The sequence below is a fragment of the Simochromis diagramma genome, unplaced genomic scaffold (assembly GCF_900408965.1).
Source record: "Simochromis diagramma unplaced genomic scaffold, fSimDia1.1 OVJJ01000449.1, whole genome shotgun sequence".
Classification (NCBI taxonomy): domain Eukaryota; kingdom Metazoa; phylum Chordata; class Actinopteri; order Cichliformes; family Cichlidae; genus Simochromis; species Simochromis diagramma.
The window spans coordinates 488,187-548,631 of record NW_024387274.1 but is presented as its reverse complement, the minus strand read 5'-3'; the positions used below and the strand labels follow the sequence as shown (position 1 = coordinate 548,631).

Sequence of the window (60,445 nt, the reverse complement as noted above, 5' to 3'; positions counted from 1 at the left end):
TAAAATGATCCATATTATATGACCTTTAACATTTCACACTTGAAGCCACTAACAAAAGAATCACCTCACAGAAATTAATGTTACGTGCCATCAGGACCCCAAAATTCTTGATCTCTGATCCATTTTCATCTTGACAGGTGTCAAAATGACTCTCAAGTGTCATATAGGCATTTCTGATATTCAAATTAGATGACTACAATGTAATAAATAAAGCAGTCCTTTGACTCAAAATGAATAAATATCAAATACTGTGGCTCGTGTGGTAGAGCAGTTTTGGTTCAAATCACCTGTCAAAACGCCAGAAAGACCTGGATCCACTGTTTTATTGCTGTTAATGTAGAAAGAGTCTCTGGTTTTAGATTTCTGTTACTCAAAAGAACCAAAGAGACACAGAACAATTTAATAAACCAGCTTTTAAACAGTATTCAAATGAGTGATGTTATGGTGAATGATGCAGCATCAGCCCATTAGAATGTGCTGGATCTCTGTCAGCTGGCTGAACTCTTCATCTTGTGGCAGGGAACCTTGGCTGGACAGAACTACACCACTGGAAGGCAAAACCACATGACAGCCAGCATCTGAAGCACACACGATAAGGTTTCATTACCATATATTTATTTTGCTCTTTTGAAGCAGCTGCTAAAACAAAAGGGCACTTGATTACTTTTTCCTTGATCAGTGTAGCATTCAATGCATCTGATTTGAAAGGGGGAGGGGAACCAGGACAATGAAATCCCTCCCAGGGAGAAGGGGGTAGCTGACATGCATACAAGGCAGGGAGGTTTGGATTCCTGAGGTGGGATCAGCCTGTCTCGTCTTCACAATAGACCCGTGAGAAAAGACAGATGCACAAAAGAGCTGAACGTGGCAGTCCATCCACTTGACCAGCTGACGTCCCCAGAGATGACGAGTTGGTTGCTTAGTCCTTCGCCTTCACAAAAGCTTCCTTCAGCATTGTACTCAATATTTGACAAAGTTGACACATCTGTTTATACTAGGAGTGAGCATAAACAGAAGAACATTTTTTTAAAGTGGCAATAAGTTTTATGTAGTTTTTTAAACAGCTCAAACTGCAATCTTTCCACATCAGCACAAATGAAAAGCTTTTTTAAATTGTCTTTTCACTCACTTTGGCCATTTGTTTGTAAGCAAGGTCTGGGGTAGTTTTACATTTGTTGGTAGAATGTAAACAAATTTAGGTTAGAAAATATTGACAAACAACAAATTTCTCCATGAAATGTGTGCATACATTTGAGAAACATGTTTGTGAGTAAGTACCGAAAAATCAACTGTTCCATTTGATTTTAGGGTAGAGTGTTCAGAAAAAGAAAGGAGAAATACTGACTCATTTCAAACTAGCAGTGCCTGGACCAAAGCTTCTACAGGGGCTAACATTCAGTACCAACACGGAGCCGAAACCCATTCAAATATTGTAGCAGTGTTGAGCTTTATTTCTACAGAATCAAATTAAATCTGCACATGAGGAAAAATAACAAAAACAAAAAATAGCAATTTCAATAAAATAAGTGTTTATCTCAAATTGAGATTTTGAGGGTGTAAGGAAAATGCTCGCTGTTGAAATTTTCCATATGTTTTGTTTAATTTCAGGTGAAGTTAATCAATATGATAAAATAACAGATGAATGGTTGGAGAGAAATATTTTTGTTTTATTTTCATTGAAAGGTCTGAATAAATATCTGTTATTTAGAAGCAGCCTCTTGGTGCAAGTGTGACTTTAACCTTTTAACCTTTTAACTCTGTCTTAGTGAGCAGCACTGATTGGAGAGAGCTCTGATTAGGGACAACTCTCTTATGCATCTAATAATTTGAAGGCTTGATTGATCCAAATATGAATTCAGAGTGAGGGGCAAACCCAGCTGTGTGGCTATGTCTTAATAAAACCAGACATCATATCTGGGGTTCTTATTTGTTGTATTATCTCTGTGCTCTGATAAATGAGGATTAGCATTTTGCACAGAGCTGCTCCTGAATGGAGAAACAGCAGCACAGCAGGAAGCAGAAGGCCGGGAATCTGGGGATTACAAGAGGCTTTCTGCTCCCTAATTTGCTTTTAAAAGAGTCTTACCTTTGTTCTATTAGGTTCAGTTAGGATGTGCTGGAAGCTCGAGATTAGCACAGAGAATCGAGTTTGTGACAAAGCCGATTAGCTGCTGAAACAGGGCCAATGATGCTTTTGTTTAGAGAAACTGTTCCTGTCAGGCAGAGAAATATTTCCTTTTCTGAATTTAGAAGCTAATGTAAATATAAATGTTGGTGCTATGATATCCCTTAGTGCACAACGGCTAGAACAAGTTTTAGTTGTAAAGACAGGTGGAGGTTTGGAGCTCTCAAAATGAGAGATACAAACAGCTGTTTGAGCCCTTTACATGCTAAACTGTGACAAAATCTGAAATCAGCCAAATTCAACTGGGTGCCGGTTGTCTACTGCCATCTGCTGGGGGATATATATCACTGCTGGGCAGAGGTTACAATTTATAAAACAAATGAAACAGCTGTTATTCAAATACAGCACCGGTTCACAACAGTAGTAGTGCTTTATGTAATAGGTAAACAAATATACTATTCATTAGACAATGTTCTGTCGTGTCTTAACCTCCTTGCTGTGATATTTCTTTGTTTGAATGCTGACTGGGGCTTTTCTGTGTGGCACTATGGGTTTCAGCACACATAATTAACATAATTTCTAACCAAGAAATTAGGTTAGAGAGTCATTATAAATTGGCTATAAATATAAATGTGAGGGAGACAAAGTAGAATAGCAGTAGAGTAAAACATTATCGCATGGATTTTAAACTAAAGAGGTTAGATTAGTTGGTAAGAAAATCAGATTAACTAAAGACAGGATGACTGGTCTAGGGAGCACACTGCCCTCTAGCTGAGCTTCCACACATGGTGAAGAACTATAAACTTATTGGTTAGTAGATTATTTCTTCATTGTAACAATGCTTCTTGGCAAGAAATCTTATATTGTTAGAAAGCCTGTTTATTTCCCCTTAAAAGGTACAATATTTGTGGGTTGGCCAAAGGTTGAGTATTTGGGTATGAAATACTTGTCAAATCAATGCTAATATCAATGAGCTGTGGATGGCAACCCATTCTTCAACCGGCATTTGTCACAACTCAGCCATTGTGGTTGCTGTTGGTCATTCTGGTATGACGTATTTATGGAGTTGAGGTTAGGGATGCAGACAAGCCCTTCCATCCTCTCCTCTTCCAAATTCTGGAGGTAGTGTCTGATAAACCCTGCTCTGTGGGGCCAAGTGTTATCATCTTGGAGGATAGGGTTCGGTTGCACACTGTGGGGATATGGGATTGCCGCTGGTTGCTGAATCTCATCTTAAACTAAATACATTTTCTGACTTCAGATGACCTAAAAGGAAAGAAAGGAAGGAGGGAAGAAAAGAAAGCGGGACAGGACTCAGCATCTTAACTGAGCTGTCCAAAGCTCTCCCTATGTCTTCTTAATAATTTTGATTTCTTTCTAAATGTATTTCAGATATCTGCTGTCAGGCTTAGCTCCTTGAAAAACTATGACTGGAGTTTAGTCTGAAGTCTGAAACTCATCACCCTCGTTGGAGAAATGGAGCTTGGATTTGTTTTCTAGGCAGCGCTGGGGCAGCTGCTGAAGTAGTGATGCTCGTTCAGGTGGGCTGTACTTGTAGGATTTTGATTGCATCTCAGGGTTGGACATGAAACTGCGGGTTACTGGACCATCGTGGACAGCTGTACACCTAAACAACTGATGTGAATACAAGGCTTTTTAAGAACTAGCCCAAGAAACACACAGGCACAAGTGTATGTGTCATAGTCAAAAGTTGATTAAAAAAGGCAAAAATGAGTTCATAATTAAAAACTGTAATTTAATTTCATAGTCATTTCTGCCAATGGGGTGTTCACGAGTTGCAATTCAACTTATATAGTGCCTCACAATATTTTCTTGGAAAACAAATTATATTTAAAATGGAATGAATAAAGTGTTAATGTTTAAACTATTTGTGCATATGTTTGCCACCATCTTCATCTCTCTTTTTTAATCAAAATTACCATCATCTTTTTTTTCAGGGTGATTGCTGCAAACATCAGACTGCTTAGATACACACGAAGACCTACCTGCTTCAGCTAACTCTTGATTTCTTTTTTGTCATCAACAATTTTTATTTATTTCATTTTAAACTTCAATAACAGAACTTAAGGATAACTACATAAATAAATAGTTTAAAAAACAAACAAACAAAAACAACAACAAAAACAAAGGAAAGTTATCCTATTCTTTCTTCGCACACCAATCCCCACACCACCACTCTGTCATTACTCTTCTGTTCCTCAAGTTACAGGAAACGAGCTTGTAAAGGGGGACCAAATACAATCATATTGATGCAATTTGTCTAATAAACCATAAGTCACTTTTTCGTAGGACGCCAACTTAGCCATTGTCTTTAGCCACTCTTCATAGGGAGGGGGGCTCTTTTTCCACCAATGTCTTAGCAGGACCCGTTTGGCCGTAGTAAGAGCCAGAATAATCCATCTTTTTGTATAACTGGAAAAATCTCCACCAGAAAGTTCTGTGGTTATACCAAGTATGGACAGTTTTGGTGAGATACCAAATCTCCTTTTTAAAACACTGAAAATTACCACCATTATATTTTCCCACCAATCCCGAAGTGCCGAACAGCTCCATAAGATAGCTAACTCTTGATTTCTAATGACCTATACAAGACTAAGAAAAAGAAAAAAAGTTCCTTATGTCATCACACATTTCACAGCTGTGATGAATAAAACCCTGTATGACACACAAAAATGAACAGACAAAATCCAGATTTTTTTTTTTCTTCCTTTATTGCCATTGTGCATGAACTTTGACACTACTGGTTACACAAAGAGGAGCTGATGAACACTCTGACCTGCCAGTGGTGTGCTCTGGTCATTGCTGGTTTTGTATCAGTTGATGGCTTTAACAACAAACTTCTTGCTGATTCAGCCTTCATGCTCAAAACCAAAGGAATGTGAGATGAGACATTTGTGTCAAAGAACGAAAAGACAACACCTTTTCTTTTTAAATTTTTTTTCCTATTATTGCACACATCTAGGTTACCAATGCCAAGTATATGTGGAACATTGGGAAAGCTAAAATTCTTGGTAAGGTGCTGAAATGTCTTTAGAAACCACGACATTGAACCTCCTTAAAAGCCTTGTATATACAAAATAACGTATATACAAAAGGAGTGTCAATACAGGGATTCAACAAATACACCAGTTATCCAAAGAAATGATGAGTAAGATGAAAATGCACTGGTTATTTACACTTGGCCATGTTCATGTCTGTTTGTAACATTGCACAGAAAACATGAAATGCTATGGTACTGTAGTTTGGTGGTAGCATCAGGGTGCCTACAGCATCCCATAATAATAATAATAATAATAATAATAACAGTGAAAACGAGGCCGGCCAGTGTAATGCTTTCTCTATGCATCATACAGCAGAAGGTGCTCTTGTAGCTGCAACCAAAGGTCTGAGTACAGAAACAACGATCAAACATAATTTAGGAATCAATCACCTCTCATGCTCATATCTCATGGAATGGATTTCATTAGAACAGTAAGTTTCGAAGCTTACCAGAGTGCAGAGTGGAGGGAAAGGTTGTACAAATATTCATTTTCAACTTGCACAAGAACTGCGTCATCCCAGACCAGGCGTCATGAATAGTGAAAATCAGACTTTGATCTGTCAGTCACAATTTACCTGGATTTATATATTTATTTACGCTTTTTTCTTAATTTTGGCCACCTGGGGGCAACAAAACAACTTACTCGTTAAGGGCAAAAGCTGCCTGTCACTGGCATGTTTTGTAGCTCTTGACCTACACTTGGAAAGATTGTCAGAATTAGAACAATACAGACCCCGTGGAAACATGCTTACCTGCAGTCCATCAACACGCCAAAAGCATGCTGCTTCTGGAAAACAGTGCTATGCATAGGTCAGTTGCTGCTTGTTTGAAAGCTTGGATTGAACTATAAATGAAGATACTACAGAGCTCACTCAGAGGAAAAACTACTTTCCAGGTTTTGGGAGTCACTGAAGCGATCCAAAAGAATGCTGCTGTCACTTCTACAGAGCAATAAAAACAGTAAGGTCACGTAGCTCATGCCTGAAAAGGGCTGACGTCTTTTGGAAGTGATGCAATCAGCAACCCATAATCATTAAGAGATATAGCTCCATACATTTAACACTGCCTCCATGTGGCGGCTGACAACTGGAACATCTCCAGAGCTCTGAATTCCCTATTTAGACATTCAGTAGATGTGGTCCACTATTTAAAGTTCTCTCTGTCTGGATCTGACAAACACAAGTCCAATAATCATTCTCTCCTGGTTTTATCCAGCTTTTTATCATCTCTGTGTCCTATGGAGTAGTGAGGTCTGTCACTTAACAGCAAGCTTGCTGTGTCAAACCTCCAGGCTTGACTGAATATATTCTAAGATGTGGAAAACTAAACTTTAAAAAAATGTTGTGGTAACGCATCTGGGTTATAAATAAAAACAAGTTTATGCTGCTCACAATATTTTGGGTGGAAACCGCAATTACCCTTTGAGCAGCGGTCTATCTGCCAATCCAGTGCCAGTTTTACGTCCTCAAAGTTTTATTTCCTCAAAGACAGGTTGCATTTGAACATTTTCCTCATACTTTCACGTAGTGTTACTGCATTCTCATTGCTTTTGCTCCACCATCAGCCAATCACATTATCATTAAGCTTAAATAACAGGTAAGCTCAACCCCATCAGTACATCCACAACAACACATGGCAGAGGTCACAACAGCCTTCACTATTTGCAGCCATGAGCTCAGGTCTAGTCACTGAACAGAAAAGAGTGATTCGTATATTAATGAAAATGTGAGGGAATAAATGTCAGGGAATCTGTTCTGCTTTTTATGGACATACATTCCAAATTACCTGAGTATAGACTCCGATTGTGAAATACCTGAAGCAAGATCTGACACCGTGTAACCATTTGAGGCCATTTTCTCCTTTTCTTCCAACGTTTTCCTTGTTGCATTTAAGACAAAGCTCAACAACATGACCTGGACAGTGTAAACATCATCCTGTTCTTGTTGTCTTTCCTGTTCCATTTATAACACAGCCATAGAGTTTTAAACAAAGACTTTTCTTTCTTTTTATAGAGCTATATGTGGATATACATGTTTAAAGAGCTTATTCATACTGTGAATGTTGAAACAGAACACAACACATTTCATCAGAAATACACTACCAGCTTAAAATGCATGCCCCTCCCCGATCCATTGTGTTGCACTCCTCACTACGCCTGCATATGAACCCTTGAACTGTCAGGTCTCTTCCTGCCAACAGCAGCTCACTTATTATGCAGGACAGGAGGTTGAGGCAGCAAATCATATTGGTTGTGGTGGATATTCTGGACACTGTTGCTACGCCATGCAAAGATAGAAGGGCAACGGAGACAGTGGGCACAGAGAGACAGAGACCCCCTGGTGGAGCAGAAGGTGGTGTTGGTGAGAAAGTCAGTGGTGGTGCTCGATGGTTGCAAGTGTACATCCCAGAGACAGAGGCCAGCTCTGCTCAGGTCTAGCTGATGGCCGGGCTGTCTGTCTGGGACTCTGATGTCTCTGAGGGTGAGGCAGGCTCCTCTGGGGGATCATCTGTGCTGGTGCTCGTGGACACCTGAGTAGGGACACCATAGAATGACGTGGTTCCGTGTGGGTCAGAGCCAGAACCTGCTTCCCTGCTGTCCTCGTCTTCCTCGGGCTCTGATGCAAGGGTGAGTTGTAAAGAGCCAGGGAGTTTGACGGGACAGAAAGCTGAACCCGTTGGGATGAAATTCACTTTGTTTTTGTCAGGGCAGGAGAAGAGGGGTGCCGATGTGGACTGCCTGGAGCTGCACAAAAACATGTTCAGCGGAATTAAAGGGGGCAGCAGAGTACTGAGGAAATTCAGTATAAGTATCAAAGCATGTATACCTCATTTCCTCAAAAGCTTTAATCTTCTCACAGCCCTCTGGTGGTTCCCGCTTGAACATATAGCTGTTGTTGGGTTTGGGTGAGGAGGCAAACTTTGGCAGCGGTGAGCTGCTTCCATTGTCTGAAAACAGAAATATGATGCTTTTATCTTTTTTGGGATTGATTAGTAAAGACTATTCTCTGCAGTCATCTGCTCAAATGACACAGATCCACTGTGAATGCATATTTTATATAATAACTGATTAAAGTTTCGATTTCTACCAAAACTCCTGAGATATTATGACATTGGTGAGCAACTTCAAGTGTCTCCTCTCAGCTTTTCAGGAGAACACAGATACTTACAGAATACAGTTCAAAGACATGTTAGGCTAATGGGTGATTCAAAATTCTCCATGGATGGTACATAAAGTGCTGAAAGTGTATAAATTAAAACACTCTACACTGAATATAAAATTGCCTTTATATGTCTGAAACTCTTTGAGGGGTCAGTAAGAAAATAAAAGCACTGCATAAATATCGTTCCATTTCAAAGCACATATTTGCCCTTTTTGTGCCATGTCAATTTTGTACTGGTTTCTTTCAAAGATATTAAGATGAAAAGCAGATATTTCATAAAATCAACATTTCTTAAACGGGCACAAAGGACAAGATATATACAGGGTGGGCCATTTATATGGATACACCGTAATAACATGGGAATGGTTGGTGATACTAAAGTCCTGTTTGTGGCACATTAGTATATGTGAGGTGGCAAACTCCTCAAGATGGGTGGAGACCATGGTGGCCATTTAGAAGGCGGCCATCTTGGATACAACTTTTGTTTTTTCAATAGGAAGAGGGCCATGTGACACATCAAACTTATTGGTAATGTCACAAGAAAAACAATGGTGTGCTTGGTTTCAACGTAACTTTATTCTGTCATGAGTTATTTACACGTTTCTCTTTGTTCACAGCCATTGACATATCGAAGAGGTTAACACGTGAGGAGCGGATCGAAATTGTGTTGATATCTGGTGAACGCAGTAACCGGGTCATTGCAGCAGATTTCAATGCAAGACACCCTACGAGACCACCCATCTCCCATGCTACAGTTAGCAAACTGCTTGCTAAGTTTCGTGAAACTGGTTCAGTGTTGGATTTGCCAAAATGTGGACCCAAGAAAACTGTCAGTAATGAAGAAACATCAGTGGCTGTCCTAGCTTCATTCAGCAAGAGCCCACAGCGTAGCACTGGAGAGTGGCATTAGTCGAACATCCCTTTGGCGGATATTAGCTACTCACAAATGGCACCCTTACAAACTCCAGCTACTGCAGCATCTCAACGAGGATGACCCAGATCGGCACACAGAATTTGCAGAATGGGCAAAACAAAAATTGGAACAGGACCCTCAGTTCACGCAGAAGATTTTGTTCAGTGATGAGGCAAACTTTTATGTGAATGGTGAAGTTAACAAACAAAACCAACGCTATTGGTCTGACACTAACCCACATTGGATGGATCCCTCCAAGACTGTTGGAACAACAAAAGTGATGGTTTGGTGTGGTATATGGGGTACAACGATAGTGGGTCCATTCTTCATCAATGGAAACCTCAAGGCCACTGGATATTTGAAATTGCTACATGATGATGTGTTTCCCTCTTTGTGCACTGAAGCTGGCACGTTCCCTGAGTTTTTCCAGCAGGATGGTGCACCACCACATTATGGGTGCCAGGTCCGAGCATTCCTAGATGAACAGTTTCCTGGAAAGTGGATTGGTCGTCGTGGGCCAGTTGAATGGCCCCCAAGGTTTCCCGATCTAACCCCCTTAGACTTTTATCTTTGGGGTCATCTGAAGGCAATAGTCTATGGTGTGAAGATACGAGATGTGCAGCACCTGAAACTACGGATACTGGATGCCTGTGCTGGCATTTCTCCTGCAGTGTTGCTATCAGTGTGTGAAGAGTGGGAGAAGAGGGTTGCATTGACAATCCAACACAATGGGCAGCACATTGAACACATTTTATAAGTGGTCAGAAACTTGTAAATAACTCATGACAGAATAAAGTTACGTTGAAACCAAGCACACCATTGTTTTTCTTGTGACATTACCAATAAGTTTGATGTGTCACATGGCCCTCTTCCTATTGAAAAGACAAAAGTTGTATCCAAGATGGCCGCCTTCTAAATGGCCACCATGGTCACCACCCATCTTGAGGAGTTTGCCCCCTCACATATACTAATGTGCCACAAACAGGACTTTAATATCACCAACCATTCCCATGTTATTACGGTGTATCCATATAAATGGCCCACCCTGGAGATTTATTATTATTGTTATCCCTATTTGCTAAAAGTCAACCGAAGTATAATAAAGATTCTATGTGTGTGTCTGACTTATAAAATGTGTGACTTATCAAAAAAGTCTAACTGGGTATACTGTGATTGACAAAAACAGAGTTTTAAAGAGAAAAACAAGAAAGAAAGTATTCCTCTGTATTTTAATTAAAAGGGGGATTATTTTAAAATGAAGGCTCATGTGAGAATATGCTAAAGACAAATCTAATTTAATTACAATTACATAAACTAAATGAAACATGAAGTCAATTAGAAGCATATGTGACTGAATGTTAAAATGTGATGGAGTTTCTTTGTTAAGAATTAAAAGATATGAGGTTCTTCCCTTTTGTCTTCTGCGAGATGAGCAGTTCAGAAGATGGGATCTTAAGAGGTCACAGCTGCAAATTCCAACGCTGGAGTGATCAACTGATGCCAAACTGTGAACCTGCAAATTGGTTTTGTATATTTTTGTCTTTTCCTCTGCTCAGTTTTTGCCACATTAGATGATTAATTCAGAAGGATTTTGGTTTACACCATATGGCCACTGAATGCCAAGGGTATGCCGGTTTCCTGTTGGGTGGTTATCATCAACTCGGTATACAGAGATAAGTGCATCCATTTATTCGCTCCAACCATTCTCCTCAAAAGGATCAGAACATAATTAGCATTAGCTCAGACTATGTTAATTAGATAAATGCAATTCAGTTAATTTGATTATTATACACCGAACTGTACTTTTATTAAATTTTTGTTAAATTGTTTTAATAAAATATCTTGCAACTAAAGTCTAAATTGTGGACATTTGCTTTTTAACTCCTTGTGAAACAGTAAAAGTAAAAACCTGAGTATAAAGTTCATTTCAGTGTAAATAGCTTTGACAGGTTGCTCCAGCCCTTTTTTAGTGTTGAATTTCAGGTAACAAACTATGTTATGGTGCTTGTGGGCTTGGCGGTAGTCAGATGTGGATTAGACGGTTCTGTGAATTGTACAGGGACAAGTACTGCTGCCTATTGCTGACACTCTCTACACTGCTGGGTTTTGATATGGATGAAGCTTTACTGTTTGAGGTGTTGCCTACTTGAGGCGACTTGTGATTTGGCACTATATAAATAAAATTGAATTGAACTGCAAAAAACTCCCCACTGCTGGACCGCGATTCATAAGTCTTGTCATCAGATATTGATGTTTCTTTCCTATATAACACAAAAATGAGACAAATGTTATTTAAAAAAAAAAAAAAAAAAAAAAAAAAAAGCAAAAATAGCTTAATTCCCAATACAACTAACTATCCCTAAGATGCTCAACCCATGTTGCTGTCTGGATTATTGTTGAAGTCCTAAATTATCACCTTTAAAATGTTTGTGTTAATGACATGATGTACAGTAAGACATGCACTGAGCGCAACACTAACTGAGAGACTGAACAAACGACATACTCAGTTCAAATCAACACAGAAGACTTTTACAATACACAGGCATCTACCTGAAATGTATTTATTTAATCTATCGTCATTGATATTATTACACAACCTCCAAAACAAGAATGGTTTTAAAGGTGGAGGCAACTGATATTTTTTGCTCCTAATTTTTTCTGTCTGTTTTGCAGTTGACTGGGGTCAGTGTCACTCCCGGTAGCATGAGGTGATATCTGGTGACATCTAGTGTCCAGCACTAGAACTGCCCTACTGGCATTTGTTGCAGAATATCAAAATTGGTAGGTCCACCACTGGTGCTCTGTGTTTTTCACAGATAAGAGCAGGTTCACCCTGACCACATGTGACAGACATGCAAAAGTCTGGAGAAGCCACAGAATGTTGCCCGTAACAAAGTGACTGGTATGTCGGTGGGTCAGTGATGGTATGGAGCAGCATATAGATGGAGGGATGGATAAACCTTTACAGGCTTGGCAACAGCACTTTGACTGCTATTATATTGGGATGACATCTCTGGACCCATTGTCAGACCCTACATGCTAGTGCAGTTGGTTCTGGTGCACGACAATGTCCAGGCTCATGTGGTCAGAATATGCAGGTAGTTCCTGGAGGATGAAAGACTGGCTTCCATGCTCCGCTAACCAAAATGAAGAAGAAGACCACTGGGACATTATGTTTTGGTCCATCTGACGCCATCGAATTGCAGAACATCTCAGTCCAGAAACCCGGTGACGCTCTGAGTCATATCTGGGAGGAGATCCCCCCAGAACACCATTTGTTGACTCATTAGGAGTATGCCCCCATGCATACAAGCACATGAAGGCCATACAAACTGCTGACGACAATTTGAGTTTCTGCAATGAAATTTCACCAAAATGGACTAGTGGCAGAGAATTTTGAATTCACACCTCTATAGGTTTAAGTTTCCATTATCATCAAAAGATGTTACATAGCCAATATAGGCGTTGCTTACCTTTATCTCGGTCATATAGTAGATCGTCTGTGGAGTAAGGACTGCCATCATGTGATCCCAGTGGGCAGGCTGGCGAAGGGGATGGTGACAGGCTAGAGCAGCTGCTGGACCGGCCAGGAGCTGAGGGGGTCTGGGTGTCCACACTGCGGGTGCTGCTGCTGCGCTGCTGTGGAGGGAAAGGTGCTCGTCGCCCATCGGGAACCTCCAAGGACTGCAGAGAAAACAATATAAGATTCAAAGCTCAGTCAAGAGATGGCAGTGACACAAGTCACAGGTTTACTAAAATACCATGCTGAAAATGGAAACTGAGCCCCACCTTAAGTTCCTCCTTATCTCCATTGTCTTTAATGAAGACCTTCTCCAGCTCATGGTTGATGCCTTCCATGCTGCTGGGCACCCTAGAGATCGAGGGCTTTGGCACAGTGATGTTGGACAGTGGCATCTGGGCAGACTTCGACATGGAAAACTGCTGCAGCGAGCACACAAACACACACACACACACACACACACGAACCTTCTTGAGGCACACACACTACTCCAGCTTCACTATAGCCACTTCTCAGCTCCGTAATGTCTCTTTTCCACTAGTACCTACTTGGCTCGACTTAATTCAATTTTAGGGTTTTGTATTAGGTGGGATTACCTGGTACCAGGTACTGTCTGAATAACAGTTCAGCCAGGGTTCCAAGCAAGCAACCCATTTATGAAACCCGGCAACAGGGAAAATGGCTGTACAAAACCCAACACCACAGTCCCTCTATATCAGGGGTTCTTAACCTTTGTTACCTCGGGGCCCAACTTTTCCACCACAAAGTGGCTCGGGGCCCACTCAGATATTAACACTATATTGAATAAACTGATGTTGCTCATCAATCTATTCAGTACAGGTGATTTATATTTAATAACTAAATCAAATGTACTTGATTTTAACAGCTAAAACCTTGTAAAATAAACATGATGATGCAATGCAAGAATCACAAAGACATTTATTTATTATGTGCAAGTGAACCTGCACATAAAACAAAATGCCAAACAGGTTAACAATACATGGAACAAATCAAACTTCAAGTAGAAATTGAAAGATTCAAGTCAGGCTTAATAACACAAAAATAATGACTAATTCAATTTTACTCCAGCAAAAGAGACCAGGACAAAATGGGAAAATAGAAATTGGATAAATAATGTGTTGATAAAATAAATACATTCAAAATAATTTTCTAATTAAACGAATAAATAAACAGTTTTAAAACTTAAAGTGCAAATGAAAACAGGGCTCGCAAAATCGCTAGCCCGACGTCCCGGGGCTAGCGATTTTTCCAGTCGGGCTACCAAAATCTATCTCTGCCCGTCGCCCTATCGTAGGAAGGAAAAATATATGTCAATGCTTTTGCATTCTTTCAGAAATGTAGCTGGGTAATTATGTCATTGGCATCAGTGAGCCACTGCCAATATGTGACATATTGAAATCGCGTTTGAATTTGCGCTTGTTTTTTGCTTTCACTTTGCAATCGCGCAAACTGTGTATAGAGAGCGACAGCACTGATCTGTGAGTGATGATAATTTGCGCACCAATTCCTCTGACATCGTCTTATTAATCGTTAGCTTACTATGCAAACATGACAAGTGAAATCTCCCGCAGCTTAAACATGTGAGAGGTTGATCGCGCAGAGAATCGCTGAGCGTTATGTGAGTGCGTGTGTAAAAGCAGCAGGATATATATTTTAGTTCTGCTGAGCCAAATAAGACAGGTCAGGGTGAAGAAGTGACAGCCAAAGAAAAGCTTACCACAAAACGGAGAAGTTATGACAAATCAGACTATAAGGCAAAAAGAAAGTGCAGCTTTATGGTTTCATGGACAAAATAATTTCTGTGGCTGCAATATGACGAGCTAAATAACCAGGGCTGCACATAAGTGGTCCGCAGGTGCGCATTCACTGTCAAAATAAAAAACACGCACAAGAGAAGTTTTTCTGGAGGAGGACAGACATTTGTTTAGAACTCTTAAAGATGTTGAAGAAGCTCCTTTAAGCAATTACTTTGGTGTTCCTCCACCTCCAAAGAAATGTCAAGAGTCCGAACCACAAAAGAAGCTCGTATTCTCGGAAAAGTGGTTGCAGGAGGTGAGCTGGCTTCAAACAAATGATGAACGCACAGAGATGTGGTGCGGAATGTGCCATGAAAATCCCACTCTAGCGGACAAAAACAGTGCTTTTTATATGGACGCAAACGCGCGTTGCAACTTCTTATCTGGTGCGCGTCTTTTATTTTGACAGCGAATGCGCACATGCGGACCACTTATGTGCACCTGTGTAAATAACATAATGTTCTGCCGGGTGTGTTGTTGGTTTTCCCTCGATTTCTGAGTCGACAAGCGCCTTTGTTACTGGGACCAGTAATTTTAAGAAAGGCCCCCATTAGAACCCATGAGAAATGCAAGAAATGCATTATTGCTCAGTCTGCAATATCTTTCCCAGAACAAACACCAATTGCAAATAACATACTAAAAATAAACCTGAAAATCAGTTTAAAACAGCTACTATGTTGCAAAGAGTGAACTACCACTGGCACAATTTAGCAGTCTTTGCAAACTTCAGAAAGCAAATGGCCTCGATCTTGGTTCCACTTGTCTCTTACCCGTGACTTCAGTGGAAATTTCAAATTCAGGATCTGACACAGACTGATTCATGTCCTACACAGTTCTTACAAGTTCATAGAAATTTCTGTTCAATTAGAACCAAGTATTTGAGTTGATGATTGTAATTTTTATACAATGTTGTAATTTGTGTTTCAACAATTTTTTGATTAATGTTTTGTTTCCTTTACAACATTATACTTTAATGTATAATATTGTAAAGGAAACAAAACAGGAAACAAAACATTAATCAAAAAGTTGCTCTCTTTTTTATTCGGGCTACTTACATTTATTTTGGGCTACCAAAAACTGAAGAGTCCCTGCCCGAAGGGCTACCAGGGATTTTGAAATTTTGCGAGTCCTGGAAAATATAGCCTTATGCCTATGAGTGAATCTGAAAGTTGCTTCAGCAGTAAACCTTTTTTTCATTGGCAGAACCAGAAGTTACTCTTTATATTTGAGACAAATGAACAACAACAAACAGTCACAACAGCCCATTTTTATGTTCACCTCTTAATGAGACACTAGAGCCTGCCTCTGAGACCTAATCAGATCCAGTCTGGGTGGAATAGGGGAAAGGCTCACTCTCAGAGCAACACTGGAAGCTACTCTGAGTTCGTTTTGGGCTTTGGTCTTGGTTGTGGCCAAGCTGTGGGAAGCTGTACTGTAATTGAGGTCTATATGACAAACACCCAGAGACTGAGCAGTAGGTATAGTATTGACTTGACATTCTCCATTGTTGTGTTGCATATAGCAAAAGACACAAATGATACAAATAATGTCACTGGACTTTTGGCCACATTGCTAGAATAACCCCAAGCACACTGAGGTAATGGAAAACGGCTGAAACAGAGTGAAATCGAGTCGAGTTGAGCCGAGCAGGGCTTTCGTACCCTTTCCAACAATACCTACTCAATTTGGCTCATTTTCTATTACAATCAAGTACCACCTAATGTGCGTGGGGTCATTATAGCAACGCAGCCAAATGTCCTGTTACATCATTTGTATGTGACACAGATGACAAAATAAAAGCAGGATGTCGAGGCAATGACATTGGTGTTGCTTGGTCTGTGGTTTTTTGTCAGCCTCAGGGACCACAGTGTTGTTTGTTGTGCAGCCATTTGTCTTGTTATCTGGCGGTTTTGATTTTCGTGAAGGTGAGTGATGCCACTGACTAGCCAATCGGTGGCATGCAGTCTGACAAGGTCACATTTGCGGATATGTTTCACTTGTCTTTATGTACATTTTAACTTCTTTATTTTTTACATTCATTTAATGTATGGCCATTACAGGACACTTGGCTCTTAAAATCAAAGACTGCTTGACAAGGTTATCAGAGATACCTGAGAGTGGATGACTGAGGTGAAGATGGCTGATGGTACTAGTCAGGGCAGGGTGCTGATGCTGTAATGTACTTGGAAGAGTCAGCCTTTACTGAGGGGTTCTTCTTTACTGTGCTGGAGCTTTGCACTCTGCTGGAATTACAAAGGAAAACACAAGAAGCTGTGAGAGCAGACACCATGAAATGGTGACATACAACAGTCACAAATTTGAACACGATGTGACCTTGCACAGTAGTTACAGACTGAAACCACACAGCCAGACAAATCTCTTTACATTCACCTCAGTCAGCCACTCATCACTTCCCTTTCTGTAGTGAGCAAAGCTCCAAAATGAAGTAATGGAATATGCCAGCACTAGTCCACCAAGTAGAGCAGGGCGATATGGCCAAAAATATTTATCACAATATATATTTGAAAATTTGCGATAACGATATAACTGAACTTGTACTTGTGAGCATGCATTTTCTTCAGCATTGGAGTCCTGCGTGGTGAGCGCGGCTCGGTGCTTTACTTGTTGTTTGCTTTGAAACAATTGTACCTGCTAATTCCAGGTCTTTCTGTCTCTCTCCACAACTGTTCCTTGGCTCTTGGACAACAACTCCTTTGACCATTTTTTTCACTCCTCTGTCTGAAACCTTGCAAGGAGCACCAAGTCGTGTTCAGTTTATCATAAAATGATGTTCTTTCCACTTCTGGATTATGATCCCAACAGCCCTTACTGGAACGGTCAGTATTTTAAAAATTCCTGTGCAGAAGATGTCATCAATATATTTTGCAACAATAAGGCTGTGAGAGTTGGGCAGGGCGATATGGCCAAAAATATATATCATGATATATATTTGAAAATTTGCGATAACGATATAACTGACGATATAATTTCTGTGAGACAAAATACAACTCCACAACTTTACTAGTGCAAAAAAACATCCATTTATTTTCACTTAGACAAGCAGCTGTTTATTATGTACATTAAACCTATATAAACATTTAACAGCGCAAATGCAAATTCCTTGCTGAAAGTTTAACCAAAAGGCATTTCCAGTAGAAATGTGCTGACACATCCTGAGCATAACCATGTATAATATCCACTGAAGTTAAGAGGTGCTTTGCAACATGAAACTGCAGTGTGCCAAATAAAAAAGTCAAATACGTATTTTTCGGACCATAAGGTGCACGGGATTATAAGGCACATTAAGCGAAACAAAGCAGTCAGATAAATCAAACTTTATTAAACTCATTCTTCTTGCTTCCTCCACTTCTGTACCATTGATTCATTAATGCTGTATTCTATCACAGCTGCTCTATTCCCATGTTGTTGCAGTATATTAATGACTAACCTCGTATTGTGGATGGATTATCTCAGTTGTTCTCCTGACTGAAGTTTGGTCTGTTTACAGCATCCTGCCATGCGATTGCATTTGTCTCTAACCATCAGGAACCTTCACGTTAACTTTTATTGAGTGGAAAAGTGTTAGCGTTCATCCTGCAGCTTCACTGTTTATGTTATGCTAACATAGCTGTGTCGCTAGCGATCACGTAGCACATCGTTATATACCAGCTAGCCCAACTTCAGTAACCCTACAAACGTCACTGCTGTTTAGTTTCCTGTCTTCATTTATGTTGGATGTGATAGCATTTTTTCAGAAATCAGTCAGTCAGAACATGCTATAGAGATTGAAAATGTGACGTCATTCTGGGGTAAAACCGCAAAGGTTTCTGGGAATGCGTGGCAAGTGGTACTAGCACACGCAGGCTTTCACATGAAAACAGTCACTCAGCGATAAAAAGAAACACAAAAAATGGCAAGAAGCTGTTGTATTATTAACTGCAATAGCCGGTCGCATGACAGCCACGGGAAGCCGACGGGTAAAGGTTGTTATCGGATTACGTCGCGGAAGAAAAATTGTTTAAGCCGTGTTTCCGAAGTAACAAAGAGCCGACGGATGGCCTCGATTGCAGCCATTCAAAGACCAAATATAACGTTCCAGAACACTCCAGCTCACATGTTAGTCTGCTCCAAGCATTTCCACAAAGGTAAGTCTTCTAGTAGTTATTACATAGTTTATCATAACATATTTGTTGATGTAGGTTACAAATAAGTCTTATATTGATTTGAATTGAATTCATTGCGCTATGCTGCTTTGTTCACTGTGGCTTTGCGGGCTAATGTTTGTTGTGTTTTGTAGGAAAACCGGCCTACAAAATGCTGGAATGCGATCCAGACGGGGCCCCCTCTATCAACCTGGGTCATACAGAGTTTAAAGCTGCTACCACAGCCAGATTTGATTGGTTAAGAGAGAGAGCGATATCAAAACAGCCACAAAAAGTCCCGCATGTATGTGCCCAAGTGTTGTACTGAAGCAAGCAAGTGATGAATAACGGTTTTCCAGTATGTTGCTTTGCTATTTTTTTTCTTTGCATTGTTGATTTGTTTTTTACCGAAGCAGCTGATAAAGCATAATCAAATACAATTTTGCCTCTTTCTTGTAAGATTCTATAATAGAATGAAACAATAATGCCAGTTATAAGTAAAGACAATAAATTGAATGAATTACAAAACACTCATTTTACTTCTATTAGATCTGAAAATGTTGTGTAACATTACAACCTGAAACGACAAATAGATTGCGTTGGCCTGTACAGGAGATAAAGGAAAAAAAAATTAACAACAGCTGTGAAATGGAACAGTCCAAATCACCAAAGTAAACTGGACCTGGGCTTGTTGCAGGGATCTAAAGTTACTAAACATTTTGTGAGTGTATGCACTCGCACTTAGGACCATATAATAATAAATATGTCCGTGATGAAAGTTGGGCAGCACGCTAACGTCCTTACTACACTCTGTATGCTCGTATGGGTCTGACCCTTTCACTCCTTTGATTTTTTTCCTCGTCCTTTTTTTTGCCTTTTCGTCAAGTCTGTCTTTGTACGGCCCTGCTGTGTTCTCCGTCGTTTTGTACATCACTGTTTTTGGGGCAAATAAAATGCAAGTAGGGATTAAAACCGCAGAATTAATGATTACCGGTGCTGGAAATACTAGCACTTGATGCAGTGTTTTGATTTTGTTGCCACGGGTACCCACAAAGCAATGCGCGAAAGTCACGTGGTCTGTCAATCTCTATATCATGCTTAGGTAACAAGCAAAACTAGCGAGCTAACTTCCGCTAACTTCTAACTCCGTTAAATGTAATAAATTTTGTTTTCATGGATGCCTGGATGTCAAACTTCATAGTTACACCTGGTAAAGCAGCAACGCTGATCGTTTTATTAAAGATGAAAGAATTTAGACAGTTTGTAACTCTCAGTGATGCTGCAGTGTTCGTTTGACTTTGGGATCTGAAGGAGATGGAGTTTAGGACCCAGATTACTTCCTGATTTACGAGCACCTTAGTCCGACAAATACGGTAATAACGACGGCCCCTTGCATGTTCTACAAAAAAAAAAAAAAAAAAAAAAAAAAGTGCTTTGTCGTGTATCTGACGGACAAACGCCAAACCAGTTCCACATCACTGAAGCTGCGCCATTTTTACAAACCAATTCTGGTTCACCCGTTTCACTCAACGATCCGCTTTCCCCCTTCTCATTCTCCGTTGCCGCCATGCTTTTTCCACCATGTGCGTATGAAAACAAATGCACTGCGCATGCGCGTTTTACCCATCTTCTATCGCGATATTTCATTTTCTTATCGTTGCCTAACATTCTACCGGTATTACCGTGAACGGTATGATATGGCCCAGCCCTACCACCAAGTCATATAATTCAGTATCAGATGGATTAGTAGTCTAACGTGTGATAATTTTATCAGAAATCAGCTTCTATAGAAAGCTAAACTTCAACAGACTTACCCCACAGTAGGGCTGCTCAATTAATCGAATTTTAATCTCGATTACGATCTGGACTTTCAACGATCATTAAAAATGACTGAGCCGATTATTAGCCCCTCCCTCATGCTTTACTCTCACGCTGCTCCGTGTGGCAAATCAAGCGCACCTCTCTGCGTTTCGAACCACAACAATTAAGAGGACCCGAGGGAAGCTCGGAAAGCTAAGCAGAAGTTATTTGAAGAGGAGAGTGACTGCTGTTGGTTGAAAAGAGAGGTAAAAAATCTTCAGTGGTGTGGAAACATTATGGGTTCGCGGAGTCAGACGTGGATCAAGTGGACACAGTGTGTAAACTTTGCTACAGTGTCGTAGCTGCACCACAGAGCAACACTGCAAAGTTCACTAAACATAGATGTTTACATTTTTCATTTATTTCTTATATTGCAAACATTTGCACTGTTATCAGTATTTGCACACTATTTTATATTATTTTTTAAAGTCATTATTCAACACATTGTTATTGTTAAATAAATATCGTCAAATAATCGAGATCTCAATTTCAGTGAAAATAATCGTGATTATCATTTTTGCCATAATCGAGCAGCCCTACCCCACAGTCAGTCATACTAAAGTAATTAACTCAGAGATTAAACAATTAAATGACAGAAAAGTTTCTGTTTTTCAATTACAATAGACTTTTTTTTTTTCATGAGCAACTCGAAATTTTTCTGAAATGTTGCACATTTATTCCTTACAATTTAAACTCAAAGAGTTGTGCTGACAGATTTCTTTTTGACAGAAAGGGCAGTTACACTGGTTCAACCAACTTAAGATTAAAGTTGGTTGTATGTAGCCAACAATGTAAAAAGAGGTTGATATTCCTGGTTTAGAGACTATATGACAGTGAGTCTTCTCTCGTGAATAGCTTTTAAAAAGGACAACAAGGGTTGTAGACATTTGTGATTTGCTCAATTTCAGCTTCATATTAAAGCTTATAGCTGATAGTTCTGCCTATCAAAGTAAGGACTGTTTCCTTTCAAGCGTTTAGTATCATACCTCTTTGAACTCGTCAGCACTGCCTCAGGATGCAGAGCAAATTGAATGGTCTTCTTTCGCGTTTCGTCACTCCAACATCCAGGTGTCTGAACACAGCAGCAGATTAATAGCTGTTAACTTAAAACTGTTTTCCCTACAACACCTCAATGAGTGTGTGTCATGAAATTGTTCTGACTAGCAATAACTCTCAACATCTTAGTCAAGACGTGCAATAAATAAGTAAACCTGCCTTTTCCTAAACCATAATGAATTTATCTCTTCTGGGGATAACAGATTCATAGAATATATGAAGTGTGTGGGCTCACCTGTGTGGATTTATCTTTCATATAAGATGAGTAGTGCACATGTGGATCTCAAGGTCACCGTCCAGTTATAGTGTCCAGAGAGTAAGTCCACAGAATAAAACCTAATCTCAAAATAAAAAAGTAAAATTCATTAAAATCTCTGTAAAACATTAAAATGATATTACAGATGATTATTTGCTATCCATATTTGTTCCACTGTGCAACATGAGTTGCATTATAGTATGAAGACTTCTTGTATCTGTGCTTGCAGAGGAATTATCCATGATGCCAGAGGTAATTACATGGTCACAGCTGCTCCAAGACAAACAAATCAAATCAAACTAAAAAAAAAAGAAAGTTAAAATACATTTCAATACAGGAAACAAATGGTAAATTTATTTGTATAGCGCTTTTCTAGTCCCTAAGGACCCCAAAGCGCTTTACACATCCAGTCATCCACACATTCACACACTGGTGATGGCAGCTACATTGTAGCCACCCTGGGGCGCACTGACAGAGGCGAGGCTGCCGGACACTGGCGCCACCGGGCCCTCTGACTACCACCAGTAGGCAACGGGGGTGAAATGTCTTGCCCAAGGACACAACGACCGAGACTGTCCGAGCCGGGGCTCGAACCGGCAACCTTCCGATTACAAGGCGAACTCCCAACTCTTGAGCCACGATCGCCCTTTACAAATTTTAACAAATCACCGGGCCTTCATCAATGTGCTCCAACCCATTTAGGCTAAAGTTAGTCAGCCTTCAATTTTTTCTCTGAATTAAACACAGAAGTGTTAAAGAAACAACAAAGTTTCTTACTAAGAAACAAAGTATCAGTGTAATTTGATGAATGCAAGCCAAACAAGCCAGGTGCATCACAAGTAGGGCTGGGCGATATGGCCTAAAATCCATATCGGGATATAATTTGAAGCATGTGCGGTAACGATATATATCGTGATATATTATTTTCTTCTGTATAACGTATTTTCCACACTTAAAATCCTTTAATTTTCTCAAAAATCATGAGTGTACCTTATGTATGAATTCTGGTTGTGCTTACTCACCTCGAACCAATTTTGGCTGCAGAAATCTGTTAAAAAATGTTTTAGTACAACTTTGGTAAGCTGCACAGCTTGATGGATTGTCAGAGCATTACGGCTGCCGTAGTGAGGAGCTTCGCGGAGTAATCTGAGTCCAAAACTCCATCCACTTCAGGTCCCAAAGTCAAACGAACACTGAGAGTTAAAAACGGTCTAAATTCTTTCATCTTTAATAAAATCATCAGCGTTGCTGCTTCACCAGGTGTAACAATTAAGTTTAACATCCAGGCATCCATGAAAACAGAATTTATTAAATTTAACAGAGTTAGAAGTTAACAGGAAGTTAGCTCGCTAGTTTACACCTAAACATAACATATCATGTTCTGACTGAGAGATTTTTGAAACTAATTAAAACGTACAGCTCTGTTATCACTTCCAACATAAATGAAGACAGAAAACTAAACAGCAGTGGCGTTTGCAGGGTTACTGAAGTTCGACTGCCTGGTATATAATGCTGTGCTACGTGATTGCTAGCGACACAGCTATGTTAGCATAACATTAGCACAGTGAAGCTGGAGGATGAACGCCAACTTTTTTTCCACTCGATAAAAGTTAATGTGAGAGATTCTGGTGGTCAGGAACAAATGCAATCGCATAGCAGGATGCTATACACGGGCCAAACGTCAGTCAGGGGAACAACTGAGATTATTCATCCACAATACGAGGTTAGTCATTAATATACTGCAACAACATGGGAATAGAGCAGCTGCAAGAGAATTCAGCATTAATGAATCAATGGTACAGAAGTGGAGGAAGCGCAGTTTTTGGCTTTCCCCATATTTCAAAAGTGCTTCATCTCTTTGCTGTGACTGTCGCCCGCCATAATTTGCAGATGATAATGGTTGTAGCCGCTGCGACGCTTTCGACCAAAGAAGGCGCAGCTTGATGACATCATCAACATGCGCTATCGCGATAGAGCGATATAGTCAAAATCTCTATCGTTGGCCAAATTTATATCGTTTCTATCGTATATCGTATATATCACCCACCCCTAATCACAAGCATTGACTTTGCCACAGTTTTTTCTTTTTTAACTCCTGTTGCGTGGGTGCTTGTGAATGTGTGTCCATCTATGTCCACATCTCTGGGATTTCAAGAAAAACACGATGTGAAAAGAACCATAACAACACAGTAATTACAGATTTTACCATCACTGTCATAAGGTTTATGACATTTTACTTACAAGTGAAAACCCTGAAAACTGAAGTGCTTGTCACAGGAACAGCTGTAGTTGAGGATGTGAGTGATTCGCCAACTAAGAGAGTAAACTAACCATTGTTATTAAATTACAAGCCATTTTTTGGTTACACAACCACCCATCACTACTCATGACAGCCTATGCTGCTGCAAATGTATAAACATACTGGGAAAACTATTAAGGTACTTGACGTTTTTTTGTTGCAACTGTGTGGTACCTAAATGAGATGTGGGCTATTGCTGACACTGTCATCTCATGTGAGGGCCACTTTAGCGTTCAAGTAGTAAAAAAAAAAAAAAAAACTAAAAAAAACCCACAAACAAACAAGAAAACACCCACAAATATTTATGAAAATGTAATGTTTTGTTTGTTTTTTTAAATTTCAAATATTGTACAACAAGACAAAACAGAAAACGTGAATGCAAATGTTTTTCTCACTCTTAACTGAAGCCTTTCATTAAACTACCAAATAAACACATTGGTCCTCTCTTTCTGACAAGTGGCAGCACTTCTGCTATAACTGTGTTCGTATTTAACAAAATAAAAATGCAGACATAAGTGTACACATTAGTTTTTGACTCTCTCACTGAAGTTTGAGACCCCTCGTCTAGAGCGACTCATTTTCAGTTATACTTTCTACCAGTAGCAGAGCACTTTATTTTCAGTTGCTTATGTGAGCGAAGACCCTGTAACTTACTGTTAAGTTGCAGGGGAAGTTGCAGAGTTTACTCATCCATCCATTCTCTTCCGTTTATCCTTATCAGGGTCACGGGGGGCTGGAGCCTATCCCAGCCACAGGTCGCCAGCCTGATGCAGGGCTAACACAGAGAGAAAGACAACCATTCATGCTCACATTCACACCCATGTTCAATTTATATTCACCAAATAACCTAACCCGTCTAACGCCATGTCTTTGGGAGGAAACCAGAGTATCTGAAGAGAAGCCACACCAACACAGAAGGAACGTACAGTCTCCACACGGCCAGGTGGCGGAGTTGAACTCAGGACCTTCTTGCTGTAAAGCAACAGTGCTAATCACTGTGCCACTGTGAGTTTCTTTTATTTCCATTGAACAAAAGTTGATTTTTACTTGTATATGTTTTCATAGCTCTTAGAAATAAAAACAGAACTGGCAAAAAATAAAAAATAAAATAAAAAAAATTGCAATTGGTACATCTCCCGCTATAGTGAATGCCAACTTTAAGTCATTAAATGTATGTTGAATGTTAAAGCATTATTTATGACATTACAAATATTTGTAATACATACAATAATATTTAATATCTCCCATGCAGCTTGTATTATTGTTAAATATGAAGGTAGGAATTTAATGAGAAATCCAACCCAATAATCTTCGTCTTTGGCTCCTCCTGCTGGAGCATTGAACCAATGTCATTAACCGGGAGAAAGTAAGCAAAAAACAAAAACCTTATAAAGTAAGAAAACTTAACTTCATATTTATTACCACAACAAATAGATATATTTGCTCAGACAGTCATAAACTTCTACTATGTGTCACTGCAACAACTTGAGCAGCTCATGTTTCCTGGTTTAGCTGTTGGGCCGGCTGTTTGTTGTTTGGGGTCAGGAAAACTGTCACTTTAATGTTGCAGATTCTTCTGTAGACTTAAGGTTTTTATTCATCATGCTTTGAGTACCAAGTCTCTTTGTTATGACATCTGACTATTGAAGTTTCTCAGGTGACATCATGCACACATTGCTCAAGAGTTGTCTGCCATAGTAGATATGAAAAATGTGTAATGCTCAATTCGTTAGGTAAAATTAGCTGCATAGATGCTGTCACACCAAAAACCTCATGATTGCCTTAGTAAGATTGCAGTTGCCTGTAGCCTACGTGGAAGACACCGACTTGTCTACAAAAGCTTGTGAAGTAGGGCTGGGCCATTTCATACCGTTCACGGTAATACCGGTATAATGTTGGGCAACGATAAGAAAATGAAATTCCGCGATAGAATATGGGTAAAACGCGCGTGTGCAGTGCCTTTGTTTACATACGCACATGGTGGAAAAAGCATGGCGGCGACGGAGAATGAGAAGGGCGAAAGCGGATCGTCAAATGAAACGGATGAAGTGGAACTGGTTTGTAAAAATGCTGCAACTTCAGTGGTGTGGAACTGGTTTAGCTTTCGTCCGTCAGATACACAACAAAGCACTATTTATGGTAGCGCATGCTAGCGGGCCGTTCTTATTACCGTGTTTTTTGGAAAATACGGCACACTTAAAATCAATCCTTTGATTTTTCTGAAAATCGACAGTGCCCCTTATAATCCCGTGTGCCTTATGTATGAACTCTGGTTGTGTTTACTGACCTCGAAACGATTTTATGTACACGGCGCTCGAAAATCTGTCAAATGTTGTAGTACGACTTTGCTAAGCTACGAACCCGCGCCGCGGCAACATAATATTACCGTATTGTGTGTGTATAACCTCTTTTTAAGTTTTGTGGATATTATACATGGTTATGCTGAGGATATGTCGGCCAGTTTCCACTGGAAATGCCTTTTGGTTAAACTGTCAGCAAAGAATTTGCATTTGCACTGTTACATTTTTATATAACTTTAATGCACATAAAAAAAAATAAAAAAAAACAGCTGCTTGTTTAAGTGAAAATACATTGATGTTTGTTTGTTTGTTTGTTTGTTTTTTTGCACTAATAAAGTTGTGGAGTTGTAAAGTATTTTGCCTAGTGTCAATAATATCATCAGTTATATCGTAATTGCAAATTTTCAAATGTATATCGTGATAAATATTTTTGGTCTTATCGCCCTGCTCTATTGCGAAGTACCAACAGTAGTAAAACCTTAAAAAGTGCAATAGAACCTGAAAGAGAATGTCTGATGAAAAATATCAGTGACTCGCACAATATGCTAGAGACCAATGACAAGGAGAGTTTTACGAACCGATCAGCCAAAACTGCAAAAATCTCTTTCTCTAGGAATCTAGATCAGTGGTCCCCAACCCCCGGGGCATGGACAAGTACCGGGCCGGGAGAGTTGAGGCTCGGATGTCAAATTTATGGTTTGCAGGGTTTTTAATCGTTAACTCGGTTTCCCTGGGTCTTTTCCTGTGTTGTAGTTGTGTGTCTTATTTTGAAAGCAATATTTACATGTTACCATAGCAACCAGAGAGCATTAAGGGGCAGAGATGAGGATGTTACTCTCAATGTTGTTGGCGCATTTCAGGAGGACGCTGCTAATAAAGTTACACAATTACACAGTGAATTTGCGTTTATTATTATATTTACAAAATACCACAGTTTTTGTCTTGGTCATATCATTTTATTTTGTTGTATTTATCCGCCACACCTTAAAGGCTGGTCTGTGAAAATATTGTCTGAAATTAAACTGGGCCGTGGTACAAAAAAGGTTGGACTGCTGATCAAGATCATGTGTTCATGTCAGTCAAGTCTTCACTCAACTATAAGAAAATGGTGAAAATAAATTAATGGCTATGCAATACGCAATAACTTTTTTGTACTCTAAAATGGCTTATGACGTTTGAACTAAAGCAGACTGTTCAGTTCAGTTGTCATAAAATGTGGATTGATCAAAACCACAGCCGTTGTTTTACATTTTGTAAGCGTTGTGGTCAGGTATCACCATAAAGCAGATAATGAAAATGTGGTGTAATATTCTGTTCTTTTTAACTGAAATTTGGAACTGGGCGATATGGGACATGAATTATCCTGATCACTTTTTCATATCAGTATATACTAATATGTATCACTACAGGTCAGTACAGGTAAGCCATCTGGGTCTTTCTTTTCTAGGTATCGGCTAATGAGTGAATGACACTCAGCTAATAAAGTTAAAAATATTTATTGAAACAAAAACAACACCACACAGCCATTTCAGAATTTGAGAATTTTAACTGTCCTTTTTTGTGAGTCCATAAACTCAGAATTCAGTTCTTTTCAGTTTCTTCAGTTCAGGTATGTGTATGTCAAAAAGTTAGTGTTGTTAATAGTACCCAGTAGGGATGGGTACCAATATCCGGTGCCATTATGGCCGAAAAGCAGCGCATATTTCGGTGCTTTATTTCAGTGCTTTTTTTTCCTGAGATGTCATAAACTTTGGCTGTACTTCACAGCAAAAGATGCAAACTCAGCAGCCTGCAACAAGTGCTTTAAGGTGATACTGTGCAAAGGAGGTAACACCTCGAATCTGATGAAACACCTGGCGACGCATAGCGTTTTTTAAAAAGCCGAGAAATGCACAGTATTTGATGGCTTGCTGCGAGACCTCACACCGAGCACATCTACTGCGGGTGTGGTGCCTGTTATCGGACCCGGAGTTAGCAACATCCCCAAAAACCCGAAGAGGAGAGTCCTGGCCCCTAGCCCTGCCAGTGTAGCAGAAATGATGAGGATGATGATGGCAGCAGCAGCCGTTCTTCTCTGCGTGAGTAGCTTAATGTTGTTCGTGTGTAATTTACATTGAGTAGGCTAACCACATTATTATATTAATGTATGTATGGTGAACTAGCAAACACCGTCGTAGTTACATGCAGCTGTCTTCTTGTTTGATAGAGTGATACCATATATGCCCTACAGCTGCAAAAAAGGATAACATTGTTATTTTTTTTACAGAAAAAACAGCTAAACATGAGAGGTTTTAGGACAAAGTTTGTGTTCTCCATTGTTTAAGCACCAGTTCCAACCAAAGGAGGTATGTTGTATCAACAGAAAAGGCTAACTTGGTTATCATTTTGCAGAAAAAAGAGACTGCTAAAAATAAAAACATAAGAGGTTTTTGGATAAAGTTTGTGTTCTCCATTCTTTAAGCACCGGTTCGAGCACCGTTTAAGCACCGGCACGTTTCAAAAGTACCGGTTTGGCACTGGTATTGGATAAAACCTAAATGATACCCATCCCTAGTACCCAGATGGTGTATTGCTTCAGATCTGAAAAGCTTGTAATGTAGCTACAGAACCTGATAGCTACGGCTGATCCTGAATCCTGACTTGCCACATGTGGATGAATTTGTCTCAGACTTCAATAATAACAAACCCGACCTGCACAAGGGAGTGACTATTTCTGCATTATTTTAGATTAGCTTAAGGTTAGTGCACAGAGAGCTTCATGGAATGCACACATACACAGAGCGAGTAAATAAAATACTGAACATGCCTAAGAAAATATATTTTTAAAAGTGCTATTAACATGAAATTCTCACCAGATGTTGTAACAACCCATCCAATCCACACGTGCAAAGAACAAATCACAGTCGTCCATAAATTATATTTAACAGTGAGAAATGACACAGAAAAAGGCTATTTAACACGCTTACTGAAATGTATTTAAAACATTGTACAAAAACCTTTGTCGGTGATGACTGCTTTAAGATGCATCCTGTATTGCTCAGGTGTGGTTTTGGCCCATTGTTCTACACCAAGGGTGGGCAACTCCAGGCCTCGAGGGCCAGTGCCCTGCAGGTTTTAGATCTCACCCTGGGTCAACACACCTGAATCAAATGATGAGTTCATTCATTGGAGAACTTCAAGACATGTTGAGGTCATTTAGCCATTTAAATCAGCTGTGTTGGATTGAGGACACATCTAAAACCTGGAGGACACCGGCCCTCGAGGCCTGGAGTTGCCCATCCCACAAAGTCTTCAAATCTGGAAGGTTTGATGGCCCCCTTCTATGAACTCTGAGCCTTAGTTCCAGTTCCGTATGCTAAAAAACAGCCCCATGCCATGTTATTCCCATTTCCAAACTTCACTGTTTCTATGGTGTTTTGGGGATAATGTGCAGTCAGATTTTGTCTCATCTGACCAGGTTATATTCTCCCAGAATTTCACAGGCTTGTCTAAATCTTGTTCTGTTAACTTTAAATGTACTTGTGAGCATGAATTTTCTTCAGCATTGGAGTCCTGCGTGGTGAGCGCGGCTCGGTGCTTTACTTGTTGTTTGCTTTGAAACAATTCTACCTGCTAATTCCAGGTCTTTCTGTCTCTCTCCACAACTGTTCCTTGGCTCTTGGACAACAACTCCTTTGACCATTTTTTTCACTCCTCTGTCTGAAACCTTGCAAGGAGCACCAAGTCGTGTTCAGTTTATCATAAAATGATGTTCTTTCCACTTCTGGATTATGATCCCAACAGCCCTTACTGGAACGGTCAGTATTTTAAAAATTCCTGTGCAGAAGATGTCATCAATATATTTTGCAACAATAAGGCTGTGAGAGTTGGGCAGGGCGATATGGCCAAAAATATATATCATGATATATATTTGAAAATTTGCGATAACGATATAACTGACGATATAATTTCTGCGAGACAAAATACAACTCCACAACTTTACTAGTGCAAAAAAACATCCATTTATTTTCACTTAAACAAGCAGCTGTTTATTATGTACATTAAACCTATATAAACATTTAACAGCGCAAATGCAAATTCCTTGCTGAAAGTTTAACCAAAAGGCATTTCCAGTAGAAATGGGCTGACACATCCTGAGCATAACCATGTATAATATCTAGGGATGGGTATCATTTAGGTTTTATCCGATACCAGTACCAAACCGGTACTTTTGAAACGGTGCCGGTGCTTAAACAGTGCTCGAACCGGTGCTTAAAGAATCAAGAACACAAAATTGGTCCAAAAACCTCTCATGTTCAGCTGTTTTTTTGTAAAAAGATAACAATGTTAGCCTTTTCTGCAGCTATAGAGCATATATGGTATCACTCTTGGCTGGAAGCAGTGCTTACAATGGAAAAAAACACAAACTTTGTCCAAAAACCTCTCATGTTTAGCTGTTTTCCACTTTTTCTTTGGTCATTTTAGCCTTTTTGGCCAGGGTGAAGGGAGTATCTGCCATCAAACAAGGAGACAGCCGCATGTAACTACCACGGTGTTTGCTAGTTCACCTTACGTGCATTAATGTAATAACGTGGTTAGCCTACTCAACGTAAATTACACACGAACAACATTAAGCTACTCAGAGAAGAACGGCTGCTGCTGCCATCATCATCCTCATCATTTCTGCTACACTGGCAGGGCTAGGGGCCAGGACTCTCCTCTTCGGGTTCTTGGGGGATGTTGCTAACTCCGGGTCCAATAACAAGCACCACACCCTTAGTAGGAACGGTGCATTTCTTGGCTTTAAAAAAAAAAAAAAAAAAAAAAAAACCCTATGCGTCGCCAGGTGTTTCATCAGATTCGAGGTGTTACCTCCTTTGACAGTATCACAGTATCACCTTAAAGCACTTGTTGCAGGCTGCTGAGTTTGCATCTTTTGCTGTGAAGTACAGCCAGACTTTTGACCGCTTCGCCTTGGGCATTTTTAGCGCTGCTCTAAAAGAACGTATGTACCTGGGCCCGCCTACTATCCTTGGAAACATAAAATGATTGGCTAGAATCTGAAGCGTATCACATCTCAGTAAAAAAACCTAAAGCACCGAAATGCGCGCTGCTTTTCAGTCTGGTTACTACCGTTTATGTCAGAAACGATACCGGTAACCATTCCTAGTCATTTCTCATGGTTACACATAATTTATGGAGATTTATGGTTTGATTTCTTTGCATGTGTGGATTGGATGGGTTGTTACTAACATCCGGTGAAAATTTCATGTAAATAGCACCTTTAGAAATACATTTACGTAGAAAATTGGTCATGTGTTGAATACTTATTTTACCCACTGTGTTTGTGTTTACATTAATATATATGAACTACATAAAAAAAATAATATAATGTGTTAATGACTCTTGCTTCTGGTACCCCATGTGCTGACAAATGCTCTCAAGTGCTGACAACCAGGTGCTAATCAGTACTGCTGCCTTTGCTATACAGCCATCCTTTGAACGCCACAGGAGTCAGTTTGTGACAGTGGGATGGTGGGGGGTGGCATCTCCTGCACTGGAAAATCGAGGCTTGGTCATTATTGTCAATCTCAATGCAGCAACATAGGAAGAAAGGGATTCTGCAACCAGTGGCATTCCTATATCTTCACAGTTTGGACCGAACTCCAAGACGACAACACATTTCCAGAATTTGGGAATGGAGAGGATTGAACGGCCTGCTTGCAGTTCTGACCTAAACCCTACCGAACACTTCCGGATATAATGATGAAATGTAAAAACTATGAAAAATTTCGTACAGGCCAGGTTAGTCTATGCCTGGCCTATGGTTAGTCTATGCCAACACCAATATCTCTCTGCAATATACACCACTGGTTACTAATTGCCCAGGGGTCATTTGATTTCCTTTAATATTAAAGGAAATAAAATTTACACCCCAAAAATGTAAGTAATAACCAGAGCAATAGCTAAACAATGTCACTAAAGAAATAATGATTGTTTATGGCATATTTAGTGCCCTAGACATAACACCCTGGATTTCAGCAGTGATATTTACGTCAAGTGTAGATAACATCATGTAATAACCCACTCCAGAGAGATTAGCCAGGCTAACTGAAATAATCATGGCATGTTTCATGTGTCTGTGTTGCACATGAGCCTGATAAATACTGGCGTGTAGACAGAGACATGGATGATATTCTTCTGCGTGCATGCAGTCTGAGAGACTAGCCTACTTGCTCATAGTTTCCGTTTGTCTCTTAGGCCCCAATTACCAAAAGACCTAAATACAGTCAGCTGACAACATATTTTATTTCCCTTCCACTGACAGCAAACAGGTACATTTAGCAGATGAATAAAAAAAAAAAACCTGTTTGATGGAAATCTGGATAACCATCGATAACACTCAGATCAGAGAGTCGTGTTTATCTTCGACAGAGCAGCTGCATCATCGCCACCACACTGGAGTCTACAGCCTGACGTCGTTACCTCGTCACAATGTACCGTAGAAATCCTGTTTATCAGCTAATATCAAGTTATTGATTTTAAATAGTTGCTATACAGTGCCCCAACAATAAAACTGAACGCATGGGCGGAGCTGAAATAGTATTTAACTTCGGATGATAACAACCCGACTATGGCGAACATATGGCGATGATGTACCTCTTTGCTATTTCTAGCATCCAGCATCAGATAGGTCGACTGCATTACGACACACGTAGAGTGCTAGCAACTAGCCTAGCATAGCTCCCGAGTGTGGTGAGCTCTGACTTTGCTACAAGGGGGATGGTGCGCTAAACTACAGCTAGCTATTGAAATGTGTTATAATAAATGCTATACTGGCTTTAAACAAACACTCCCGGCCTTTGTCTGAATTATGACAATGAAATCTTGAATTTGGCGCAAGTCCATTTCACATGAAATTAAGTAATTTATGAGTTGCTTCGACTGTTTGTTCCCTTTCCTCGGTATTTTGAGTCACCAAAACACAACGCGGCCCCCGCTTTTCGAACAGCATGAAAAATTAAGTATTTTATTTTCTCCGGTACTGAACAGGGGCCTACACATAGGCCGAACGCGAGGGTGGAACGTAACTATTCGGAAACAGGTTGGGTCTTTTTTTAATCAAAGGACGCATTTGTTCATTTATCGTCGAAACCATTCTATTGCCCGATTTGTCAAGCTACTTTGGTTTGGCGGTCGCTCAGTAGGTGACTGAACACCACTTAGCATAGCACGAAGCTAAACGATGATGGGTGCATTTAGGATAAACTTCATTTGCTAGACAGGAAGCGGTTACCTTTGGGAACAGGCAAGCTCCTGCTGTACAGCGGTGACACTCTCTGCCTGTGGACCAGGTTGCCGTCCGAGTCACTTCCACCCGGGTTGGCGGGACTGGAGCAACTGGACGTCGTAGGTCCTGTGTTGCTCCCGGCTAGAGGAAGAGGGGGGGTTGAGTTGTGTTGAATTCTACGCAGAAGCCGGTACAGTACCGTGACGCGGAGCGGCTGCACGCGGATCGTGGCGGTGGAGGTGTTACTGCTGCAGATAGAGATGAGGCTGTGGGAGAGGCGCCGAGTTTATTCCGCTGTTGTCGCTGGGACGAACTCGCTGTTGGCTGACCTGACTACCAGCAATTACTTCATTAGATTGTTTGTGATGTTAACATGGCGAACGTGAACAATTCCTTTTATAAGCTCACATTTTCACAAACGGAATTGCTTTTAACACAGTTGACAAAAGCTGTCCATGAAGTACACTTTGCCTTTCAGGTTACGAAAAATTCTCAACTTCAATTGACATGGCATGATTTCCACTTGTGCGCTGATTCTGAATAAAAATATTTTTTGGCCGAATACAAACTTATGTTGCCACGCTTGCATATTTATTTGCACCTTAAAGTCAAACTAGTCCTCCCCCAAACCAACCACTCTCCAATACAGCAACGCAGTTACCTATCACTTCATATTTTTTACGTGACGCCAGAGCCACTGAGGCACGCCCACCTGGAGGACAAAACGGTACTGCGGTCCTTTGCCCTCCCGGCTTTGATCGCTTCGAGTTTAACTCGAAGATGCCACATAGTTGCTGTGCTATTGGATGCATAGCCCAACGTTTATTTACAACTGTCAGAAGCGTGTAGACTCTTAAGGGTCTCAAATTGAAATGAGCTGTGGGCCACTGCTGGCACTGTCATCTCATGTGAGGGCTACTTTAGGGTTCAAGTAGTACAAACAAACAAGAAAACACCCACAAATAATTCTGGAAATGCAGTGTTTTGTTTGTTTTTGAATTTTAAATATTGTATAACAAGACAAAACTCCAAACGTGAACACACATTTTTTCTCACTTTCTCACTAACTAACTGAAGCCTTTTACTGGTATTTAAATTTGTACTTGGTACTTTCTTTCTGGCCAGACACATGGCAGCACCTCTGCTATCATTTTTGTTCACATTTAACTAAAATAAAAATGCAGATATAAGTGTACACATTAGTTTTTGACTGCTAGTGAAAATTGTTTTCTTTACAAATAACTCTCACTGAACTAACACAACCAATCCCTCAACATGTTTGTACTCTCTGCTCATATTGCCTTCATATTAAATATTTTTTTGCTTTTTAAAGAAAGCATTTTAACATTGAGCTCAACAACAAACAAATCCTCTCTAACAAAAAAAAGTAACTTCGTGGGCCAAACTCCATTATATTTCTTCATGTCAATATACGTAGCACTTACCTTTGCTAATGATGGGGAAATTCTTGTTGTTCACCTCCCACATGGTGGCGTTATTTACCCATCCACATAAAAAAATGTAGCTGTCCGTATTTTGAAAGCTTTCACTCTGGCAACAGGGTAATATGAGGGATTGTCTACAAGATACACGTAGATGTCACCGGACTGGAGCTGTGTGAGACATGTATCCACTTTCGGGGATTAAAATAAAGCTGCTGTGATATAATGTGGGCCACAAATTACCAGAATGCATAGTTTCTCTTCATATCTTCCTTTTGCCTCCATGGATGGATGATCCAAGTAGTTATTTAATACAAAAGTTATGTAGATAGATATATGAGGGGTTGTACAAGCCAAAATCTAGTCCCTCATTCTCACACATACATTCTTCTTTTACATCCATATATCTGGATCCTCACATACTATCTTGCAAATATATTAACACTTACCTATTTTACACACACACACACACACACACACAGTATTTATCATTTACTCTTACAGACATACGTTTTGACTCTCACATATATGCATTTTCTAAGCAGGAAGTCACTATTAAACCAGACAGTAATATACACTTGGAACATTTGTTTTACTAATCAAGACCTGACCAGAAGAACTAAGCAAAGAAGCTATTCAAAACCATTCAGTTTTCTTTACTAGTATTGTTTTTAATTTGGGGAGTAAGTAGCAATGGAAATGCCATAAGATTTTTTAAATAATGTATTGGAATGTATTGAGCAAATTCAAAGAGAGACTACAGATTCTTTGTTCTTCAGAAGAACTAGTTGATCACATTCAAACCTTTTCTGGAATTTCTTTTTTCAGAACCGGTAGAATACTTGTGCACTTTCACCACAGGGAGGGTAATCCCCTCTTCAGATGTGTCAGGGCATAGTCAACAATGCAGGAATGGATAACCCAGATATGAATGGTATTTGTAAAAGTGACTGTGGTACTAGTGAATACAGAGCACTATCAGTTGGAGACAATGTTGTTACACTTGATGACGAAGATGATGGCAGTCACAGTATTGTATTGCAACCTTGTTCATTTTCTTGAGAGAAAATCCTAAAATATAAAAACATATTACATTAACAAAAGAGACCCATTTACATCAGAGGAAGAAGGACCACAAAGGATATTTAATTTATGGTAGTTGTGATTGTATGGAGCTCCGCAAGGGACATGGGAGAAAAAAAATTAAGATAAACTTTTGGGAGATCTCGCAAAACTTTTGCAAGATCTCACAAAACAATGTGCCGGGAGAGCGGTGTTCCCCCCGGCTATAGTAGGTCTCGACCTCCCGTTAGCTTCGAGATGGTGGGTGTCAGACGTCTCCGAAAACATCGGAGCACTTTTGCAAATATGTGATGTCTTGTAAATCGAGCAGATATTTGACGTTTACACAGCTACATTCACGCCTCAAAATATCTTAAAAGTTTATTTTGTGACCCAGAAAGAGTAATATTACAACTAAGTAGCTGCCGCCATTGTTGGAATTCAACTTTTGCGAGATCCCGAGTTAGTTTTGCGAGATCTCGCAAAAGTTCATCTTCATTTTTTCCCCTCCCATATCCCTTGTGGGGCTCCGTATGATTGTTTGTTTTTTGTTAGTCTAGTATCATTAGAAATGTTGCCACCGATTTAAACTCAAAGACAGTTTAAAGTTATCGTCCATTTCATGCATGTTGCCAGTTTGGATATTATTTTAAGACATTTATCAGTATAATTATATGCAGTGTTGGGGAGTAACGGAATACATGTACCGCCGTTACGTATTTAAAATACAAAATATGAGTAACTGTATTCTGTTACAGTTACCGTTTAAATAGGTGGTATTTAGAATACAGTTACTTTAATGAAATAAATGGATTACACGGCGGTATTTTCCTGTTTCATATTGTTTGGGTTTTATTTGTTCTGTCGTTCTGTTGTTCCAGGCGGCAGCGTTACGGTTGCCATGGTTACAGGGTGACGCGCTCTCTCTGCGACTGTGTGTTTCCTGGATGAGAGAGCAAGTACGTACTCGCGTTCTCGGCGAGACCGGTCTTGCCGAGACCGCACGGGAGTACGGACTTGCCGAGAACGCGAGCACGGACTCACGTTTTGTACAATTGGAACACCAGCGTACTTGATGATGTCACAGGTCCGGAGTTTTTACTGCCGTCCCCTCTTAATTTAACTGTGAGTAATATGTTATGAAGCTTAACTTTAATCACAGCCAAACCGGTTTACTCAGGAACAAATAAAACACTGAAATAAACCAAACATTAACATTTAGAAGTGATCTAAGTGACTTATATATCATGTTTAACCTCAGTAGTGAAATCTCAATTAATAAAAGTAGTTTACATGTACATACGTGTACATACCTTAATAAAACAAGCAGGTGAGATGTTAGAACGCTTTTATTTTTATTTTAGTGGACACTCAATACAATAGACAGCTACTGGGGTTTGTTTAACCTGAGTAGCGAAAAGACCGCAGGGGGTTTAAAACGATGTGCTGGGAGTCCGCTGTTCTCGCCGGCTCTAGTGATCCTCGACCTCGCTGTCTGCTATGGAGCTGGCGGGTCACAGACGTCTCCGAAAACGTCGGAGTGCGTTTGGAAATATATGATATCTTGATAAATCGAGCAGATATTTGAAGTTTACACAGCTATTTGAAAATAACTTAAAAGTTTATTTTGTGACCCAGAAAGAGTAATATTTAAATGTTTTTAGCCCCGCTCGTCCGCCATTGGCGCGTTTGAGTTTTGGACGAAATGCATTCTGGGATATTTAGCTGTACCAAGTCCACACAAGTCACCACCGATGCATGCTCGATAAAACGGGCGGAGCGAGAACACATCCGGGACTTGTGTGGGTCAACTTTTCTTGCGAGAGACAGAGAGAGGCGTTGAAAGGCTGCTCCAACGGAACTTATTGTTTTGGAGGAAAACACGAACACGGTGTACAGTCGAGTCTTAATAGCTTACTTACAACTGGGCTCGTCAGGCTCTCTTCTTGGCTGAAGTGGTTATTATTATATTTACATGCTTCCAGCTCCCGTTTTTGCTCGATGACAACTCGTACCTTTCCACTCCCCTTTTTCTCCCTCCTCGCGCTCACAGACACATAACGTGTATGGCAGTCCATTCTCCCTGCAACACGGACTACACTGCCCATGATGCTACATTCTTTAGAGCTATGCTTGTAGCATTCTGCCTGTTAGCTTAGCACAACAACAACAACGAAAAGGCGCTCTCTCACCCAGGAAACACACAGTCGCAGAGAGAGAGAGAGAGAGAGAGCGTAGCCCTGTAACCATGGCAACCATAACGCTGCCGCCTGGAACAACAGAACGTAGCTGTCAAACAAAACCCAAACAGTCCTGACCCGCGACAAAATGAAACAGGAAAGTACCGCAGTGTAATCCATTTATTTCAACAAAGTAACTGTATTCTGAATACCACCTTTTTAAACGGTAACTGTAACGGAATACATGTACCGCCGTTACGTATTTAAAATACAAAATATGAGGAACGGAATACAGTTACTCATATTTTGTATTTTAAATACGTAATGGCGGTACATGTATTCCGTTACTCCCCAACACTGCCTACATCTTCCTATTCAGAAAGCAGAATTTCCGAGTTCTGAGTACAATCGAAAGCACCACGACTGCAGTTTTTGTGTTGGATGTAAAAAGCAGGCTAGGATAGAATCAGGCATGGGATTTCTCTCGTGGAAATGTGCACATTATTTTTTCCTTTCTATTGGTAGGTGGCACAGTGCACTTGTGGCAAGTAAGCAAGCTAGAAGACTGGCAATCTTGCTGGGTATCCAGAGTAAAACCAAAGTTACTTTCCCTAGTAACTAGTTACTCTGAAAGTAATGAGTAACTTGAAGTAACTGAGTTACTTTTGATAGAAGTAACTAGTAATGTAACTAAGTTACTAATTTAAAGTAACTTACCCAACACTGATAATAACCACTGCAGCCAAGAAGAGAGCCTGACGAGCCCAGTTGTAAGTAAGCTGTTAAGACTCGACTGTACACCGTGTTCGTGTTTTCCTCCAAAACAATAAGTTCCGTTGGAGCAGCCTTTCAAATCCCCTCTCTCTCTAAAACTTGACCCAGACAACAAAGTAAAGCTATTTTTCCGGCTACGAGCCCGACAAGGAACCCGAAGTATTAACCAGAGGTCCCTTTATTACAGTTCGGAGCCGCGGACGTTCAGTAATAGTAATAAATCACACAGCAATAGTACATTCATGTAGTTGTAAAAAGCATGATAATATATTAAGTAATCCAACGTATTCAGAATACGTTACTCTCATTGAGTAATGTAATGGAATACGTTACAAACATACATTTTGGGGCATGTATTCTGTAATCTGTAATGGAATACATTTTAAAAGTAACCTTCCCAACACTGACTATATGAGCTCCAAACCTTTGTCTTTACATTTTACAACCACATTTCATGTTAAAACACAGTGTTAAATGACTCAGAAATCAAATACTACTAAAATTCTAAAGTTTTTTGACTATGTAGAACTCAATAAGAAATAAAGAAATCAGTGGTCATTTTACCAACTGATGTGGCCCTTTTGACACATTAACAAGACTAAAACTGACACCATGAGTGTTAATACAGTCAGTAAATACATTAAACAGTGGGATTTTGTATCAAATAGAATCAAGAGTTCTATAAACAATTTTAAAGGAGAACACCAGAGAACAAAAACAACAAACAAAAAAGCAAGAAAAGAAAAAACAACTTACATATTGATTCACTAAAAAAAAATGCATTGATTTTGTTTTGCTTTTTGTTTTTTAAATCAAATCTAAAAAAAATTGGAACATGCTTACTTTAATCTCAGAACTACTGAATATAAGGTTCTCAGAAGATGTTATTGTCATCATCTCACTACAAGATTCTGGAACAAGTAAAATGCAGGAGTAAGGTTGTCCTCACAGTAAAGAGGGTATCCTCAACACAGAAACAAAATGACATAGGAAATTTGATTTGTATACATTTTGCTGTAAAAGCCTGATTTGAGTGCAAGAGGAAAATCATGGTTAGTTGCACTAATATACAGTATTGGACCTGACTTGTGTAATATAATATCACTGTTAAGATCTCTTTTAGAAAGAAATGCCATGCCCTGCAAATCTTAACCACATTCTCATTAGTTTGGCATTCAATTTATGACCATTTGCCTGCTTGTAGAAAAATAACCTACAGTAACATTTAAGCAAACAGTTGGAGCAACTGTCAAAAATGTAATTAAAAACAAAACAAAAAACACGTACTTTTAACTTAAGACTATCAACATTAACTTCTATCAATATCTCTGTTTCTACACTCATTTTATAAGAGTGTGTGATGTTTGTTGTATATTTGCTGCTATGACAACTCAGTTTCCCTCTGGGATTAATAAAGTTTCTCTGATTCTGATTGACACAACACGTCAAACCCTACATGCAACTTCTGCTTCTGTTCGGTATCTCTCCAGAAAGGAATGAAAACTTCTTTAGCATGCCTTCTATTACTGCCAACTTGAGAAAAGTGAAGAGGCTGTCAAGAAGGTCAGCTGTGAGGATTGAAGGGGGTCAAAGGTCTCTGGGTGAGCTTAGATTGTGCGAGTGTTCGCAGTCCATCCTGAAATCTGAATCATAATCACAATGACCTTTTAAAGTATTTTTATTGGTGTATGAACGTATTTTAAAATTTGCTATTTACATCTTTTTTTTTTAAAAAAGAAAAAAAAGAACTGATAATATATAAAAGAAGTGTATATCCAAATCTACATTTTTCATGTATTGTAGTCACCTGTGGAGGCAGTTCTTTAGCTATACACAAAGAACTATCTCACCAAATCTCAGAAACAAGGCAGTCTGCATGGGTTTGAGTTACTCATCAAATAAATATGTACTTGTTCCTTTGAGAGGAACCGATTGCAAATGAAATAAACGAATGAAAATAAATAAAATGTTACAGAGATCACAGTTCATGATATTTAAAAGTTGCAGTTTGCGATTTAGCCCTCTTGAACATTGTAATTGCTATTGCATATAAGATTGGAATATGATGGCAAGAGAAGTAAAAACACGCAAATAGCACTCTTATAAAATACCTTTTAAACAATCTGCAAAACATGCATGAAACAGAAATGACGATTTAAATCCAATGAGGCTTGAGTAAAAATAGGCAAATCAAATAAAACTAAATGCTCCAGTTCCATGGCTAAAAATGTTTCCAACCTTTTTTTCTTGTACAAAAACTTAAAATTTAAAGCTATTCTTTCCCAGGTTTTTTTATTTTTATTTATTCATTTATTTATTTTCTGGGCTTTTAAAACAAATATTTTAGATATTATCCATCTCTTCTACAGTGTTGTAGATATTGACCCATTTACAACAGAGCTGGACTGATGTCTTCTAGCAAGGGGACATCGTTCCAAACTTTATCCAGAAAAATTAAATAAGAACAACAAAAAGAATAAAACCAAGCTTTAGTTAAGGCTAATGTTACCACAGGCAGATTCATGTTAGAGGCATTGTGGGTTACATAAGTCATGACTGACTGAGAATCACTGAGAATCTCGGTCTCTGAGATTAAACGTGAACAACACGGGGAGCTCAAATTCCAAAAGCCAACAGAAATGAAGTGTAACAAAGTATTTCAGTATAACATAAAATAATCCAATAAAGGGAAATGAAACTTAAAAAAGTGAAAAATGAAGATATGTATAAAACAAATTAATTAGAAGAAATGAATATTGTCATTTAATGCAGTTAGAAAAGATTATTTTCTTATGACAAAGCAGGAATCAGGGAGAGAAAGTGTTGACAGGCAGGGATGAAAAATGATACTAATCAAACGTCTCAGTGTCAGAAGCAGATAGACCCGGCCCTGGGTCAACCTTCTCCTTGAGCACAAAGGCTGGAGCAAAATGACAGACAAGCACCATCAGCACCGTCAGACTTACATCCAAGGGCAGATTTTGGTAAAAATTCCACAGCTTCACCTCAACCCCACTCTAAACCTGAAAAACAAGCTTCAACATCAACCAATCTCCCCCAGCTAGCACAATAGAGGAACTGCTCTGATTTTAATGCAGACTTAGAAGCTACTTCCTTTTCTTCCAGGAATGAATGAACCACAACACTCATTATTCCTGAAGTGGAATTTAAACCAACAGAAACTAAAATAAAGGCTGATTATTTTAAAGTGGAGACACACCACCTCATCAGGAGTCAATGGCAGGTGGTCAGAAAATGGCATCACCCTCAGCCTTACAGGGGGACCAGCAGCATATACAAATGCCAAAATCACGCTGTATAGCAACTTCACCAGCCTATGGCTACAGAGATGAAGGATTTTGGAGAGACAGACAGCTGCAGAAGGTGGAGGAAGAATGAATGAAGTCTGTTTTTAGTGTGGGCCACAAATCATTGGGTTAAAGGTTGTCCTGAAAAGCACAACACTCAGGCCGAGTGACTCGGGGCAGAACTTGAGAAAGGGAAGGGTCCTCAGCATAGCAACAAAAAGTAAAAAATGAAAATAAGACACACACGCACACATATAGGGAATGCATTAACAAGCCTACTAATACACACACACACAGAAGCAATGCAGGTTTAAACGTTCCAAGGATTTCTTAGAGGCTGACTCCGAAATGTATAAAGATGCCACAGTTCTGTCTCAAGGGATCCCTGATAAGTATAAACACGCACTCAAATTGCTGCAGGATTCACATTCTTTGGACATACGATAGAAACCAACAAAAACAGAGTTGATAAATTACATCTATTAGAACTAGCAAAGATTTACTAGATTCTCTTCAGTTGCATGGTTGCACGGTGGCACGGTGGTTAGCACTGTTCTCAGGTTCGAGTCCACCATCTCGTGGCTCAAGAGTTGGCAGTTCGTCTTGTAATCGGAAGGTTGCTAGCTCGAGCCCCGGCTTGGACAGTCTCGGCCGTTGTGTCCTTGGGCAAGACACTTCACCTACTGCCTACTGGTGATGGCCAGAGGGGCCGATGCCGCGATATGACAGCCTCGCTTCTGTCAGCCTGCCCCAGGGCAGCTGTGGCTACAACTGTAGCTGCCTCCACCAGTGTGTGAATGTGAGAGTGAATGAATAGTGGAATTGTAAAGCGCTTTGAGGGTGTCGAAAAGCACTAAATACAATCCATTATTATTATCTCACCGGGCCTTTCTGTGTGGAATTTGCATGTTCCCCTGTGTTTGTGTGGGTTGTCTGCAGATAGTCCGGCTTCCTCTCACAGTCCAAAGACAGGCAATTAGTGGGGTTAGGTTAATTGATGATTCTTAAATGCCCAAGAGGTGAATGCAAGTGTGAATGGTTACCTGTCTCTCTGTGTCAGATTACCAGATTACCACACCTGTCCAGGATGTACCCTGCTGCTCAGTCTATGGCAGCTGGGATAAGCTTTAGCCCCCTCATGACCCCCATAAGGGCAAATGGAACGAATGAATGGATGGACTAGACATTCACTTGAAGCTCTGTGACAACAAATGCATCCAACTAATCTCCCAACATGGCAGAACAGAAAGGCATGATGTTTAGTGATACATGTTGTACCTTCTTCCATTCATGGCTCACAAGACATTTTATAGAGTAAAGTAATCAAGTTCCAGGTCGAGAAAGATTAGGTCCCAAAACCAAACAAGTAAGCAGGTCAGTATGAAGACGGGTAAAGTTCTAAGTTTATTTTTGAAACTATGACATTCCCCAAAGAAAGCAATAAAAAGAGTAGCAATAAAATGTCCAGATATTTTAAAAAAGGAGACAAAATAACTATACGGACACAAGGTAAACAATGCTCAACAACAATTTATTGGTGAAAGAAAATGTCCCCAGTAACAATCAAGGCCACACATTACCAACAGATTCCTCGAGGAATAGGATGGGCCAAAAAAGATTCCATCTCAGCAAACCTCAACTTAAGAGGTCAATCTGACCATTGCTACACACACACAGCACGCACACACACACACACACATGCCCGTTCAGCTATCTTAGTGAGGACCTTAATTGACATAATGGTTTCCCTAGCCCCTTATCCTAACCCTAACCATTAAAAATGAATGCCTAACCCTAACCATAACCTAATTGTAACCCTGACACTAAAACCACATTTTGAGCCTCAAAAAGGCCTTAAAATGTGTGAGGACCGGTGTGTGTGTCCTCACAAGTGACTGTTGGTTCTCAAAAGTATAGTAGAATGCAGATTTTGGTACTCACAAAGACAGCTAGACAGGAACACACACACACACAGTGACGCAGTGCCACTAGTAACTGGTTAAAAAGCTTACAGGATGTTGAAACTACATCCATTGTAGAAACCCATGTGTGAATTCAGCATATTGATAATTTAATATGAATTTACCTAAAGGTAAAGTTTGAGTGTCACCCATGACTTGCATGAATCCTCATGACATCTGAAGTACAAGTATCAATATATTAATGCTGATTACAACAGTGAATGTTTAAATGCAAAAAGTGGGATACAATTAACCCGTGTATAGCATATATTCAATGCTCACAAGATGTTTTGCAGAGTAAAATGTGCACTAGCTCAGGAAAGGCAAGGTACCATTAGCATGTACATTTACTGGATTAAAAATACTGGGGGCTGCCAGTGCTACCTCTCAGCCTCCTAGTAAAAATATCCATGATAATGAAAATCCCAAGAGAATTTCAGAAAAGTTGGCATCTGACGTTGAGGTTAAGGTCACAGAGACTCAATCTGAGAGTTTTATTAGATGAATCCATGGTATGAATTTGAATTTCCCAGGTGACTTCCTTCTGAAGTTTTAGAAAACTTGACCTCTGACCTTAAGGTCAAGCTCACTGAGAGCTTGACCTAAAGGTCTTGAAAGTCATTCAAGATTTTTTAGTAACTGCACCTAGGGTATGAATTTCAAAATCTGTTCAAGTGACCAAGTTACTGACCAAGTCAGTGCCTTTTCAACCAAGTTCAACATCCTCACATGACGAGGGTTTACATTTCATAGTGTTTGAATTGTTGGCAAACAGACAAATACAAAAATGAGTTTTTTCTTGGAGGAAAAATCAAATTCATAACTTGAGGCCATTTTTGTAACAGGGGCCACCATGCAAATGTGCAACCCCCCCCCCCCCCCAAAAAAAAAAAGAAAAAAAAGAAAAACAACAACAACAACAACAAACTTGACATGTTAAAAATGTTGATGAGGAAAAATAGGGACATTAGTCTTGTGAAGCAAGAAGGCAGTTCTGGGCATATCCAAAGATAATTTACTTAACTGGATATTAAAGGCTGGATCCAGTGCCAGAAAACACACCAAGCAGCTGGCACTGGCCTGGAACCACAGAGTTGCTGAGCACTAAGCTGGAATCAGTGACATCAGTTGTTATGGGGATGTAAATTTACCAGTGATGTGGATTCTGCTACTATGTAACATTCAGTTCTTTGTCAAAATAATGGATAGTTCTTGGAAGACACTAAGGCAGAAGTTGCACCTTTATGGCACAGGAACCAGTAACAGTGGGTTTAGGTCTCAGAGCAGATGTGCTGAGACCTGAATCCAAAGTGTATCTCGATCTTTACAGAATGTCAGTCCTCACTTAGATTGTCACATATTGTCAGGCAGTTGTGCAGGAACTCTGCACGTGGAAGATGGTGCGAACATTCGCATTAACAGCAGCCATTCTATTTCCATTGCAGTGGAATCCAGGCTAAAGATATAAGGTATGTAGCTATGGCTCTACAACAACCGTGAATGGGACCAAGCTGTCTGCTGCATGTCTGTTTGTTGTCTGCCTATATAATGACTTTTACATAGTTATAGACAGCAGCAGTCTGTTTTATGAGAGACTGCTGGTTTCTCAAAAATTGTAGTGGCTCTGATTTTTAAGGAATCTGTTTTGAGCCCCAGCCAGCAGGTGAACTGGTAATGGATACTTGGAGGTACCCATTTTATGTTATGGTTTTTCTTCCTGAAGAAGAAAAACCATAACGAAGAAATGTCCTACAGCAGCGGTTCCAACAGTCGGAATGAGCCAATGTGCCTCAAACAGATTCTCTGGTACAAAAGAGAAGAAACAAATAAAATTAGAAAAAGAAAAACAGCAGAATAGCAAAAAAACCCCAAACTGTTTGCTTTACTGGTTATGCAGTACAGCAAACTTTATAAACATGCAATGACCAACAAAACGGTCATTGCATGTTTATAAGGAAAACAAAATAGACACAGAATCTCTTCATTTTAGAGCAGAAATTGCGACATCTTATTGTGGTGGAGGTGTTTGTATGTCGTGATCCTAGGAGCTATGTGGTTGGGTCAATTTGCCATGATACGGTTTCCCAATTGTTCCTGGGTGAGGAGACCAATAAAGAGCAATTCAGAAACCATTGGTTTCTTTGCTAAGACAGCAAAGAAACCAAGGAACAAGTCTACACTTGGGGGGAGGTTTCTGGGCTCTCACCCTGAAGCCAGGCCCGGGGAGTGGCCGCTGGCTGGGCCTTAGCCCGTGGGGCTGGAAACAGCTACATGGAGGTGAAAAAAACATGATCTTAACTGCTCAAAGGGATTCCTGAAGCGCTGACAATGGGGCCAGAGTTGTAATAACCTGGAGTTTTCATTTTGCTAATCACAGTAACCCTATACTTCATTATATCTACAGAGTGTAACTTGAAAAAATGTCTTACCATGTTTTAGGCAATCACAACCTAAACTGTCCGTCTGCGTTTAAGTTAAGCAGCACACCATGAGCAACACACAGAGTTTAAGAACGCCTTTCATTTCCTATAAAACTGTGACCTTTTTGGGATCAACAGTACAATTTGACCATATATTCATTATATTTCAGCAACCCTACATTTAAATTAATTTAATTTTGTGTCATTTAGATGAGGTTTGATTTGTTCTCTTCAATATGTTATAAAGTCAGCTATGGCAGCCTACCAGCTCTGTTCCCCATAGTGTGAACTATGGAATATTGCAGTTCAAAGAAACTAGGCGTTGTGAAGAATAGAATTCTCTAAAGTGAAGTCGTATTGAAAGCTGGCTAGATTATAATTTATGTCCCGGGACAGCAATATATCAGGGATGAGGGGGAATCCTGCCTGCATGGCCAGGACATGAGGAGCCAAAGTGAAGGGGACATCCCCGAGGAGATCTGGAAGAGTCGAATGTGCTTCCACTGCTCGAGGTCTCATCGTTGTCCCCATGTTGTGTGAAGTTGCTGGGAACTTTGTGTCATACTGCGGATCTGGAGTTGAGCAGGACGACTATGAAGAAAGGGAGAGATGTTCCTTGTGAGTGTACAATGTTGAAACCAGTTTTGTGCAACATTCTGCCCGAATTCTGCCCTGAAGTTCAATTTATGTCTTATTCTGCTGGATAAGATTTAGATTACTGGGTTGTGTCAGACATTTGTGTTAATGTGGAGGCTCTGAATAGATGCATCTCACAGTTTTCTGTACAGTGAGACAATGGCGCAAACAGTAATTCACAAACATGCAGTTACAAGTATAATTAGAGTCTAAAGCAAAGTGCCTAATTAGACATAAAGCAGTCAATGCTAAAGTAGTGAGGCTTGGGAAGTAAATGTGAAATGATCAGAAGGCGAGCGATGAGGCTTCTGCTTAAGCTCAGTGTTAAAGAGCTTGAAGAGTGATCGTGGCATGCTGCTCACCTTTGATGCTTGCACTATGACATTTGTTGAGGGCTGTGTGACGTTCATGGTTTGCAGCTTCTGTCTCTGTTCTTCAACTGTCTCGGCTGGAGATCAAACAGGACAGACAGCTTAATGTTTACTAGAAACAAATACTGAAGAAACAAGAAGAAATAAGGCTTCTCACCCCAAAAAAAATATATTCTATTCATTAATAAATATTTATTTACCTCATTTTCAAGATGCATGTGAACATGAAACATCATAATCAGCAAACACAATTAACAGCTATGGTATCAATTATAAAACAAACAAATTAATTAATTAATTAAAAAGTTAAATCATACATTCCCTCGTTCTTGAGTTAACGCGTTCAGAAGATTTTCAGAAAACTGGACCTCTGATTTTGAGGTAACAAATAAGGGAATTCAGAATTTGATGGCAGCAAGAGGTCTTAAAAGTCGGCAAAACTGGGAGACCAGTGTATAGCACACAGTCACGTTACAGGTCAGTAACGTGATTGGGTACAAAAAGACCGTCACAGAAAAGTAAAGCTAGACAGAGATCCACCAATCTTCAAAAAACTACAATAAAGAGAAGCCAAAATGAGACAAATATGGCCTCTGTGTCGAGTCCCTGTCAGTGCTCTTGCTGTATCGTTTTAAATTAACTAAAGGTTGCTCAGAGAGTTTATACGGAGAGTTTTTCTTTAAAAACCAACAAACAAAAAAGAATTACAGTAGTCCAAACTAGAGGTAAAAATGCATGAATTGGATGATATTGTGCAAATGGAAGAAAGCAGTCCTACAAATTTGTTTAATAAGCAAATTAAAGGACTTATCCTGGTCAAAAACGACTCCAAGATGTCTCATAGTGTTACTAGAAGCCAAGGCAATGCAATACCTGGTTAGAGACTGTGTTTCTGAGATTTTTAGGTCTAAATACAATAACCTCAGTTTTATCTGAATTTATAATTAATTATAAATTATATAAATTACTTCTAATTTATAAATTAGAAATCATCCTCTCTTTGTCTTTAAGACATTCATGCAGTGTAACTAATTGGTATATGTCATCTGAATCTGGATCCTTAGCTGGGAGAAACTGGCACTAACAGCAGCATTTCTTTGTTTATCAAATGTGAAGCTGCTGTCAAAAATCACCCGCAGGTTTTGGAATTTTCCAAAGGGCCAACTTTGGAAAAGACTGAAATCCCCCTGGCCGCCTTTACTATCAAAGCTGAGGGGATAACAATTTGATGAAAGTGGTCGGAGTGCTAAAACAGACCTAAGCAGATCATGATTATTCGTAATCAAAGACAATAAAAAATACAAGTCTGATCAACTTGTTAGTAGAGAAATGTAGTCTGAGTAGAGGAAATGTCTATTCTAGTTGTCTAGATTTTGTGTGTATAGACTTGATCCATCATCAGCCCTTTTTACTCATGTCTGAGTTTGAGATGATAAGAACTGTGTGGCCGACCCATCGTTATATTTTGGAACAAGAAAAACAGTGTTAAATGTTGGAAGGGTTAAACACAGAATTATGATGTGAATTATGTGAATTTGCTGAGAGTTAAATATGCTCAGTACTGATCAGCACATAATCAGTTAAATATAAAGATGTTTGAGTTTGGCTAAAATGATGAATAAGAATAAAAGTAAGAAAAGAAAATAATGATTTTTTGAGACACGCCTAACTCAGACCTAACTGACAGCCTGTGTAGAAACAGCCTTGAGAGATGTGAGAGTGGCTGTGTGTGTGTGTGTGTGTGTGTGTGTGTGTGTGTGTGTGAGAGAGAGAGAGAGAAAGAGAGTGAATGAGAGCACATACAGGACACAACACGCTGATTTCTGAATGTCTGACTTTTAAAGTGTGTGATTTAGTGAAAGGGGGATTGTACTCAGTATATTGTGTTGAGTAAATTGTGGTTAACAAACACAGATTTTTAAAGCATTTAGACATAAAGGGAGTATGCTAAAGAACGTGCTAATAAAATCTGAACTGAATGAAATGTGAAGTAAATCTTATTGATATGTGACTGAATGATCAAATGTAATTAAATTTTCCATGTTAACAGAGAACGATAGAGAGAGAGATAAGGTGGGGCTGAAGATTAGTGAATCTTATGTAAACAACTGATGGGTTAAATAGATATTAGAGAGAGAGAGAGAAGGGTGGGGCGAGTGGGGCACATAACAAGTATAAACTGGGATGCCTGGAGGCGTTGTGGGTCAGTCTCCGGAGCCCTGCCAGATGAGCAGTTCAAAGGACTGGATTCCAGAAGTTTACCGTTGGAGATTCCAACAAAGGCGCCAAGGGGAGTTTGTCCACGGTGGACTCACAGATTGCATTTGGCCCTATTTCATCATTATGATCATCATCAGGGTTGGATTATAATTCTGAGAAGGATTTGAACTTCCATCGTTTTCTAAGTGGAAGTTGCAGCTTCTCAAGACTTCCAAGCTGTTGCCTGCTTTGTTACCATCTTTGAGAAGATGTGGAATCTATCAAGGAAACCTGGTTTACTGATTATTCCCATTAACACAGAGCAGTGAGGTGGAACACATCTTCAGTGCTGGAAGTGGCCACCACACCACCAACCTCTCTCCCCTCAAAGATAAGAACAAAACATGCATATAACCTTAAAGTGAGTTAATTAAATTAATAGAATTTAAGTGATTTGATTTTTTTTTTTTTTATGTTTTTCTTTTTATTATTTTATTGCTCCTGCCCAGCTGCTTTAATAAAAACCTGCAATTAAAGTCTAAACTGTCGACATTCCCTTTTTGACCCTTTGTGAAACAATAAAGGTATAAATCTAAGTATTAATCTATATTAGTCCAAATAGCTCTAATTCGCTGCTCAAGCCTTTCCAAGTAATATTTTCCCTTGGGCCTGTTGTATGGGCCTCTGAAACCAACTCAGATTAACAAGTGCCACAAACGACACGGGAGCGGCAATAACAGGTGTTACTTATAAGATCTGACCTGCAAGGCTACTCTGGTTTGTTCATATCAGGCCAAGCAGGGAAGACACTTGGACGTCAAGGGAGTCAGGCTGAGCAAGTGGCCTCAGCCACATTGACTCCAGAAACCTGCACTATCTGGGTACGGATAACAGGATCAGGGATTAGACGTTTTAATGAGACAGCTGGAATCAACTTTCTGTATAGGGGTTTTGTGGGTCTACTGATCAATAGGGGATGACATTTAAAAGAGGAGTGAGTGTCAGGAAGTCTAAAAGGTACCACTTCTGTTTTTTCTCTCTTTTTTTTAAACTAATGGAGTATTAAGAGTTAAAAAGAGTATTGGACTTAAAAATGGATCCTTGGGGGATCCCACAAGTGAGGGGAGCAGGTGTTGAAGAAAAGTCAATTAACATGTCAGAAAGCTTCTGCCTGTTAAATAACATCTAAACCATCGAAAGCAGTGACTCAACACAGCGCTCTAGTCTAGAGATTAGGATAACTGTCTCAGCACTTAGGTCTAAAAGCGTGAGAATCGCCCAAGTCGGTAATTAATAAATGACCATTAAAAACTTTTAAAAGTGCTTATGCTGTGCTATGATGTGGTTTGAAACCAGACTGAAATGTGACACTATTAGCTTTCAGAAAAGCCTAAAGCTAGTGGAAGACAACTTTCTATAGCACCTTAGAGAGAAAGAGCAATTTAGAGATCTATCTAAATTGTGTGTTCTGTGCGTTCACATTTGCAGTTTTGTCTTGTTATACAATATTTAAAATTTTAAAACAACAAACAAAACATTTTTGGAAATATTTGTGGGTGTTTTCTTGTTTGTTTGGTTTTTGTACCACTTGAACAGTGGCTCTCACAAGAGGTGACAGTGCCAGCAGTGGCTCACAGCTCATTTAAGTTTGAGACACCAGCCAGTAAAACTGTGTGTAGGCTCTACATAAGAGCAATGCACAACACCACTGGTCTTTTGTCATGCAGTACATGCTACAGGGTATGAGGATGGTTGAAAGGAACAAAACACACAACTCCAACCACATTCTGGAGTTGTGAGTTCATTTTAACATTACAGTGCTTCCTGTCAGAGGTGCATACCTGTATGTGAATGTGCAGATAACCATACATCACTAAGAAAAACTCTTAAAAATTTGTAAAACAAGTTGTAAACTTCAGCTTTATATATAGTTTCATTTTAATATGTTCCTTACCAACAATAACAAATCCTCCATCTACTTCCTTGTCTGGGGTTGACTTCTTTGAGTCCTTACGCAGTCCAAACAAGCTCCACATGATAAACCTGTGTAAAGAAAAACCCAAAAAAACCCAAAAACAACCCCACCCAAAAACAGAAGAAGCAATAGGTTAGATGAAGAGCCAGTGCATTATACGTTTCGCATTCATTCATTTTATCATGCTTACTGTCGAGAAAGCGTAACAACAGACTGATTCACTCGAAGTTCAAATGTCAGTAAACAGAAACAGCTGGGATATTTCTGTTATCTGAAGGTTAGTTTTGTAGAAGCTTCAGGGAACCCTTAGGAATGTTCTCAGGTTTTTACATAACTTGAGAAAAGTTTAGGATTGTGCTTTAGTTTCTTGTGTGGTATGCAAATGCAAGTGATAAATGTAATAATGTCATGAAAAAATATATCCATGTCTTTGAATAACTCCGTTAACTGAGGAGACAGTTTCCCCCTTTTTCTTTGTTTGAAATCACTGAATTTGCTACTAGACATTTAAATCTGTAAGTTCTACCACTTCTACCACAGTCAGGTAGTGTACTAATTTTTAGTCTAGAAAAGGGTCTCCCAGCACACCCTCAAAATATGTTTGGATGTGCCAGGTCTGGAATTCCAACATGTGAGTTCACAGGCATTACCTTCAGAACAACAAGGGTAACATTTTAAGGGAAAACTGCTTAAATTTAACTATTTTTGGTGCTGCTAATTTAACAAGTTGATGATTCTGTCATGTGTTCCTTACTTTGTGTGTTTTGGTGCAGCCCTGAAGGTGTACCTATCTGTGACTTTTACCAGTGTGAGAGCAGCAGCACAGAATCCTTAATATTTGTTTAAAGATAAATGTCTCTCTGTTGGCACCTATGAATTCCAGCAAACAAATAGCACTACAGAGTACACTATTTGCACTTGTAAAAAAAATGTATTCCTCATCCCAGTTTAATGGTCGCCTTCTTTTTTTTTGGCTGCTCCCTCTTTTAGGGATTTTAACAACAGATCATCTGCCTCTATCTCACTCTATACCCAGCATCCTCTGCTGTCACACCCATTCCAATGTTAAGAAACACAATTTTTCTTTTTCATTTAGCCTCTGAAACTGGATTCAAACTGAAAACCTTCAGTTGATCTACCTTTTAGGCTACACCTGTTACTTGTAGCTGTCCACCCTAACACAGCAGGCTTTAAAACTAGCTCTGATCCAAAAAGCAGAATCCATTCTTATTGGAATGCAACCAATATTGTTCTTTTTTTCTACTTTGAATTCAAATGGTCTGCTATTGAAGAGGTCTGACTATGTATCCCATACATATCAGGTATATCACTGCTTACAGAAGATCTCAAGGAGCCGCGTGACAGGAAGAACACGAGATAGAAATGACTCCCTCAGCAAGTCATCTAAAAATACTTCCTCATAAAGACATCTACTACACCACACCGTAACTTCACGACAATATATGCATCCGGTTCTGTCATTCACTTATCGTTCTGCCATGCCTAGATGTTCTGCCACACAGAATATATCTTTCTACCCGCCTTTATATAATATATATAATTTATCAACATCCATTCTTTGACTTGAGCAGCCACACTGTGCTACTAAACGACTGTGTTGTTACACCATAACTATTATAGGCTGACATTTCATGTGATCAGTGCTGTGAATATCTGTTAGTGACAAATAAATTCATTAATAGAAATTACAGAAATATTGCACTTGCATTTGTTCAAAGTTTATGCTGGTTGAACTGCAGCAAACATTTAGAGAAGCAAACAGGAAAATACTAAACAAATATATTAAGAAATGATTTTATGCTGAAGAGTGAGTGCAGGTAACGTATTTCGGTTCTGGATACCATCTTTGGGCCATTGTTTTGTCTCAATCCAGTTTATTTTTTTCCAGTCATTGTATTGGAACCACAAAAATAAAAATACATTATGCGTAGTGAACCACAGTATATTTCATTCGGTATCTCCAATGTGTGGAATCCCATTTTGAAAGACGCATCTCTTTAACTTCACAGAAGTCTGCTAACGACTTGTGAAATGTGTATTCTGCTGAGATCTCACTACATATTTACAGTCTCGGTGCTCTACAGGACTATTGCCTGATATTCTCAACAGTGGAGTTTCGCTAAAAAAAAAAACGTTCACAGAACGTCCTTGTTTGTTGAGACTTCACATCTTTGTTCTGAAAACCGACGATAAACGTCAAATCCGTTCTACACATAATTTAGTCAAAGAAAAAGCCAAGGCGAACGACGTTGAATCACTTTAAACAAACGGGCGTATTTAAGGTTTTCATGGGCATATGAATGTAGAAATGTATCACAACTTATTAGTGATACATTTCTTTTAAAGTGACCCTGGTCGCTGTCTACCCTTCGGTCGTGTTTTGAGAGCCCAAACAACAGCCATGGCTCTATAGAAAGTGAAAATGGCACTCTTACTATCGTTACTTGTCGAATTCAGAAAGCCTTAATAAAGTCAGTTCTTGTTCCTTTAGTGTTTACTGCCAGTTATTGGTGCCACTCGTTTACTTCCTGTTCGTGTTACCTTCGCTCAGCATTACAAAAAATATCAGAATATTCTATCATATTTTCGCCCTTTAGGATCACCCGAGTTATTATGACGGTGAATTCACTGACCTTAAAGCGGTCCTTGTCCACGTAGAAATTATCAGTGTTCTTTTTTGTAAAATTCGTGCTGTCAGCAATATGTAGCGGAATGATTCGTTGTCGTTTCCGCGGAAGAAAATGTTAGAGCACAACGGATATGGCTTGGAAAAATGAGAGGCGCTTGTTTTGTATTCCCCTTTGGCCGTAATTTCAAGTGCCGCGTTTTTTCATGTAATGTGAGTAAGCCGCCCGCCTGAGCTGCGCCTTTGTACTAAAGCTCAGGACTACGCGTTTCCCGCGCTGTGTTGCGCTGTCGAAGGTCCAGGAACGTGAAAGAAGCTAACTGTAAAGATGGCAAGTCTACTGGACGCTTCTAAACCAAGAATAAACTGCTCTATGCTGTCACAGCACATTGGCAGAGGTGTCTGCTTCGTTGGGCGCGTTGAAAAGGTGGGTTTTGGCTAGTGCTAGTTAAACTATTTTTTAACAATTATAAATATGGATTAACCTACACCTGCATATATGCACTGGCCCACTCTGTTAACAGCAAGGACATAAAGTATTAGTTTTGCTTTTCTTGACCAGGTTCACCCAACAGGAAAAACGTTCAGTGTGTCTGATGGAGAAGGAAAGAGCGCTACGGTAGAATTGAACGAACCTGTGAGTACTGCCATAATTTATGGCATCAGTTTGCCTACACGTTTCAGGGTGAGCGGTGCTGGTGGTACGAAGTATGTGGTACAACTGGTCTGTGGACCACTCTTGTTTGCTTGTACCGTGTTTGTTGGTCATATTCTCCGCGTAGGAGCTTCGCTCGCCGCCGCATCGTCATCACACAGTCACTTCTATTAATGCCTGCCCGCACAGGGAGTCGCTGCAGTATTCTGAACGACGTGTCGGATAAGCTCAACTATACAGCTGTGACTGTAATTATGAGGGGAGATTTCAGTGTTAATGATCAATTCCTAGATAGATTTCCTCCCAAATACAGCACTCATAACTTTATTCTGTCATAGTTATGTAGTTAGTCACAGTATGTTTCTTTCTGTGGTCAACACTACACATTTAATCAGTGATGGGAATAAGAGCGTGGGGAACATCACAAGCCTGATACCTGCAAGCTTGCCCATATGGAAAAAATATATAAATCTTATAAAGTTTGTATCTGTCTTGTGTGAAACTTGTATGAAAAGCATACAAGAGTGAAAACAGATATAAGATCCCTTGAAAAATTATATAATGAAACTTGTATGTTTTGGATACTTACTAAAACTATATATGAAAGTAATGAGAAAGTGGCCACTTTCATGAGTAAATCATATAAGTTTTTACTATTTCTTTTCCATATGGGCCTTTATCTTATAGTGGACAGAAATTATATTTTGAAGAGGCACCAATAATTTATGTCCCATCTTATTTGATGCAGAATATCTGATTGTTCTGAATAGTTTGTAAAAAATGCATTGGCTGCATTTTTAGGTAAATAGCTGCATTTAACTTTGTTGTTTGCAAAAACTGTGCATAGGTTTTTAAAATGTACAATTTCTGTTTGCATTTCAAGTTATGAAAAAGGATTTGTTAAACAGTAAAAAACGTAACTCTTCTACTCGGATTTTATGTTTTTAAGTCTGATTTTTAGATTATTGTGCTAATACAGAATGCCAAAATGGAAAAACGAACTGTAAATTCAGACATGTGAGGTTGTGCTGAAAAGAATGACACCAAACAAGCCAAGATGAACAGTTTTTAAAGGTGAAATTTAGAGGTAAATGAAAAGTAGTCAGAAACAGCCAATTATACCCTGGACCCCACAGGGTTAAACTTTTTTTTAAAAGTAATGTTATAGTTACTTTACCAAGTAATTAGTTACTTTTAGAATATAGTAACTGAGTTACTAATTCACTTACTTTTTTAAAGAAGTAACTATTACTAATTACCTTTTCAAAGTAACTTGCCCAACACTGCATTTAACAAACAAAGAGCATATCAATAAAAAAAAAAAGCAAGAATTCACGAGACAAAATAAAAGAACTGAAATTAAAAAGGGCGCTCTTTTGTGCTTATAACATATAAAAATGGAAACAAACAAACAAATCACTTAAGATACATCAAGTATATTCGATATATCCGCCCACCCGTAGTTGGTTGCAGTTGATAGACTTACATTAGTTTATGTTAGCTAACTAATAAGAGAACAGTGGAGTCAAGGAGACTAAAACAAAAAACAGTCTACAGGGGTCACTGTGGGCTGCCCATGGCTGCAACAATGAGTTTTCTGTTAAGAAACCTGCTCTTGCTTTGTTATATTAATCTGCCTACATCTATATTGTTTTAAAAGTATATTAAAATATAAATAAATTTAACTGAATTGAAAGTCTTGAGCAGAGATTGTTGACTTTCAATAAACACAGGGGGGATTAAAATATTAATGCAAAATGAAGGTGGAGTGTTGGCAAAATGGCTGGTTAAAATTTCATTCAGAAACTTTCAATAACTATTTGGTTCTTTTCTTAGCTTGAAGAAGAGCTGAGTGGCATTGTGGAGGTCATTGGTATGGTGTCCAGCAAAGGAGTAATAACCACCACCACATACAACATCCTACGAGAGGACAAAGGCATTCCCTTTGGTACGTCTCTCTAGACTGATTGAGTAAAGTTTTGTTCCTGATCTGTGACTCAGTGTGCTGTGTCTGCTTATCCCACAGATTTGGAGCTGTATAATGAAGCCCTGAAGGTCATTCACGACTTTCCTCAGTACTACCCGTTTGAAGTGGCTGCAAGTGGATGAAGATTGGCTTCATTGTTTTTGTGTCTCATTTTACATGTTGGAGAGAATAGTGTGGTACAAAATATTTGCATTAAAATGAAAACCTTTGTTAATCACATGTCACTGAAGGTTCTTTTTTCTTCTTTTTTTTATGATAAACTGTAAAATAAGTGGGTAATACTTTATGTACTCAAATATAAACAAATTTAAAAGACACAATAGAGTGACAGCAACAGCAGAATTTCATGTCCACAGTGGCACAGACTGGAATTTACAGCACTGACACTTGAATGGGAAGTCTTCAGCTGGCTAATTTTACTCTTGTCAGTTTCAGCTAGTTTCACATTATGTTTAGCTGAGCTTTCAAACCAATCGGAGAGTAGAATACGTTACACTTCATAATTCATTTGTAATACATTTTCTTGGCAGCACAAGAACTAAGAGTCATAAAAAGGTTAAATGTAGAGACAAAATATAGAAGCTGAATGGCTTAACCAGGGGTCAGCAACCGTTAACACCCAAAGAGCCATTTGGAGCCGGTTTCCACGCAAAAGAAAACACTGGGAGCCGCAAATACTTTCTGACATCTAAAATGAAGATAACACTGTATATATTGTTTTTTACATTTATGCTTTGTGTGAACAACTAAGGTGTGTTGCTTATTAAATCCATGAAGTGCTACAGAGAAAATTACATTTTATTTATGTAATTAACACATTTTGAACTGAAAGAAATATAACAAAAGGAAAGCTGAACTAAAATGATCCAGCAAACAAAAACTGTTGTGAGCTTCTAATTTATTTTCCCAAACCACGTGGAACCGCAGTATAAGGACTAAAGAGCCGCAGGTTGCCGACCCCTGGGCTTAACAAACCCAGTTGCTAAAAGGAAAAGAAATATATATAAATATATATTTCTTTAGACTGAAGGAAGTGAGTTTCAGAGCCGAGGAGCAGAGTGACGGAAAGCTCTGTTCCCCACAGTGATGACACGAGCAGAAGCAACAACAAGATGAGTGGCAGACGAAGATCTGAGAGAGCAGGAAACAGTGGTGATATGAAGCAGATCACAGAGATGAGGGGTAAGGTTATGGATGCACTTACATATGAGATGTAAGATTTTAAAGTTTATCCTGGCTTCTATGGGCAACCAGTGAAGCTGTTGAAGAAATGGGGTGATCTGGTCTCTTAAGGGAGTATGAGTTATGACCCGAGCTGCAGAATTCTGAAGAAGTTGAATTTTATGGAGGGACTTACTGGGGAGACTAAATAAGAGGGAGTTGCAATAATCGATCTGGGAAGTAATAAGACTATGGATGAGGATGGCAGCAGCATGGGGAGTAAGGAAGGGACGAAGTCGGTTAATGTTACGTAAGTGATAGTATGCAGAAAGGGTTATGTAATTGATGTGAGACTGAAATGAGAGAGTACTGTCAAGTATGACACCCAAACTCAAACCCATAAGTATTTGGACAGCGATTCAGATTTTTGTAGTTTTGACAATCAAGTGAAAATTGGTTAAAATGTGGTTGTGGTTGAAAGGTTTTAATGGTGATCACAGGAAGAATGCTAGAAACACGTTTTTCTTCCACTCAGCCTGAGCTCACATCTCTGTAACGGCTCCTCCTCTTTGCTGCGTGTAAACAGACTCCAGCTCCATGTTAAACTGCCAGAGTCATCATCACTGCTGCTGTTGTGTTATTAATGTTACTTGTAACTTAACAATAAATACTTTTTATACTGATCATATCAAATACAGAGTTATGGGAAACTTAAACTTAGTGTCAAAATAATTAAATATGACTCTTGGTTTAAGGTTATTGCTGTTTTAAATTGTGTAACATATAAATAGAAAATTTTAATTAGATAATATTTAACCCCCAGCTAAAATAGTGGTGCTATACATGGTCCAAAACTGGGCTGATTTAACTGCATCATAAGAAGTGTTTTTACTAATTTTTTAAATCATACTTACAGTGTTCATATTGATTAAGTGTTGTACTAGAAGTCTCTTGAGTTCAAAGTTAATAAAACGTAAAATGATTAAGTTGCATTCAATTTGTATCAAGCAAATGTAAAAGTCTTAATGTCTTGATGCATGATCGATCATCCAGGTCAGTAAATCCCAAAGGTTGATTCTGTTCATCTGGACGTTTTCAGTGGGAGAAACATTTCGTCACTCATCCAAGTGACTTCTTCAGAATATTACGTAACTGCAAATTATGTTTGTTTTTTTTTTAATTTAGTTGAACTTCAAACCCATAAATCATGTTATTCCTAGCATTGTGTATTCACTAAGGGCTAAGTCTGATTTGCTCAATTAAAGACTCAGAATGCTAGTGTGCATTATATAATTATTCACAGGTTTCAGACACATACCCGACTCACTACCCTACCCTAAAGTAATGTTCTTTTCATCTATCCATGGAGGAAAAATTAAGATATGAAGAGAAACTATGAATTTTGGGGACTTGTGATCCATATACTGGTCTGACAGCTTTATTTAAATCCCTGAAAGTGGCGACTTTTATTTACAGTTCTGCAGTGTGTTTAAAACAGCTGCATTTCACTGGACAGCAATGTGTTAAAATAATCTGGTGTGATCTTACAGGATAGAAATATTTGTCAGGACAAATTATTTGTTGTGTACAGTTGAGTACTCGTCCACATACTGCAACATAATGAAATTACCATTAAAATATGATAGCTGATGATATATGGGTTTTGTTTTGTTTTTTTGCATTCTTGGTTTATTGCAATGAATAAAGATCAGTAAGTAACAGCTTCCAGAACAATGAAAGGCCAAGGCTGGACTAGCAGAAGTGTGAGTCAGGTTTTATCCGACAGCAAGATAATGACCCAAAACATAAGTCCAAGCTATGCTGGAACTGCATCAGGAAAAAAAGAACAAGATGGTGAGCTTGAAAGCACGGAGTGGCCATCACAGC

General features: G+C 39.3%; 3 protein-coding genes across 4 annotated transcripts; 1 reads left to right on the top strand and 2 right to left on the bottom strand.

The window, feature by feature from the left end:
* Positions 1 to 4,850: 4,850 nt before the first annotated feature.
* On the bottom strand, positions 4,851 to 35,268 carry glcci1a (glucocorticoid induced 1a). Its single transcript, XM_040002597.1, is given in 10 exon segments — positions 4,851 to 7,929; positions 8,012 to 8,132; positions 12,734 to 12,944; positions 13,050 to 13,202; positions 15,951 to 16,029; positions 16,748 to 16,840; positions 21,586 to 21,671; positions 21,891 to 21,991; positions 33,787 to 34,068; positions 35,226 to 35,268. Coding segments are annotated over 10 exon segments (1,479 nt in total). The 3' UTR covers positions 4,851 to 7,619.
* Positions 35,269 to 44,058: 8,790 nt separating this feature from the next.
* On the bottom strand, positions 44,059 to 54,879 carry umad1 (UBAP1-MVB12-associated (UMA) domain containing 1). Of its 2 annotated transcripts, none has more exons than XM_040002616.1 (4): positions 54,763 to 54,879; positions 52,088 to 52,176; positions 47,926 to 48,011; positions 44,059 to 47,518 (listed from the first exon to the last, which is right to left on the bottom strand). In XM_040002616.1, the coding sequence occupies exons 2-4, from the start codon at positions 52,167 to 52,169 to the stop codon at positions 47,243 to 47,245; spliced, it is 444 nt and encodes a 147-aa protein (XP_039858550.1). In that variant the 5' UTR covers positions 52,170 to 52,176; positions 54,763 to 54,879; the 3' UTR covers positions 44,059 to 47,242. The 2 variants fall into 2 exon arrangements, with proteins under 2 accessions (XP_039858550.1, XP_039858551.1); XM_040002617.1 differs by lacking the exon at positions 54,763 to 54,879 and adding an exon at positions 54,565 to 54,744.
* Positions 54,880 to 54,985: 106 nt separating this feature from the next.
* rpa3 (replication protein A3) lies at positions 54,986 to 57,616 on the top strand. The gene is made up of 4 exons (XM_040002618.1): positions 54,986 to 55,182; positions 55,318 to 55,392; positions 57,247 to 57,358; positions 57,437 to 57,616. Exons 1-4 carry the CDS (start codon positions 55,084 to 55,086, stop codon positions 57,517 to 57,519), a joined length of 369 nt encoding a protein of 122 aa, XP_039858552.1. The 5' UTR covers positions 54,986 to 55,083; the 3' UTR covers positions 57,520 to 57,616.
* The last annotated feature ends 2,829 nt before the right edge of the window (positions 57,617 to 60,445 follow it).

Bases quoted from the DNA above. Each gene is read 5' to 3' on its own strand.
- umad1 (XM_040002616.1), bottom strand. From the start codon at position 52,169: ATGTGGAGCTTGTTTGGACTGCGTAAGGACTCAAAGAAGTCAACCCCA. The intron at 48,012-52,087 runs GTAAGGAACATA...TTTGATCTCCAG, and splicing joins TGGAGGATTTGTTATTGTTG to CCGAGACAGTTGAAGAACAG. The intron at 47,519-47,925 runs GTGAGCAGCATG...CTTTCTTCATAG, and splicing joins TCATAGTGCAAGCATCAAAG to TCGTCCTGCTCAACTCCAGA.
- rpa3 (XM_040002618.1), top strand. From the start codon at position 55,084: ATGGCAAGTCTACTGGACGCTTCTAAACCAAGAATAAACTGCTCTATG. The intron at 55,183-55,317 runs GTGGGTTTTGGC...TTTCTTGACCAG, and splicing joins TCGTTGGGCGCGTTGAAAAG to GTTCACCCAACAGGAAAAAC. The intron at 57,359-57,436 runs GTACGTCTCTCT...CTTATCCCACAG, and splicing joins GGACAAAGGCATTCCCTTTG to ATTTGGAGCTGTATAATGAA.